Source organism: Camelus ferus, chromosome 14, assembly GCF_009834535.1.
Source record: "Camelus ferus isolate YT-003-E chromosome 14, BCGSAC_Cfer_1.0, whole genome shotgun sequence".
In the NCBI taxonomy this organism is placed as follows: Eukaryota; Metazoa; Chordata; class Mammalia; order Artiodactyla; family Camelidae; genus Camelus; species Camelus ferus.
In genome coordinates, this window is record NC_045709.1 from 50492617 (window position 1) to 50564705 (window position 72089).

The 72089-nt window shown below is 38.0% G+C and overlaps 1 protein-coding gene and 1 long non-coding RNA gene across 2 annotated transcripts; one reads left to right on the forward strand and one right to left on the reverse strand.

Moving 5' to 3' along the window:
• Positions 1-34950: 34950 nt before the first annotated feature.
• LOC116668707 lies at positions 34951-44386 on the forward strand. Its single transcript, XR_004325937.1, has 3 exons — positions 34951-35094; positions 39366-39524; positions 43978-44386. It is a non-coding gene; the product is annotated as an uncharacterized LOC116668707 (long non-coding RNA).
• A 10383-nt stretch (positions 44387-54769) lies between these two features.
• Positions 54770-55806, reverse strand: LOC102520290 (surfeit locus protein 4). The gene has a single exon (XM_014561976.2). The coding sequence runs from the start codon at positions 55710-55712 to the stop codon at positions 54921-54923; it is 792 nt and encodes a 263-aa protein (XP_014417462.1). The 5' UTR covers positions 55713-55806; the 3' UTR covers positions 54770-54920.
• Between the last annotated feature and the right edge of the window lie 16283 nt (positions 55807-72089).

The window sequence follows — 72089 nt, forward strand, 5'->3', positions numbered from 1 at the left end:
ACGATGCTGGGGGCTTAATATTCATCAGCAAAATATAACCCAGGACCTCTTGGGTCAAGACCTGGAAGAGAATCTCCAAAGAGGAGGAGACAGTATCCAGTGCCCTAACATTCCTTTTATCTGAGTCCTCTCACTGTAATTCCTAGGACCATTAGGGATACACTCAGTTTCTTAAAAGGACTTTGATTTTCTCATAGAACAATAGAGAAAGACTAGAGCTTTCAAAAAAAGGCTTTTTAAGATACTAAGGATAAACAAAGGTACAACATACAGAAGTTATAGGCAGAAAATACAGCCACTATAAAATACTATTAGGGTTTTCCTGCTATGGCTAACCTGACCTTCATTCCTAAAAGAACACCATTAGCTGGATTCTTCTTTTTTTCAGTTTCCCAATTGCATTTCGTGTCTTTTTTGTTTTTATTTTTTTTTAATGAGTTATAGTCATTTTACAATTTTATGTCAAACTCTAGTGTAGAGCACAATTTTTCAGTTATATATGAACATACATACATTCATTGTCACATTCTCTTTTGCTGTGAGCCACCACAAGATCCTGTATGTATTTCCCTGTGCTACACAGTACAATCTTGTTTATCTATTCTACATTTTGAAATCCCAGTTCCTTCCCATCCCCCATCCTCCTGGCAACCACAAGTTTGTATTCTATGTCTATGAGTCTGTTTCTGTTTTGTATTTATTTTTTTGTTTGTTTTTTTTTTAGATTCCACATATGAGCGATCTCATATGGTATTTTTCTTTCTCTTTCTGGCTTACTTCACTTAGAATGACATTCTCCTGGAACATCCGTGTCGCTGCAAATGGCATTATGTTGTCAGTTTTTATGGCTGAATAGTATTCCATTGTATAAATATACCACCTCTTCTTTACCCAGTCATCTGTTGATGGACATTTAGGCTCTTTCCATGTCTTGGCTATTGTAAATAGTGCTGCTATGAACATTGGGGTGCAGGTGTCATCCTGAAATAGGGTTTCTTCTGGATATATGCCCAGGAGTGGGATGACTGGGTCATATGGTAAGTCTATTCCTAGTCTTTGAGGAATCTCCATACTGTTTTCCACAGTGGCTGCACCAAACTGCATTCCCACTAGAAGTGTAGGAGGGTTCCCTTTTCTCCACAGCCTCTCCAGGATTTGTCATTTGTGAACTTTTGAATGATGGCCATTCTGACTGGTATGAGGTGATACCTCATCATAGTTTTGATTTGCATTTCTCTGATAGTTAGTGATATTGAGTATTTTTTCATGTGCCTATTGATCATTTGTATTTCTTCCTTGGAGAATTGCTTGTTTAAGTCCTCTGCCCATTTTTGGATTGGGTTGTTTGTTTTTATCTTATTAAGTCGAATGAGCTGCTTATACATTCTGGAGATCAAGCCTTTGTTGGTTTCATTTGCGAAAATTTTCTCCCATTCCGTAGGTTGTCGTTTTGTTTTACTTATGGTTTCCTTTGCTGTGCAGAAGCTTGTAATTTTCATTAGGTCCCATTTGTTTATTCTTGCTTTTATTTCTATTGCTTGGATAGACTGCCCTAGGAGAGCATTTTTGAGAGGTATGTCAGATAACGTTTTGCCTATATTTTCTTCTAGGAAGTTTATCATATCTTGTCTTATGTTTAAGTCTTTGATCCATTTTGAGTTTATTTTTGTGTATGGTGTGAGGGAGTGTTCTAGCTTCATTGATTTACATGCTGCTGTCCAGTTTTCCCAACACCATTTGCTGAAGAGACTGTCTTTATTCCATTGTATATTCTTGTCTCCTTTGTCAAAGATTAGTTGACCAAAAGTTTGTGGATTCATTTATGGGCTCTCTATTCTGTTCCATTGCTCCATATGTCTGTTTTTGTACCAATACCATGCTGTCTTGATGACTGTAGCTCTGTAGTATTGTCTGAAGTCTGGGAGAGTTATTCCTCCTGCCTCTTTCTTTTTCTTCAATAATGCTTTGGCCAATTCTAGGTCTCTTGTGGTTCCATATAAATTTTATTATGATTTGTTCTTGTTCTGTGAAGTATGTCCTGGGTAATTGGATAGGGATTGCATTAAATCTGTAGATTGCCTTGGGCAGTATGACCATTTTAACAATATTGATTCTTCCAATTCAGGAGCATGGAATATCTTTCCATTTTTTTAAGTCTTCTTTAATTTCCTTAATCAGTGTTTTATAGTTTTCTGTGTATAAGTTTTTCACCTCCTTGGTTAGATTTATTCCTAGGTTATTTTATTACTTTGGGTGCTATTTTAAAGGGGATTGTTTCTTCAATTTCTTTTTCTGTTGACTCATCATTAGTGTAAAGAAATGCAACTGATTTTTGAACGTCAATCTTGTAACCTGCTACCTTGCTAAATTCTTTGATTATTTCTAGTAGTTTTTGTGTGGACCTTTTAGTGTTTTTCATATATAGTATCATGTTATCTGCATATAGTGACACTTTTACCTCTTCTTTTCCAATTTGGATCCCTTTTATTTCTCTCTCTTGCCTGATTGCTGTGGCTAGGACTTCCAAGACTATGTTGAATAGGAGTGCTGATAGTGGGCATCCTTGTCTTATCCCAGATTTTAGTGGGAAGCTTTTGAGTTTTTCACCATTGAGTACTATGCTAGCCGTAGGTTTGTCATATATATCTTTTATGATGTTGAGATATATCCCCTCTATACCCACTTTGGTGAGAGTTTTTATCATAAGTGGGTGTTGAATTTTATCAGATGCTTTTCTGCATCCATTGAGATTATCATGTGGTTTTTGTCCTTTCTCTTGTTGTTGTGATGTATTACACTGATTGATTTGCGTATGTTGAACCAGCCTTGTGTCCCTGGGATGAGCCCCACTTGATCATGATGTATAATCTTTTATATGTGCTGTTGGATTCTATTTGCTATATTTTGGTAAGGATTTTTGCATCTATGTTTATCAGTGACATTGGTCTGTAATTCTTTTTGGTGGTGTCTTTGCCTGGTTTTGGTATCAGGGTGATGGTGGCTTCATAGAATGAGTTTGGGAGTATCCCCTCTTTTTCAATCTTCTGGAAGAGTTTGAGAAGGACTGGTATGAGTTCTTCTTTGTATATTTGGTAGAATTCCCTGGTGAAGCCATCCAGTCCTGGACTTTTATTTGTAGGGAGGTTTTTTATTGCTAATTCAATTTCATTTCTAGTGATCGATTTGTTCAAGTGGTCAGTTTCTTCTTGATTCAGTCTTGGTGGGCAGTATGTTTCCAGAAACTTGTCCATCTCCTCTAGGTTATCCAGTTTGGTTCCATATATTTTTTCATAATATTCTCATATGATATTCTGTATTTCTATGTTATTTGTTGTAATTTCTCCATTTTCCTTTCTTGTTTTGCATATTTGTGCTCTCTCTTTTTTCTTCTCTGTGAGTTTGGCCAGATGTCTGTCAATTTTATTTACTCTTTCAAAAAGCAACTTTTGGTTTGATTGATTTTTTCTATTGTTTTTTAAATCTCTATTTTATTTATTTCCTCCCTGACCTTTATTATTTCCTTCCTTCTGCTGACTTTTGGGTGTTTTTGCTCTTCTTTTTCTAGTTCTTTTAGCTGTTGGGTTAGATTGTTTATTTGAGATTGTTCTTTTCTGAGGAACACCTGTATCACTATAAACTTCCCTCTTAGCACTGCCTTTGTTGCATCCCGTAAGTTTTGTGTGGTTGTGTTTTCATTTTCATTTGTCTCAAGGTATTTTTTAATTTCAGCTTTGATTTCCTCATTGACCCATTGGTTTTTTAATAGCATGTTGTTTAATCTCCATGCTTTCCTTTTTTTCTCCTTTGTTTCTCTGTAGTTGATTTCTAGTTTCATGGCATTGTGGTCAGTAAAGATGCTTGAGATAATTTCTATCTTTTTAAAATTGTTGAGGCTTCTTTTGTGCCCAAGTACATGATCAATCCTAGAAAATGTTCCATTCACACTTGAAAAGCCAATTGCATTCATGTCTTGCTTCCAGAAAAATGTCTTTTATCCACTTGATTGCTTTGCTTCAAGCTCAAGAAAGTGTGTTTTAACTCTGATCCTTCCCTGAGGACTTCCAATTCTTTCTGGTTTTTAATCTGAGGGATAAGACTCTACCTGAAGAGAATGCTAGAACGGGATGCATTTCAAGGTGAAAACTGGCACTAGGTATAGGAAGTGGCTTGGTCTACAGAGCCACAAAATGTGCTATTCCCTTAAACCAGCACCAGAACATTATGCATGTTACTTTGCTTTTGGTCACAAGTAACTGAAACTTGACTTAACTGGCTTAAATGTTGAGGAAATACACAGGGTCACTAACCAGAAGCAGGGAAGACCTTAGGTTTGTTTGAGCTAGCAGGTCAGAGTGTTGTAAAGGATCCAGATTCTTTCCATTTCATCTGCCACCCTCAGTGTAGACGTCATGTTAAAGCTAGATCCCTGACAATCACAGAGGTACTGCCAATGGCAAATAAAGCTACTTGCTTTTGCCACCACTTTGGCAGAAAAGAGAGAAAGAATTCCTTCATGTCACTCTCCCTTGGAAATTGGCCCCTGATGACTCATTGACCTGATTTGAGTTAATGTCTGTTCCTGAACTGATGCTTATTTCCTGGGAAATACCATTATTTGTTGGCAGAGGCCTGGCTTCTTGATGCTTGTAAGACTGAAGACGTTTCCTTTACTGGCATAGACGACTTACCCACACTGGAGTAGGGTCTGTCCCCTATACTGCCCAGCTGATGTGCAGTGAGGAGTGGTAAAATCAACATGGGACAGTCAGTCACATGTGTATCTGCCCATAAAAATTAATTATCAGCAAAAGCTGATCGAAAAGCCACTCCATTATGCTCTATCTTTTCAAATGATAACACTCTTGTCTTCTTTATCAAGGGGTTGAGAAAGCATATAAATGACTAAGATGGTGTAGAAATCTCTTTGATCTAATAGTTACCTTGAAACCCCTGGATGCTCAAGGATATTTGGAGGAGAATAGGAATCCTATCTTTTCTCTCATTAGTATTCCATACATATTTACCTGGAGAGGGCGCTCTTGAGCCGTATATGTTCAGTTCCAGCTAGCATGTGGGCTTTCTGTTGCACCACAACCACTTTACCAGGTGTCAGGCTGCCCATACCCACGCAGTCATGAGTACTGTGGGATTTTATATATAATAAGAGAGACCAAGCAGGGCCTTGGGTCTCTGATGGATGTTGTTCATGCTGGCTGGTCAATAGCCATTAATCAATTCTAACTGCTGTCAAACAAATGTTACCTCTGAATTCCAGTGTCGGGGAGTAGCTGGTATAGCTCTTTGGTTCAGGTGCCATTCATGTGAGTGGAAACTGGGTGGCTTATAGGCTCCGTTTCTGCATCCATGGTGCTTCTGGGTGTTTGCAATGGCCTGGACTTCTGGATGGAGGCTGGGCCATCTCTGCATCCTGACTTGGCTTCAGTCTGCGCAGGCTCTTCACATTGGAACCTCTTGTCCCAAACTCCACCAATTTCAACAAGTTCTCTTTTTGCCTCCTCAACACAGCCCAAGGAATCATGTTCCTTCAAATCTTTTTTTTTATTCCTTGAGTTGTTTCTTCACTTCCTTAAAAGTTTTGTACCTCAAAAAACAGGGAGAGACTCCTACTTCAACTCTCTGTTTATATATGCATATTGATTGAACTACTTGTTTAACCCTCTTTCACAGAATCCAACCATTTTCTGTGCCTTTAATTTCAAGTTAGTCTCACTGTTTATTCTTCTTTGAAAATTACATGCCATCAGAACCCTGAGGAATGGACTGTTTTTTATAAGGTGAAATAATAAATCAACGTGATACTGTGGGTCATTTATTTTAAAGTAGTGGCTCTGAGCCAGCTAGATAGTTGATGAGATGACTCTTGGAGAATTTTTTTTTAACCTTCTGGAGGTAAATATCTTATACAAATTTGCATTGAATATTACAGCATTTTTAGAAATAAAAAATATTCTATGCCTAATTTAAAAGGATAGCCTAATATGATCAGTTTATTTTTTTATATCATTATCCTTATTTCTAAGACATTACTGATGAATTTTTAATTCACAGCACAATATTTTATACATGCGTTAATAATGATGACTTTTTTAGAGATTGCTGAGTGTTTTCTTGCTTTTTGTCTCAATTGTCTTTAACTTGTGATGGCAGATATAATTCCTACTTCTATTTTACAGAGAGTTTAAGCAACAAGCTCAGGGTCATGCATGCAAAGTGGTAAAGCCACTGTTTAGACAAATACAATCTAACTGTGATACCCACACTCTTTCTTTTGGACCAAGCTACTTGTATTTACCACTGGGAAAGCCCCTCTACTAAAATCTAAATGTTCCCTTGGCCTCCATGCCCTATTTTATTTTATTTTATTTTATTTTGCCTTGGAAAGACTCGATGGATGCTAAGAAGACATTTAGATGCATTTGAATAAAATGAAAAACGACTTTGTATTCTCAATGACTGGGAAGATTGCCACAAGGGATTTTGTTATTTTCAAAAGGACACCCACTGCTACACAATATATAGCTTGTTGACTCAGGGAGGGAGCAAACTCATTTTTGTTCAAGGACACTATTTCCTTAAAATTATAGGCTAATTAGTTTCTTAGCCACTGCGTCTGAAAGGCAACTCAATGCCAATTACTTAATTGACATACTATAGACTTCATTTTCCCAGTCATATATTTTATGAGAAGAAAAGGGAAGGTTTAAGTTGAGTAAGGGAAAAGTATCCCTTAATAGCTGGGAACTGGCCTGTCATTATCAGTTAGGTGTTGGTGTTGCTAGGAGCGGGCCTAGAGAAACTCACAGCAAGGCCTTGTTTTTTTGTCCCTTTCACCGAGTACCAGCATTGGACAAGGTCACTCTGTGAATGTGAGATGAAGGGAGGCACAAAATGAGACCACTCTGTAATCTTGTCCACACACAAACAAAACAAGGCTCTGTGGAAACCACAAAATACCAAACATTCCCCAATCCTGCCTAATAAGAGTGATTGCTGCTTCTTTCCTAATTACAGCTTTGACCTCACTCTACACTCCCCTTCGTCTCTATAGGATATGGTTCTAGAATCACTCCTGTTTCCTGAAAGCATCTAATCCAGAGCAAAGCTTCACTTCCGAAACTTCCCCAAAGTCACCTAACCCAAGCCTGATACCTGTAATGAGTTCCTTAAGACATCCTCTTACTAAGACGTCTCCCTTATTGCAATGAGCAATAAGTCTAACTTGTTTGAATACAGAGGTGTTCCTCCTGGTTGATTTTGGCTGGATGCCATTGACAAAGTTTAGTTATTCAACCAGAGGAAATATTCAAGTACAGTGTATTCCATTAACCTCTTTTAGTTACACACTTTATTACCTCAGAGAAATCTTCTGGGAGTAATAGAAGGTTGTTTGTGGTGGTTGTGGATAGCAATAGTTTATGGATTATCAATATGCTCTCCATAGAGACCACTCCCACCCAGTTATTGACAGTTATTTAGAACTTTCACCTTAATACAAGATCAATAGTTAAGATTCTGGATAGTTCTTATATCAGTTTGCAGAGGGTTAACTGTCAATACGCCTTGGAGCTATTTTTAGTGTCCAGAGTCTAAATCCAACACCTGTTGTTATTAGTTTGGTCACTTTGGAAAAATTGTTTAACTATTTGTGAAATGGGGATGATGACAGTATCTAATTCATAGAGATGTTGTGAGGATTGAGTGGGATAATATGTCATGTATTAAGCATTCAATATATTTTAGCAATTATAATGATTTTTACTATTGTCATGACCTAGGAGAGGTACATTTGTCTGCTCGAGTTGACATAACAAAATACCATAGATTGGGTGACTTAAACAACAGAAACTCATTTCTCAGTTCTGGAAACTGAGAGTCTAAGATTAGGGTGCCAACATAGTCAAGTTCTGGTGAGAACCCTCCTCCTGGCTTCCTTCTTGCTGTGTCCTCACATTGTGGGGATGGGAGAGAGAGAATATGAATGAGCACAAACTCTCTTCCTCTTCTTATAAGGGCACTAATCCCATCATGGGGGTCCCACCCTCATGACCTCATCTAAACCTAATAATCTGCCAAAGGCCCCACCTCCAAATGCCATCATAGTGGGGGTTAGGGCTCCAGCATATGAACTTTGGGGCAAATAATTCAGTACACAGCAACTCAATGTGTTATGTTTTAACTCATGAAAGAGCTAAAAAAAATCTATATCAAAACCGAAATAATAGTTTTTGATGGTCAGTTCCCTCAATATTCATTTATGGTTAGTTATTTGATGTAGTAAGTTCTGTAGGATGTATCAAAAATTTATGTGGTTCAAGGTTATACTTTCTATGAGTCCCTTATGGAGATTCTTCATGACTTTCCTGGCTGTATGTCCTCCAACCTCTGGGCAGAGGCAGATGGGCTTTCTGTTAGGACTGACACACTTATCAGACTCTCAGCTTTTGTCAGAGAACTGCAATTCCACCCCTAGCTGGGCTGACTCAGAAAACTGGCAGCTCTGGATTTAACTGAAGAGACAGAATACTGCACTCTAGATACTTACTGAGTATTATCTCAAACTCTCTGCCACTTACTGTTTACTAAAAGCTCAGTTTAGAGAACTAATACATATTGTGGCCCATTTATTCCTCTATGTGTTCTAAAATCTATGCTAAATTTAAGTCAGAGCAGAGGCTAGTTGAGTACCTGGATTGTATTATTTCAGCTCATGTAGGATTGCTTTTACAAATTGTTTCGTGATGGTGTTATTAACCTGCATTAGCTGTCTCAAACTGAGGTCTTCTGATACTTATTGCTAATCCTGGTGAGTGGTAGAGTGGCTAGCAAAAAATGCTAAGTGTTCAGTATTTGCTGAGTGAATGAATAAATGAACGAATAAACAAATAAATGATTACATAGGTATTTGGTATTTATTACTATTCATTATACTACATTCATTAGGAAGGGAGAAATTTCTCATAGGACTTACTACTAAGACTAGAGGCATTTTACCAGTATTTAAATTTTTTTAATTTTTAAATTAAAATATAGTAAAATTTACTTTTTGGAGAGTGTACAGCCAGTAGAACGTACAGTCAGTAGGTGTACAGTAGAATTTTAACAGATGTCTTCTTTCAGGTAACCATCACCACAACAGGATACAGAAAAGTTCCATCACCCTAAAAACTCACTTGTGCTTTCATTTTGTAGTCATGCCTTCCCCATTCCCCTAGTCCCTAACCACTGATCAATGACAATACAATTTTGTCTTTTTGACAATATCACAAAAATAGAACCATACGATACATAACCTTTTGAGATTGGTTTCTTTCATTTAGCATAATGTCCTTGAGATCATCCAAGTTGCTGTGTATATCATTAATTTATTTCTTTTTGTTGCTAAATAGTATTCCATCATATGACTGTAACATTATCTTCTTACCCACTGAAAGGTGTTTGGGTTCTTTCAGGTTTTAGTTATTTTAAATAAGGCAGCTATGAACATTCAGGTACTGTTGTGTGTGTGTGTGTGTGTGTGTGTGTGTATAAGTTTTTGTTTCTCAAGGGAAATAAGTAGAAGTGAGAATGTGGGATCACATGGTAAGTGTATGTTTAACTTCATAATGAGCTGCTAAACTGCTTTCTGGAGCAGTGGTACAGTTTTACATTCCCACAAGCAATGTGTGGGAGGTTGGGTTGCTCTGCTTGCTTGTCAACCCTTAGTATTGTTAGTAATTGTTGTTTGGGACATTCTAATAAGTATGTTATGTCTTAAGATCCACAAACACGAGGTGACTCTGTTTATCAAGGTCTTCTTCAATCTCTTTCATCAGCATTTTGTAATTATTAGCATGTCGGTTCTGTATATGTTTGGTTAGATTTGTATCTAAATAATTTTTCTTTTGGAGCTATTATAAATGGTATTTTTAAAAATTTCAATTTCTACTTGTTCATTAGTGGTATAAATATAATTGATCATGGTGTGTTGACTTTGTATCCTACATCCTTACCAAAGTCACTTAATTGCCTTAGGAGATTTATTGTAGATTACATGGGCTATTCTAGGCAGACAATCATGCCATCTCTCAAAAGAGAGAGTTTTATTCCTCCCTTTCCAATCTACGTGTATTTTTGTTCTTATCCTATCTTATTGTTCTGACTAAGAATTTCAGTACAATTTTGAATAGACGTGATGAGATGGACTTCCTGTGCTGTTCCTTATCTTACAAGGAAAGTATTCACTCTCTCACCCTCCAGTGTGATGTTAGCTGTGGGTTGTAGATGCTTTTATCAGGCAGAGGAAGTGCTCTTCTGTTCCTAGGTTGCTTAGATGTTGTATCATGAATGGATACTGAATTTTGTCAAGTTGCTTCTCTGCATCCATTGATATGATCATCTGGCTTTTCTTCTTTAGGGTGTTAAAATATTGTGGGTACACTGACTGATTTTCAACGATGAAACCAGTTTTGCATTTGTTGTGATCAGTCATACTTTTTATAATTGCTGGATTTGATTTGCTGATACTTTGTTATGGATTTTTGCATTTGTAGTTTGTTATACTGTTATCTTTCTTGTTCAGTCTTTGGTTATGGGATGAGAGTAATGCTGGTTTTATAAAATGACTTGGAGGTGTTTCCTTCTGTTATCTGGAAAAGATTGTGTAGAACTGATATTATTTCATTTTAAATATTTGGTAGAATTCACCATATAAACCTAAAGATTCATTTTCTGCAAGATTCTAAAAAGTGAATTCATTTTTTTTAATTTGTTGAGAATTTTTTAATGGTCAAAGATATATTCTATCTTGGCGTATCTGTGGACATTTGAAAATAATGTGTATTCTGCTGTTGCTGGGTGGATTATTCTATAAATGTTGTTCCACTTTCTTTTGGCCTCCATGGTTTCTACTCAAAAATACATAGTAATTAAAATTATTGTTCTTGTATAAGTAATGCATCGTTTTTCTCTGGTTGTTTTCAAGATATTTTCCTTGTGTTTAGTTTTCAGCAGTTTGATCATAATACATCTGGGCATGAATTCCTTTATATTTATCCTATATGGGATTCACTGCACTTTATGTATTCCATCAAATTCAGGAAGGAATTTCATCCATTATTTTTTCAAACATTTTCTTCTGCATTATCTTCTTTCCATTTATTCTGGGCTTCTGATGACATAAATATTAGATCTTCTGGTATTAACCCATAAGTCCCTGAAGCTCTGTTCATTAAAAAAAACAATATTCCTGTATGTTTTTCAGATTGAATGATTTCTGTTGATCTGTTTTCAAGTTTATTGAATTTTCTGCTGTCATTTTCACTTTGCTATTAAGCCCATACAGTAAGTTTTTCTAAAAAATTTTGGTTACTGTATGTTTTTCATTCCTAAAATTTTTGGTTCTTTCTATCTTCTATTTCTTTGCCAAAATTTTTTAGCTCTCCATTTATTTCACCTGTGTTTTCAGTTGCTTGTTGGTGCATTTTTTGCAGTAGCTACTTTAAAGTCTTTGTTGGATGATTTAAACATGTGTGTCACCTTGGTAGTGACATCAATTTACTTTCTTGTCCTTTGTGAGTTAAGATTTTCCTGGGTCTTTATATACTGAGTAAGCCTGGATTGTATTCTGGATATTTTGAATATTATGAACTCTATATATCAGTTTTTTCTTTTTTTAATTGAAAAATATTTGATGTATAATATTATATAAGTTATAGGTGTACAATATAAAGATTCACAATTTTTAAAGGTTATATATATTCCATTTATAATTATTATAAAACATTGGCTATATTTCCCATGTTGTACAATATATCTTTGTAACTTATTTTATACCTAGTAGTTTGTACTTTTTAATCCTCTACCCACATATTGCCCCTTCCTCTTCCCTCTTCTTACTGGTAAATACTAGTTTGTTCTCTGTGAGTCTGCTTCTTTTTTGTTATATTTACTACTCTGTTCTATTTTTTTAGATTCTGCATATAAGTGATGTCATACAGTATTTGTCTTTCTCTGACTTATTTCACTTAGCATAATGACTTCCAAACCCATCTATGTTGCTGCAAATGGCAAACTTTCATTCTTTTTTGTGGCTGAGCAGTATTCTGTGTGTGTGTGTGTGTGTGTGTACACACCACATCTTCTTTATCTATTCATCTGTTGATAGGCACTTAGAATGCTTCCGTATCTTGGCAAGTATAAATAACACTGCTATGAACATTGGGGTGCATGTATCTTTTTGAGTTAATGTTTTTGGGTTTTTTTTCAGATATATATCTAGGAGTGAAATTTCTGGGCCATATGATAGTTGTATTTTTAGTATTTGAGAAACCTCCATATTGTTTTCCACTGTGGCTGCACCAATTTACATTCCCACCAACAGTGCATGAGGGTTCCCTTTTCTCCATATCTTCACCAACATTTGTTATATGTGTTCTTTTTGATGATAGCCATCCTGACAGGTTTGAGATGGTATCTCACTGTAGTGAAACTCTGCATGTTGTTTAAATCCAATGGAGACCATTAGTATTTTTCTTTTAGCAGTCAATCAGTCCAGTTGGGTTCAGCCTGCACATTTTCACCAACCCTCTGTGGGCTGTAGTTTCAATGTTCATCCTTCTTCAAAATTTTTTCAGTGCTATTCAGATCTGTGTCACATGTGCATCACCCAGTGGCCAGTTCTGGGACCTGGGTGGTGGTCTATACCTTGGTTCAGTTCTCCAGGTCTTTACTAGGCAAGTTTAAGATTAGATCCACATACGTGCAGCTCAAATGAGTCTCGATGGGTCACAAACTAATTTATGGGATCAGTTTTCTGAGTTTTTCCCTCTCAGTGATCCCCTGGTGCTTTCTAGTTCTTTGGAGACACTCTTTTCAATCTTTTGGCCAGAAACTTAAAACTTTATTTACCTCACATTGCCATGCACTCCCATGACTGCACCCATGTCTGTGGCCAAGAGGTGGAAGGACAGGGAGAGAGAAAAAGCACCAGGGGTTTACCTGTTCTCTTGGGACCAAAGCTCCTCTGATCAGGGAAGATGTTTCCTCTTCTACAGAGTTGTAGGTGTTTAGATATTTAGTTTGGTTTAGGAACCTGCTGCTCCAGGTCCTGCTGCTGTTGGTGCCAGTAGATGTCTTTCCCACTCCCTGAACCTATACAATGGGCTTCTCCTCCTTCCAGTCCTCATGAGTGCCCTCTTCTGTGTTTCTTCCAAGTCCTGGCTGGAGCTACTGGAGAAAAACAATGGGAAACCCACCACCAGTTCCGCAACACTTTGGATGTCAGTCTGCTTTCTTAATATCCCTGCTAGATTTCAGAGTCTTTAAATAGCTCTTCCTTGCATTCTGTCCAGACTTAATGGCTGTATTCAGTGGCAGAGACAGGGAAGTAAGTGCTTACTCTGTATTACCTGGAACAAAAACCCTATTGTGGTTTGCTTTGTATCCTGAACAGAGTGACTCATGGAACTTACAGCTTATCTCTCATTGCCTTTCAGAAATTTTAAAGTCAAGTTTTGGCTGACCTATGCCCACACCCATAGCCCAGGTTACTCTGTGGTGTTATGAACCTTTAGCCACTATATTGTATCTCAGAGTTTTGAGAAAGGTCTAGGAAATCTACATAAACATCATCTTCTAAACCTTGCTTTCCCCCTTGAGTCATGTGTGCTTTTGTGTGTGTATGTGTTTTACACCCTGAAGAATCTTATGATCTAGCTAGAATGAAAGGAAGACATTTGTAAAACAAATGTGATTCATTCTTGCAAGATTATTCACAGTTTTCTGAATATAATATGCTATTTAATGCCTTCATGCTAATGCTCGTGGTATTTTTCTGCCTAAAATGTTTTTGCATCCTTTTATGACTGGAAAATTCCTATTCATTCTCCAAAGGCCTTTGTATCATGTTTTTTTTTTTTTAAATCTCTTTCAGCCTCTTTAATTGATCTGCTGCAGGCAAAGCTGGTTGCTTTTCTTTTTATGCTTCAAGAAAGCATTATTCATATACCAATATTTTTATGTTGTGGTATGTTCCATTATTTTTTCCAGTTATCTTCTCCTTCCCCTGTAAGAGTATAACACATCCCCATCCTTGCCATGGCACCAAGTGGATGGTGTTTTTCTGTCCCATAGTCAGGATGGGCCAATTCCATTAATTTAGAGATGAGGCATCAAAACCCAGAGATTTTGACTGACTGAACCCAGCAAAGCTGACTATTGGGAAGTCTGAGGATAGAAATTGGGCCTGTGACACTTCCCCTCAAAACTAAAGATTGACACTTCAGGACTCTTAAGGAAAAATAAACTACATAATAAAATGCAAAATGATCCCGAAATTATACCAGGTTAGAAGCAGAAAAGAGACCTGACAGTCCAGCTCCAGTCTCCCTAGTTCTTATTCTTCTCTGCTCTTAAACATGTCATTTTGGTCAGACCACTGATGACAATCTGTATTTAAAAAGGCCTTTGCATCAACTTTTAAACAGCAAAAACTAAAAGACAGGAAAAAAGAAAAAAGAAAAAAAAAAAAAAAACAACAAAAAACCCAGTAGGCTGCTGGTGTTTTGCGAATCACAAGAAAATTGACAGATCACTCAGCCCCTAAGCCCCAGCTACTATAGCTATCCATTATGTATCATAATTCTGGCTTGTCCTTTGAAATATTCAGATAAAGAGTCTCTAAAGGAACAAAATAATTAAGATGATCAGTTATTGCAGAAAAAAGTTTAAGTCAGTGTTCCATATAGTGTCCTTCATGTTACATTATTCTCAGTTCTTATCCTTGGCTACAGATACAGGAGATACACTAAGAGACACAGAAGTGGGGGCTCCAATGGGGAGGGGACAAAAACCAGTCCGTGCTCAGCATCTCTGAGCAAGATGTTGCCTTATTCATATAGCCTCATTCAATATTTCTAACAAGCCCGTCTAAAAAAAGAAAGGTAAAACAACTGAGGCTCAGAGAAGATACATTTCTCAAGATATTGAACACAATACCAAGACTTAAATGCTAACCTTTCTAACTCCAAAATCTATACTCTTAAGATAGGTTGATTTCTTCCTTTGCATTGTGTGCACATCTTAAAATTAAGTGGATCAACTAAAAATAGACCTACCCTATGATCCAACAATCCCACTCCTGGGCATATATCCAGAGAGAACACTAATTCAAAAAGATACACTCACCATAATGTTCATAGCAACACTATTTACAATAGCCAAGACATGAAAACAATCTCAATGTCCATCGACAGATGACTGGATAAAGAAGTTGTGGGGTATATATATATATATATATATATATATATATATATATATATACACACACACACACACACACACACATACATACATATATATGGCAATGGAATACTACTCAGACATTAAAAAGAATAAAATAATGCCATTTGCAGCAACATGGATGGAGCTGGAGATTGTCATTTTAAGTGAAGTAAGCCAGAAAAAGAAAGAAAATACCATATGATATCACTTACATGTGGAATCTGAAAAAAGACACAAGTGAACTTATTTACAAAACAGAAACAGACTCACAGACATATAAAACAAATTTATGGTTCTTGGGGTGGGGAAGGGTGGGAAAGGATAAATTGAGAGTTTGAGATTTACAAATACTATTATATATAAAATAGATAAACAAGTTTATACTGTATAGCACAAGGAACTATATTTAATATCCTGTAGTAACCTATAATGAAAAAGAATATAAAAAGGAATATATGTATGTATATGTAGGACTGAAACATTATGCTGTGCACCAGAAATTGACACAACATTGTAAACTGACTATACTTCAATAAAAAAAGAGTAAGTGGATCAGTTGGACTAGGGGTGTGTGGTGAGGCAAGAAGAGATATGTAAACAATATCACCTGACTCTCTGTGCACATTTATTATTTCATCATTTCATACATTGCTTGCTGACTATTTTTGAGGCACTGTGAGATAGAGATGAAATTGACACAGTCCCCATCTTCAAGGACCTTAGGGTCTTGTAAAGGGAGGAATCTTCACTTAACTGCAGGAAAAGTATTCTAAGTACTCAGTTGTGTAAGCAGAGGTGGTTCTAAAATTTCTATATAGGAGGGGCAATTTGATATTGTCAGTTAGCTCTAAACATCCATTCCCACCTCTTTCTATGTCCTGTCTTCTGTTACCAAAGGCTGGAAAGCAAAAGTCTAGTTTTTCCAGAATCCCTTGCAGCTAATTTTCTCAGTGTAAAATAGGTTCCACCAAATAGATGCACTTGAGTGAGTCTGGGAAAGCAGAAGAGAAGCAGAGGTCATCTTCCTGGAAGTCCTGCTGATAAGATGGAATCACAGTTGTGAATGCTGAGGGAATTCCAGCAGCTAGAACCAGTCTCTCCATCACCTGCATTGTGGGAGTCAGAGATGGCTGTGGTGGCCGCAGTGGTTGGCTTGATATTAGGGTTGTCTTGATACCTATGGTGGAGTGTTCTTGAACCCAATAGTTCCAAAGTCACCCCGGCTCCTTCTCCTCTAGCCCTTCCAACAACTTTGAAAGCACTTAATCCTTATAATCTTTCTTATTTATATATGTAGAGTAGCATCTATTTCCTGCCCAAATGCCTGATGGATATAAAGAGTCTTAGGGTGAGGAAGTGGTTGGAAGGGGGAGAGAGTACAGATTGTATCTGGACATGGATAGACCTGGAGGCCATCATTCTAACTGAAGTAAGCCAGAAAGAGAAAGAAAAATACCATATGATATCACTTATATGTGAAATCTAAAAAAAAAAAAAGAGAGAGAGACACAAATGAAATGAATTTATTTACAGAACAGAAACAGACTCACAGACATAGAAAACAAACTTATGGTTAACATGGGGGGAAAAGGGGTGGGAAGGGATAAAATAGGACTTCAAGATTTGCAGATACTAACTAATATATATAAAATGGATAAGCAAAAAGTTTCTACCATATAGCACATGCAACTGTATTCAATATCCTGTAGTAACCTATCATGAAAATGAATATGAAAGGGAATATATATATACATATATATATGATTGAACATTATGCTGCACACCAGAAATTGACACAACACTGTAAACTGACTATGTGTCAATAAAAATAAATAAATAAGTAACTTTTTTAAAAAGGGAGGACTTGAGGAAAATCTTGGGGGGAGTGAAGGATAGTTTCAGTCTTGGTTGTTTCTCTGGGTGTTTCACAGGGGTATACATATGTCAAAATTAATCAAGTTGTACACCTTAAACAGTACATTTGTACATTTAAACATGTATGAATTGTACACTTTAAATGCATTTTCATAAACAAATTTAACAAATTGTACACTTTAAAGATGTCAAATATCATGTTTTAAAACTCTTAGCCATCTTCCCAAGTCTGAAATCACATTTTGAAAAAATGTATTATTAAGAACAATAAACAATTTTACATATTAGAAAGCTTAGATACATTCAGTATGTATTTATTTAGCACCTCTGAAATGCCAGATGTGATTCTAGGTTCTGGGGTTGCTTCAGTTTCTGTCTTTTGGAGCTTAATCCTGATAGGAGAGATTAACAATAAAGAATAAAAACTATATAATTTAATACCACATAGCATCAAATACTGTGAAAGAAATAAGACAGTGTAAGAAGATACTTCAATAAAAATTAAAAAGAATAATTTATCTTGAGCAGTCATTTACGTGGGAGACACCTTGTGTCTCTGTAATTGTGTGTTTATTTTGATTGGCTTAGGTGCTAAATGGCTTTAATGGATAGGCTTGCTTCAAATAAATCACACCAAAATTTTGTTTGCCTATTTTCTTTCTTCCTTCCTTCCTTTCCTCCCTCCTTTCTTTTCTTCCTTCCTTTCTTTCTCCCCCCTTCCTTCCTTTCTTCCTTACTTCCTTCTTTCTTTTCTTTTCTCTTCTTTTCCTTTCTTTCTCTTTCCTTCCTTCCTTCCCTTCCTTTCTTCCTTCCTTCCTTTCTCCCTTCCTTCCTTCCTCTCTTCCTTCCTTTCTTCCTTCCTTCCTCTCTTCTTCTTCTTTCCTTCCTTCCTTCCTTCCTACCTTCCTTTCCTTCTTTCCTTCTTTCTTTCTTCCACCTGTGTATCCTAACCTCTGAATTGAGTATAGGCAAGACTACCAGGCAAAGCAGATTAAACGATCCTGTTTATGTTTTGTTTGTTCCTGTAATTAATACTTAATTGGAATGATTCTCACCCACTCCAGGTCAAGAATCTGTGAGACATGGGACTAAAGTATAAACATACTTTGAAACCAAAACTAATTTTTAAACCAAAAAGTGTAATAGTGATTTAATATAGAAAAACATTGAATTTTTAAGATTATACTAGACTATGTTACTTTTGAAACAGGATGTCTGTCTTGAATGCTGAAGCCCATTTCAACATGATGATAGTTTTTCTCCTTTACTGACTAAAATGAAGAAATAACTGGTGGTTTGCTGACTTCTATTTACCATGTGATTTGCTGATTTTTATTAATAACTACTTAGATGCAATTTGCAACAACATGTGTGAACCTAGAGGTTCTTATGCTGAGTGCAATGTCAGACAGGAAAAGACAAATACTGTATGATTTCACTTGTATGTGGAAACTAAAAAACAAAACAAATGAACAAAGAAGACAAAACAGAAAGAGACTCATAGACGCAGAGAACAAACTGGTGGTCAAAAGAGAAGGGGGCTGGGGGGTCGGGTGAAATAGGTGAAAAGGATTAAGAAGTACAAACTTCCAGTTATAAAAAACGTTAAGTCATAAGAATGTAATGCTGTAATGTACAGCATAGGGAATAAAGTCAATTGTTGTAGTAACTTTGAATGGTGACAGGCAGCAGACATTGTGGTGATCAATCCATACGTATATTAATGTAGCACCATATGTTGTATGGCTGGAACTAGTGTAATCTTACATGTTGACTATACTTCAATAAAAAAAATAAAAAGGAAAAAATAATTATATAGGTGCCTTAGAGTAAGTATAAAAAATATTCTGCTTCTATCTGTAGTGTATTTTATAATCTTTTCTATGAAATATATGTTGTTTAACCAGATAAGCTAATTAGTGAATGGGTTACATCATTTGTATTTGTTTGCCTAGTGGACAAGAACTATGCCTGGTACACTTCTGGCTTTTAATAAATATTCATTGGTTTAAATGCCCTGCTGAAAGGAAATTGAGAGAGTGTAAAAGCCATCTCAGACAATCCCTTGTACTGTCTCCCTACTTTCTACGGTCCAGAGAGCATGACAGAGGTGCTGATAAGGTAATAATAAGGCTGGTCTTTAAGATGTGGGTTGAGAGGTAGGGTGGCCAGTCAGGGAAGACTCCAAAGAGGAGGCAACCCTTGAGTTGAGTCTTGGGAGATGGAGATCCTTTGCCTGGAAGATATGGGGAAGGGCGGGGTGTTCCAGGTAGAGGAGCACAAGGATAGAAGCCTGGAAGTAAACAAAGACATTGGGAACCCACAGAAATGCTGATTGCTCCGTGTGCCTGGAGCACAGGCAGCTGGGAGAAGGAGACCTAGAGAGGTCCTCACTGGTCCAAACCTTCAGCGTAAGGTCCGCCTCACCACAGAGTTTGCACTGGGGCAGTGGGGACATTTTGATGGGCTTGAAGCCTGGAAGCAACATGGTTAGTTTGAATTTGGGGAAGAACACTCTAGCTGTGGCAATGAAGATGTCTGAGAATGATACTGGAGGCAGGAGGACATCCAGAAATTCAGTGAGAGAAGATGTTAAGATGACAGAAGTTTGATCCACTGGGCTGAAGAGTGAAAGATGAGGCTGTGTCACTGGGAGGGCAGACTGGTTCCCAGAGAAGCTTAGCTGAAAATCAAAAAAGAGAGGGACACTAACTAAAGAGCTACAGAGTTAAAAGTGCTTTTTGTTTATTTATTTATTTGTTTATTTGTCTAATGTGTGAGGCTTCAGCAAGCCTACTGGGTAAGTGGAAGAAATGAGGAAAGAAAAGCACTAGAAATATGAGATATATTGGTTTGTTTGTTTAATGAACATTTGGCATTTATTAGTTAAATGGTAACTGTATATACTCTTTGCCTTAGCAATTTCGTGTCTAGGAGGTCATTCTTTAAAAATGCTGACTCAGCGAACAAAGATATACATATAGGGCTGTTCATAGTAGCATTGTTTATACAGAAGAAAAAATGGAAATTACCTAAAATGGATGTAATTAGAAGATTGAAAGACATTTGACATATTCAAATAATGGATACTATGTTGCCTTTTAAAAGACTGAGGTAGGTAAGAAAATATTTATAATACATTGATAAGTGACCAAAGCTAATCACAGAAAATACACACATTTTCATTCTATTATAAAAATATGTATTGTGTCATGTCCATTTATATGTTTGTGGATTACATGCACAGTATAATTTGCATCAGTATATGCATAGAAAAAAAAAGTCCTTTCAGAATTTACAAACTGTTAACTGAGGAAAAGATGTGATTATAGGAGACTTTTATCTTCTGTTTTATTTATTTCTCTATCATTTGATTGTTAGCAACACATGCATTTTTCATCCAGGAATAAACAACTTATAAAACTGTGAAGATATATTTCTGTTAGATTTTTAATGACTCTTAAGTGTCTCTTGAGTGTGATGGAGAATATTCTTCTCTTGAAAACAAATGGCCAACCTGATGATAGGTGGAAGAAAGAATCTAGCAAATTACTATTTTTGCAGAGTAGACGACAAATAAGTACTTGCTGAGTAAATAAATAAGTGGAAGGAAATTGACATGCTTTTGTAGCTAAGGCCAGAAGCTAAGGCTCTATTAATCTCCCACAGGAGCCAACACTCATTTTTCCAATGCTGTCTGAGGAAGAAGTGTTCAAGTATCTCTGGCCATTTCTTTCCTCCTGGCAATTCCTGAAACAATCTTCAGTGTCCTGATGGCAGTTTGGAATCTTCATATAATACAGGCTATAAACAAAATCTATTAGCAAACTCAAGCACAATGTTTTGTGAACAATGTTAAGAGTAAATTATTTCAATACAAAATTCCAGAGGAAATTGTCACTGGAGTCCAATATTCTGAAACATGTGAACCAAGGGGCAGCAACTAAATCAAATAAGATGTTGAAAGACATTTAAAGACCTCTCCTTTTGAATGTGATTATGCTTAACTGCATAACACTACTTTAAAAAAATCTTGACAGTTTAAAAATATTTTGGCCGTTAGCTACATCATGAAGGTAAGTGAGGTTGAACATTCATGTAACCAATTTCAAATGGATAAATGGAACCCAGCAATTGAGGTTGGCTTGTATCGGAGGGGAGCTTAAAAAGATTAGGCCTTAACAGTTGCCGTTTTAGAACTGTTGTCTATTAACATGCTTCCAAGAGACCCTCTTCCCCAACCTTTTATTTTTTCACAGTTGGACAAGGTATAGACACCTGGTCAATCAGTGTCTCTGTCCAGGGAAACTGAAAATGGACCCAGAAGGCTAGTTCTTCTCTAGGTATGGGTAGATGTCACACTGAAAGTCAGGAGTGCTGGTAGCTTCATATTTCTGTGTGGATGGACAGTAGAGAAAGCCTGTTTGGAGGGAAGGAGAGGGAAATGGGGAGGGGAACAAGAGGAGGCGGGATGAGGAAGAAAAGGAGGAGAGAATGTGGGAGAAACCAGACACACAGAAGCAGGGACAAGTGACAGTAAGAAAAAGAGAGTACCGCCTGGGTTCCCGAGGGATTCACAGCTCCGTTCCTTCCTCGGTCCAGATTACATTTGCACATATATTTGCATAACTGGCACTTTTCCCTCAAGCTACCTTGGTATGATTCCTACAACCTGTGAGGGGAGAGTCCTAAATAGCACTAGAGAAGAAATCAATGTTCCTTTTGTCCAGAATTATTTCAGATAAGTCTGGAAGTCAAACTCTGGCTAGATGGCCAGAGCTCCCTGTACCTGCTGTGGTCCATGTCTCATTTCTGGACTCTGGAGCTGAGTGACTGTGGGGTCCACCACCCTCAGGCGGATTGTTTCCGATGTTCCATTCCAACACTTGGGTTCCTACTGGAGGCTTGGCTGTTGGCTGCTTTGGGAGAATCACATCATTGCACAAACTTTACCTTCTCCTTCCTTCATTACTGACTGAAAATGCACACATCATAGAATACTGGAACTGGAAAGGGCTTAGGAATCATCTGGTGCAGCCCCCTCATTTAATAGATATGAAAACAGAGGTTCAAAGGGATGAAGAGGCTTAGTCAACGTTACGTGATAAATTAGTAGCAAAGCCAGGACCAGAACCTTCCAATATTAGTCTCTTCCCTGTGTACTGCCAGCTGAAGTGAGCATCTGTGTTGGGCTATAGCCAAGGAAAGAGAACCAACGCTGTGGGGAAGTGGTGATAAACTTCATGAAAAGCAGCAATTTTCTTCAGCTCTCATTTTCTTGGGAGGCAGCTCAGAGTTCTTGTTCCCTCTGGCAGAGCAAAGTGTTCAGCCCCGCTCCCACAGCAAGAATAGCATGCAACTTTTCACAGCCTTCATTCTCAGGGTCAGTATAGTAAATAAGAGAAAAGCTCTGAGCTTAATTGGAACTTCTTTTGTAAAACTGAATAGAAGGGTCATTTAAATGTCAAAACATTTTCCAGTGATCTGGGCACCTTACCTTTCCCTAATGCAATTGCCAAATTTTTCGGCATGACATTTGCATTGTAGAAAGGCTTGCAGGGAATTAGAAATCACACCAGGCCAGATTTTTTTATTCTTCTGCAATGATGGAAATAGGGAATTCCCATGGAGGTTTTGCAAACATTTTGTTTTTGTTTCTTTCAATTATTTCAGGGGGCATAAAATTAATTTCCAAGCTTTTTGTTGTTGTTTTTTTCTTTCATGAACCATACTTTTCCTATGGTTTAGTGATATTTAGTGATATCACTAAATCACCCCAGAGTCCAAATTTCAACAAATTACTGAGGCAAATTGTTTATCTTAAAACAATCAAATATTCACTATCAGTAAAATTAATAATCAAACTGACATCAAAGCCATATTCATGGAGATGTTTTAATGGATAGTAATATAAGCAGTATTCATTTTGTTATTTTAATTAATGGTCACTAGTGTGTACTTTTAATTAATCATTCCCTACCTTGTGTGTTGAAAGAGGATAGTGAATTTAGTCGAACTCTGCTGTTCAAGACTACATCATTCAGTGCAATGGTATTTTGAGATCTGAAGTTTAGTTTGCTTGGTAAAAACTTCTTCATAGTTAAAAAATCAAGTAAATTTTCATAGTGCAAACAAGGTATCAGGGAAAACAGCTAAAATACTTACTTATTCTCTCATTTCCTTGTCAGAGCAACCACTCTGTAAGACAGGCATTAATACCCACTGTAAACTCCACTTACAGTTGAGACAAGAGAGTGTCAGAGAAACTTGATCACACAGCTACTGTTTGGCTCAGCTGGAAAGTGAACCCAAGATTTTCTGACTCCACAGCCTGAGCTATTTTCTTTGCCAAGATACATCCAAGAACCACCCAGCAGCAGCTTACTTATTCATTAATTAACTTACTCATCAAGCATTTACTGAGTCTCTGTAACACATGGACCAGACAGGCTCTGGCAGTACCAAAATGAGCAAGTTCCAGATCCTAGCTTGGGGGCAGGAAGTGGAGATGGTCACCAGACAACAGGGCCACCTCTGTCACAGAGCTCTGTCCACAAAGAAACCACTAAAGACACATTTTATTTGCTAATAATAAACTTCACTTACTTCTCCACCAAAGTCATATTATTGGCATTCTTTGAGTTGCTTTGTGTAATTGAAATAGTAGAACTAAATTCATTTCTTTCATAGCTTTCAGTAGTTCAGATTATACTATATAAGGCTGGCCATTCACCAAGTAGCCCAACATTAGTTAGGTTTTACCTTATTTACCTTGTTTATTTCTGAGCGGGGATATTGTAAAAGATACAGCAAGCCAGGCTGCCATTTCATCCAAGGGATGACTTAAGTTCTCAGTATGAGTCAAAAAACCTTCTGTCTCTTCCACGAAGCTAGGAAAGTAATACCATTTCTGCATCACTATTTCACCATATGTGTTACTCTTGCAAACATTGTTCTTTGAAATCTCGTAAGATAAAACCTTAAAAGTGAGTGTTTTCTTCAGTTTTATACATATTTTTTTCCTAGAAACCTTTATCGAGCTTCTTCTAGCTTTCAGGTACTGCTTTCATATACATTGGTATATGCAAAGGAAGGATGTTTATTTGAAGAAAGTCTGTTTCACTCATTATAACAAGTCATTTCACTATCTATAAATTGGAGATAAAAGCTGCTCTGCATACTTAAGTTTGTAAGTGGGATAAAATGAGATAATATATGCAAAATTATTTTGGGAGCTCTATCAGATAAACATTGTAGCTCTTGTAAAAGTAAACTTAAATGCTCCAAAGTATGTAGTTCATAAATTGCAAAATGCGTGGTGTGGTTTAAGTGAACTAAAGGATTTCATTTTTGCAACAAATTCTAAATGGTTAAACATCTTAGTGGTAAAAGTAACTTTCTCTAACACATTTGTTTTATTGGTTCAGGTGCTGAAATTTCTCATAGCAGGACACACTTGCCCTTCCTCTTTAAAGCACATCTGTTTTAATGGAATTTTTTGTGTAATGCTTCCATTTCAATGCCAGTTTGATCCTTGTATATTTGGTTTTCCTAGAACTCCAGTGTTTCTCCAATGTCAACAAAAACAAGTGACAGCTTTCAGCACAAGCAGATTCAAAGTCTGGAAGCTTTTTAAAACCAGGTCTTTAATTTTCCATAAAGCTGGACCCCTGGCTGTGAGAATAACACTGATCAACAGCGTTGTCACAGTCCCGAATCTATTATACTGTACTTAAATGTTGCTACAATTTGGTACAGAAAGTGCACCAGAAACAAATGATTAAATCTGAGCTTTGCCTGCTGTGAAAATTTCAAACAACTACATGAAAGGAGACAGGCTTGTGTTGTCAGCACCTACAAGTGCAGCATGAAGGTGCTGAAGGAGTGGGTAATTAATGATCTTGGAGAGATTGGAGGGCTGAGCAAAAAATGGTTCTGGGTGGGCTGCACCTGGGGGTGGGGCTAGCTGGTGTTAGTGTAAGTTCCCGCTAGAGCTGTGGATTGCCTCTGGGAGCATGTCAGTACTTCTTCCTAATTCGAGTTACTATTTGCAAAGGCTGTAAAAGAAGAGTCAGTTTTGTGTGGGCTGCCTGGAAAAAGAAAGTAGAACACCCAGTGGGCACTTGGCATTATAAAATTACCATGTACAATGCATTTAAGAATGAGGGGGAAATTAGGGGACAAGGGAAACCTATTCTTCCATTTCTAGATAAATGGCAGAGTCCAGCAATAAAATTTCATTGCTCATGAAGTTAGAGTGCCTTGCTATAACAGTTCTAAGAGAGGCTTAGAATGCCCCAGTTGAATTCTTTAAACCACAGCCACCATCCATGAGAGTACACTGGGGATAGGGAGAGGAATGCTGGAAACTCAGTTAGGTCTGAGGATTGGCTCTACACTCTTCCTGCAATGGCTACCTTTGTTTCCAAACATTTTTTTTTTAATTGAGATTTTCATTTTGTAGTCATATTATTTGTCAAGTTCAAAGACACTTTTTTTCTCTCAGTGTTCTTAGATGTATAGTTTTGTGTTTTTATTTTGTGGATTAAGTATAGTACTATCTTACCTCCCTTAGGGTTTCAGTTATAGTTTATTCAACGATTGTCTGCTTACTGCAATATTTTTGTTTCCCCTGAGTTATTTTTGACTTTTTGGATATCTTAATTTCTCTCTTTCTTGTTGGAGGCTTTCCTCAAATTACTAATGATTCTTGACTTCCACTCATTTTTAAGAACTGAGACCATAAAATGTTGGTCAGTTACCATGTATAAATGGGAAAGGTTTATCAATGGGTAGCTTCTTTACTGAGGGACCCCCACCTGTCAGTATATACAAGGCTTTTGGTTTGGTCAGTTTCCTATCAGAAATGTTTACACCTTTCTATTGGCATCTTGGAGGAAGTGAGCAGGAATCTCACCATTTACTTAATGCCCATATTTTCAATATAACACACTGACCTCAGTTTTGCCTATACATTGAGCTCAGACTCTCTCTGGTTTTTAAGGAGTAAACCTCTGTCTTCTGTTGAGGTGGGAGAGACTCCTGGGTTCTAAATGCACTTTGTACAGATTTTCAGTTTATCCTCTTGTTTTAATAGCTCACTGGTACTCCCACTTCCATATAATAGGGTGCCTCCAGTTCCTGAGTTTCTCTGTGGGTTGGCCTGGCTTCTTCCCCCTGCTGGTGGTAGGTCACTCTTCTCAGCTCTATGTCATCAATTACCTCTTATCCACCAGCCTTCTAATTCCCAAAGTTGTTTTATTGTTGTCTTCTTTCTTGTTGTCTTTTTCTTTGTGGATTCATGCCCTTAAAAACTATTTATCATCTAATGAGATTTTGGGAAGGTACTGATAAACACTATGTGTAAGTGGTCTCAGTGTTGTTTTTTTTTTTTTTTTCAATAATTCTTTTAAAAGTCTGGTTGTAAAAGTAATGTGGGTTATTTTAGACAACTTGTTAAATTAGGAAGTGTAATAAAAATAATCTAGAATCCTACTTTCTGTGGCTTATTAACATTTTGGCTATTTCCTTGAAGTCATTTTTTTCTAGAATTATTTTTTGTGTTGTTGAGACCATTTTGTAGCTATAATTTTATATCTTCTTTCATTTTTACTCACCATTATAAGGATTTTCCATGTTATTAAAACAATTTGTAAACATTATTTATATAAGCTCTATTATACTGATTTCAATATACCACAGTTTATTTGGCTATATGTCTATTACTGGGCATTCAGGATGTTTCCCTTTTTATAATATTTTTAAAAGTTGGGAATGAAAATATGTATATAAAGTCTTTTCTGTATTTTGAAATATTTTTAAGGAATAAATTCCAGGAAGTAAAATTACTGAGTCAGAAACATATAAGTGTTATTAAGACCATTAATATATTAAAGCAAGCATTATATATTTTTAGCGTTTAGTAGCAATTAAATCAGCAGAGTAGTTACCTGGCTATTTACAATTATCTGACATTCTCTTGTTTCCTACCATGTCATGAGGAAGCCAAAGGTGACTCATGGCAGTACCTGGCTTTGCCTCAATACCCATCCTTACAGTAAAGTCCACCTCTGACATTTGCAGGGCCTTAGGTCAAAGAATGAATGGAAGCTCTAAACACATAGCCCTCCCATCTTCTCTTCCCACACCTGGCTCTGGCTTGGAATGCATGTGCGTAGATGTTCCAGTCTCTTCATCCAAGTGAGTCCACACCTTAATAGCTTCAACTTGGGCATCTCAAGGAACTAGAGGTGTCTATACTGGCAGTATAGTCCACCTTTGGGAGGAAAGATTTGGGGGCAGTTTGGGCAGGGAATTTCAAGATTGCAGATCCCCAGAATGTGGTCTAGAATGTAAAGGGGAGGGCATGCGCTTTAGGTAGGCACTTTTCTTCCTTGACCTATGGACTCTTTGCCTTGTGGGGAAGGGTGCAGTCATAGTGAGGCCAGAGTGGGGGCCTCCAAAGCTTAGGACCCATGGCAGGGGCCCTAGTAACCTGGGCCTAAGGGCAGTGTTACTTACAGCCTATGCACACTTTACTCCAGAAGCAGTTCCCTCCAAAGTGGGGTAGGGGAAACCAGGGAGTGGGGATGGTTGCAGGGATATGGGGAGAGAAGGGGATAAAGAGTAGTCCATTTTTCCCCCAAAAGCAAAGATAGACATAATCTAACTCTACTACGTGTAGTTCTCTTGTATGTGAAAGAGAAAAACAGATTCCACCAAATACAATACTATAGTGAATTGAGTAACAATGACTCAAAGATATTAAGCCTCAAGCCTTGGAACTTGTTAATGGTACCTTGAATGGAAAAGGGGTCTTTATAGATGCAACTCAATTAAGGATCTTGAGATGAGGCTATTACCCTGGACTATCTGGGTGACCTTTAAATGCCATCACAAATATCCTTGTAAGAGAGAGACAAAAGGAGATAATATAGACAGAGGAGAAGGTTATGTGGAGACAGAGCAGAGGGAGAGGCAGCTACCAGCCAATGGATGCTAACAGTCACCAGAAGCTGGAAGTGCCAAGGAGAAGATTCTTTTCTGGAGCCTCCAGAGAGAGCACAGTCCTACTGACACCTTGATTTTGGACTTCTGTCTCCAGAGCTATGAGGAAATAAATTTCTGTTGTTTTAAATCACACGGTTTGCAATAGTCTGTTATACAACCATGGGAAACTAATACAAGTACTATTAAATGAAAACTATCATTACCACCTTCCTTTCAATCCCTAACACATGGGTTTCAAGAAATAGGAAGCAACATTCTTAGATAATGCTTTGTCTGGCCAAGATTTTTGCAGAACACCAGTTAACATTTTCATAGTCTGGAGAAGCTGATATTCAGGACAAAGACATACTATATATAATTCCTGGGATTGCTGCATGTCACCAGAGATTAATATCCCCAGCTCTACTCACCTAAGCAACACAATATAGGATAAAGACTACAGTTTTAAAATTAGATTTGGCTCAACTATTAACTCTACCATTTACTAGATGTGTGCTTTGGGGCATATTACATAACCTCTTACCTTGCAACATTGGAGATAAACTTGTTCTAGTACCATCTTCAGAGACACTTCAAAGGAACCATGTATCTTTTTTGAAGATCTCTCCTGATCAGGTCTAAGCTTTGTATATATTATATTCTTTTAATCCAGTCCAGGGCTCATAAACTCTGGGCACTCAGAGATTATAGTGTGAAGAATGTAAGTTTTTCAAGATTTGGATAAGTTGGTTCATATAAAATTCGAATGGTCTAACACAGCACTTTCTAAGACCAAAGGAATGAATATCTAATGGTAGAAATTTATATATTATGGCTGGCTCCTGAGGGTGATTTTTCAGTCCAAATTGCGTAGTATTTGTAAATTTCAGGAATAATCTATTGATAAATCAACCTTTTAATTATCAGTATTTCTTTTTGTTCATTAGCACAAGGGGACAAAAGGAATGCAGTTATAAAAATAATGAAAAAATAGGATTCATCCTCTTACGTTATTATTGCAGTCTAGAAGGGTTTATACTTAGAATAAGACTTATTTCGCTTTATGTGGGAGAAAAATCAATTGAAAACCACAAGGGATAAACAATCCCTGTTAGAGATCTTAAAGAGTGGAGTTGTGAACACTAAAATTTCCATGAATAGCAGCAGACCATCCTTAACTTATCACACTGGACTGAAGCCAACATTCACAGCTGCTCTTTCGTCTCGACTGTGCAGAAGCAGCTTATCTGAAATTAGTTTTCCTCTGTATTTCTTACAGGGGAGTGCTCCTTTTGACTTAGTCTGGAATTAAAATGTTCATTACTAAATGCCCACTTTTAAATTTAATCTGTTAAAAGGATTTGGTGCCTTCTTCTGGGGTATCTGAAGGTGGATCTGAAGGTGGTGGGGTTGGGTTGCGAATGATTGCAGTGATAATATCTGTTACTGCTGTAGGAGTATCCTGAGTGACTATGAGATGAAGTCGCTGATGTGTGGACCCGATGTGTTGTTAGTGGGAGACAGAAAAGCTGGTTTTATTTATTTCATTGTTGTTCTGTGGCAGCGGGGAGGATGATTCCAAAATGAAGGCACTGAGAAGCTGGAACTTGGTGATCAAGTCAGTTCAAGAAGGTGGAATATCTGACTAAACAATAAGGACATTTTGGCTGGTGTGGTAGATCATGATTTGTAGTATTTCTTACGTTTGTGAAATAAACACTCTCAACATGGCTGATTTTAAGCTACAGTGTGATGTCAGGTGGCTCACAAAATTTCTGAAAATTTGACATTTGGCTCTGACAAGCTGGTAACAGACAGATCCAGCACATCACTGGCAAGATAGGGGCTGAAATGTGCTTTTGTGTGTGTGTGTGTGTGTGTGTGTGTGTGTGTGTGTGTGTGTGATGGAATTCTCCATTATAAATGGAAGTTGTTTAGATCAGAGATACAGTCTAATAGCCCAGGGTCTTGAGGACATTTGAACATTGGGAGATCAGATAACTGTAAGGCATGTCTGGTCTGTCTTTGACCTTACATGTGAGTTGTTGCAGGTAGTAACATTCTGAGCATGTGCTGGTGGCTGTAAGGTCATTGTGAGTTTTGTTGGGCAGGTGAATGGCTCTGAGGACTGTCCAGGATTGTATCAGGAGTTATGTGTCTCTGTGGCCAGTGACAGTGTATATTGTGTCCTGTCCTTATCAAACAAGGTACCAACGTTTTGTGCCTCTAGGGACACCAGTAGGCACTCATATGCATGCTACTGTCCCTAAGCACTTGTTCAGTGATGACCTCTGACTGCTCCTTTGAGCTGCTGTGGGGCTGTAGACCTATACTGAGTTTCGCATCTAGATATATTTGTGGAAAGGATTCCCCCTGCTTTACAGGCTACTTTTGTTTCTGAGAAAGAACATTTGTATGGCAATCTGTCCACAAATGGTGAAGTGTGGCTGCCAGCACACATCGAATTCTGAGGGTTTCTAAGTTGTTGCAAGTGACAGAGGAAGGTCTTAGCACATCTTCAAGGAGCACCAGCCTCCTTGGGGTAATGCCTCTATGCCTTGAAGGCGCTGTCATTGACCACATGTGTCCCCATACACCGGAACTGACTGTGATCGAGACCCATGCTTGGAGAAACACAGAAGAGACAAGGTGGTTCAAGCCAGTGTCCTACTGGATAGAAAGTTACACACGTCCATGTTGAGTGTAAACCAATGAAGAGCCTCATTAAGCACCACCACAAGTGTTTGCATTATCCTCTGCAACTGGGACTGGCAAACCACGGCCTCCAGGATAAACCCAGTCCCACTTCCTGTTTGTGTAAAGGTTTATCGTAACAGGGCCACACCTATTCATTTGCATACGGTCTATGGCTGATCTGTGCTACAGCTTGCAAAGCCAGCAACCTTTCCTATCTGGCCCTTTACAAAGAGTCAACCCCTCCTGGTTCTCTGCTCTGCTGACCCCGCATCTTCACTTCCCCAATTTCTCTGCTTTCAAGTTGGCAGTTATGCAACACAACAGAGGCGTGAGATAACACTGTGATGGAAGTCACATCACAACACATCGCGGTGTCCAGTCAATATGCTGTACGCCTTCACTTTGCACAGTGTTATATGTCAATTACATCTCAAAAAGATAGAAGGACTGACTAGGGTATGTTGTATAGCATATTGTGCCTGTTTCTTCCTTGGGCTTTATCTCAGGTTTTAGGAGTTCCCATGACGCTAATGAGAACAGAAGACTTCAAAAAACGATGAATGATGGTTGAAGTTAAGTATGAAATCCTTCCTTCCTATATTTAAATTCTCTTTTGAAAAGTATGGGAACTTGAGTAGAGGGATGGAAAAAAAAAGCAGAAATGTTAAAGGAATTTCTTTAGTTCCAGTTTTAGAAGAAAGAACTGATTTTTCTTCTTTTTGAAATTTTCCCCTTTCCCAGAAATTGAGGAATAAACCATGTCCCTCTGGCAAAAAAGAACATCCCCTGCCCTTCCTTTTTGGGGGAAGAAGATCTTTCTTAGCAATAGTCACCACATATGTTCTTGACATGCGACATGGACAGCAGCTATTCACTCCCACAATTGCTAAGGAAAAAAAGTCTTCCACAAGTTCAGCCAAAGGGCAAAAGTGTCATATTTACAACATGAGACACCCTCCAAATATTTGGATTAGGGTTGAAAAACTGACTGAAACGACCGTGTCAGTTTTCTAGAACTGCTGTAATGAAGTACCACAAGCTGAGTGCCTTAAAACAACAGAAGTGTATTCTCTCGCAGTTCTGGGGGCTAGAAGTCCAAAATTAAGGTGTTGGCAAAGAGCCTACGGGGGGGATCCTTCCTTGCCTCTTCCAGCTCCTGGTAGCCCCAGGCACTCCATCACCTATGGAAGGCGAACTCCAGTCTCTGCCTCAGGCTTTACATGGCCATCTTCCCTGGGTGCCTGTGTCTGAATTTCCTCCTTCTTATAAGGACACCAGTAATAGTGATTTAAGCTCCCCCTGCTGCCGAATGACCTCATCTGAACTCAACTACATCTGCAAAGACCCTATTTCCAAATAAGATCACATTCACAGGTATTGGGAAACATATCTTTTGGGTAGACATAATTCAAGCCGTAACAGTGACGAAATAGTGAACCATGACTTTGTGCAAAAGAATGAATTGAGGCAACCACATTCTCTATCTTGGGAATCTGAAATCAAAACAAAGTAGTTGAAATTTTTTTTTTAAAGGATGTCATGGATCAGGACTGTGACTAGCCAAAGCTTTATGCAAACTGAAATTATAAGGGAGCAGAAAAGATCAAAATAGGTAAAGAGAGTAAAAGAGAGATATCATGCAGAGTAAAAAGGGATAAGGAGAGACAGATGGAAAGCAAAATAATATTTTGCCCAGCAGCTTCAATTCTTCAGCTGAGCATCCTTCTATTTAAGGTACCCACCCCCCAACCTTGGGATAACCCGAGTGGCTTTTTGTTACTTGGAAACAAAAGAACAAAGCCCTAACACTTGCCGTGGCCCACAAGATTTAGGCAGGGAGGCTCAGGTTGGGATGTGACAAGAGGGACAAGGGAGAAGAAGAAAGTGAGGAACAGAAGATCTCAACTCATTACTTTCCTGTTTTGTTTGTGTTTTGTGGCTCATCTTTGTTTTCGGTCCCAGATTCTCAATAGGCAGCATTTGTTTGTAAAATCACACTGACCTTCAAATCCAGCTAGAACAAAAAATGAGGAAAAGCTCTTATTGATATTACATTCCTTTATTAAGTCATGCATTGCTCGTTCTCCCAGGTTCAGCTAGAAGAATAGAAAGATCAGTAAATACACCCACATACAGACATACACTCCATCCTTTTTGCTTCTCAAATTCAGTCTTCTGTCTTGACTAAAATTTCCATTTCTACGTTTTTGTACAACATGAATTGTTTGCTGGGTCAGTGAAAGACAAGGTGATGGAAAAACCAAGTATTACACTTTTCTGAAGACATGCTGACACTTCCTGTACAGGAAGCATTGTCTCAAGTGTACCCTAGATTCACTACGTGGGGTTGAGAGCCCAGCCAGCTGTGGGCTCAGGGTAGACTCTTCCTTACAGCTTGAGATGGGTGTCACTCTCTCCTAAAGAAGCTGCATATTAACATTTTCAACACTCCTGAGTATAATACTCTTGTGCACCTGTAGAGATGGCAAAATAAATTGCATGAAGCCTCAGCTTTTCTTCCTGATCAATAGAAACAATCTCGTGGGAGTTTTTTTTTTAGCTTTCCAAGATACTCTGTTCAATTAAAGTTTCCTATATCAACCTCCAGAAAATTAACAAAATTTTTCTGTAAATAATTTTAGTTCTCATTAAGGACATTTGCTTTTTGGCACTTTTAAACCTAAGTGGGGAACATTTTTTCATTCTTAAAAGCTTTCAAGATGGAAATTTTCACCCTTGGCCTCTGAAGATAATGTCTTTATTCTTGTTTGTGACATTCGTTCTGAGGTACAGAGCCAAGTTGAATCCTAAACTGTGTTTGCTACTTTCGACTTTGGCAGGCAACTTTCATCTGAATGCCTTTATCTCTCGATCTTTAACAATCGGTATTTCAGGTGTAAGGGTGTTCCATTTTATTGAGGAGCCTTCTACAAATTGCCAGAGTTTCTTTTATGTGAACCTTGACATACATTACTAGCGTGGTTGTAAAATCTTTACAATCATGTTATCTGTCAGGACCTGAGAATGATGTATGAACGTTGTCAAGCAGAAGATACATCTTGCTGGAAAAACTATATTATGGGGTTGCCTGGTGCATTTAAATCAGTAATGCTTGTTTTAACGCAAGGAAAATTGTTCCTGGGTTTAATAAAAGCAAATCATGTAAAATTCTATGTAACATACTATGAAAAGTTCTTTAGGTACCCAAAAATTTTTGTTTAATTAGTTTATTTATCAGATAAGGGAAAAAAATTCAGGTATGGCATAATCAGGGAGCACGTGAATGAAACCAATAGAAAAATAACTGTTCCGTAATTGTTTTCCGTTTAGGATATTTGATTTGTTCTTTAAAAATCTGGATTTTCATGTGCTTCTCTTTTGTTGTTTACTAACCTTAACTTCATCATGTTAAAGGTAAAGAAATACAGGGCAAAATAAAGCCCATACTTTTCTTTTGCTGTGTTCCATTTAAAAGAAGAAAAATGAAAGTGAAGAGTAGGACGTGATTATCCTCTCCATCCTCTCTAAAGAAACTTTCCTGGTTTCTTTATTTTTTATTTTGTGTAGACTTGATGTTACCATATTAAGAGAGAAGGAGTAATTACTACAGAATTAAATTTACTCTCTCAGATGCCACTGTCAATTTATTTTGTTTTGCATTTTTGAAAGTTATTAGAAAACATACCTCATACTTGTTTTTGTGTTATTCCGGCCTGAATAATAAGTCATGTACCATACCAGATATTTCATTCATTGCACGTCTCCTGAGCTCTAAGCTTTTTTTGGTTGTTGTTATTTCCCTTTGACTCGGGGAAAAGCCAGGATCTATTTAAAAAGCAGATGAGTCCAGATTCTGGAGGCAGACTATCTGGTTTCAAGTCTTGGCTCTGCCACTTATTAGCTTTATGACCAAGCACCAGGCACGTAATCTCTCTTTAACAGCTTCTTTATGCATAAAATGAAATAATAATGTTATCTTTCCCATAGGGCTGGAAGAGTGCCGTGTAGAAGTTGGTACTATGTAAGTGTTAGCTTTCGCTATCATTCACATGATGAATAGACAGCCTGTTCCACACACTCATTTGTCATCTGCTCTCCACAGGGCCACCATATTGCACAACGTGACTGTAACGTGAATGACAACCCCTGGGGTGCAGTATTGTGTTCAGCAAGAATAACGTCGCCTGGCGTTGTGTAATTTGGATGCCTTGATCCATCTGCTTCCATTTTATACCTATCTCTGCAGACCATCAGGTATTTTGCAGAACTGCTCAACCACATTAAGATGAATTTACTCCCTGCATTCCAGAAAAGGAGAGAAAAAAATTCTTCTATTGTGGAAGAAAACAAATTAAACAAAAACATCTACAGAGATGTGACCAAATTGGACTAAGCAATGTAGTCAGTTAGTTTTTCTGTTATTCATCTAAAGCAGGCAGACTGTTCTGGGGAGAATTCACACTACTGTGTACATTGCTTAGGTGATGTGATAGGTGATGTTCTCAGGGAACTGGTGTAACCAAATATTTTGGTTCTGTTATCATGGCAATATTTCCAGTGGGTGTTCCCCAATAGATGTTGCTTTCAAAAATGTGTCTTTTATAGGACAAGGAGGAGTAAGCTATTCTGTCTCTCATTCTTTATTTAGGACTTTGAATATGTGAGCCAGAGCATGAATTCACTCTTGTATTAGCATTTCAGTGCTCACCCATGGACATCAATACTCAGGAGACACCGATACTCAGTTGGACTAAATTCAAAAGAATACTTTGAACTTTAAGGTTTGAGAATTTGTGCTTATTTTTCTGTTTTAAAATGATAACCACCTGCTGTCTTTTTAGGGTTTTGTTTCTTCCAGTCAAAATAATGTAGCTCTTAAAAATTCATTTTCTCGACTGAGAGGCAAAACATGAGGAGAAAATGTTCTCTTCTATTTTTTTTTGAGTTTTTATTTGTTCCCCAAGTTGATCACCAAACCCCGAGGGTAACCAAACTTAATTCAGTCATCATAAATGTAGCATGAGCCCCATTTAGGAATTTTCTAGTCTGTAATCTAATCACATCATCATCCTTTTCTAGCCAAGAAGAGACTGTTGCCAACAGCAGAGAGAAGGCATCTGAAGTTTCCTTTTTTAAAAAACTTCTCATTGATAACAAACACTTGTAAAAACAAGCTGTGTTCAAAGGATGAAGTACTTCTTCATATCTCCTCAAAGAATTGCGAGATTACTATGTGCAAATGTTTATAGTGGCTTCAATTAGCACCTTAGGATTTCACATAGACATCTGTAAATAAACAGCAGATTGAAATTTGGAAAGTACTTTTGAAACTCTTAACTGTATACAGTACTTTTAATTAAGGCCTAACACCTCATTCTGACTCTCTTATTTCCAGGAACTTCTGTAATTCTACCTCCCAGTTTCTGCTACTCCTTTCTTACTTTCCGCTTTCACAACTGCCTTATTCTCATCAGGTCGCCATTTGATCATGGACTGACTGTGACTTCTCCCCAAGATTCTGGATTTTCAGCTTCTATTTGAACACATCATCATTATCCATTCCACTTTTATATACCTGACGCCCTTGACTTTCCTTTGTGTTTTTTATTTACTTATGTATTTATGTATTTAATTTGATTTAAGTTTGGTCTACAACCCGAATTTTCTGCATTCTCTTCTCTGGGATTGTTGGAGAAAGTCATGCTGACGAGGTGTTCTAACAATTCATAGCATCTAACCTTGGGTGAGCTCTCAGCTAGCCCACTGCTATGATGCAGGGACAGAACACTCAGAGTTGCCATTCCACAGATTTTTTTTTTTCTCTCTTCAGACCTGGAAACCCAACCAAAGCCCCTTTCATCATCATCCAGATGAAAAAACACCATCTAAAAAGTCCAACTCATTTCTCAACTCATGTTCCCTCAGGTATTTCCCACCTTACATTTTCTTTATGTTTTCACCTGTCATCTTACTTTTAATTCTTATAAATTTTTAAGTCTTACAATGGAGAAAGAAGATCCATTTTCCTTTTCAAGGCCAGTGGTTTATTCTATGCTCACAATCCACCGCTTTTTCAGAACTTGCTCCATTAATTATTCCCTTTATCTCACATCTGTAAGCACCCTGTTTCCAATTTCTTTCTTTCCTTCCTCCAGTGAACACACTTGTGTCTTTCCTCTAAACCTTTTCAGTAGCATTCTATGCCCACGAGCTCCATTTTTTAATAACTTGGTGATTCCATAGACACTTACATTTTGATGTCTAGACTCCACAGAGAGAAATATTCTCCCAAAGGCACAGTCTCCTAATTGTAACATATTATCTTATAACTAAAATAAATCACATGTATTTCCATGCTTATTGTCTGTCTTCCCAAACAAGAATACAAACCCCATCAAGACAAAGACTTTGTACGTCTGGTTTCTCACTGTATCTCCCACGTATTCCACCTGGTGCAGAGTTGGCACTCCATAACTGTTCCTTGAGTGACTAGGTAATCACCTAATCCAAGAGCCTCTTCTTAAACCTCTTTTAACTTTCTGAGACTTGTGATAATAATTCTATTCAAGATGAATATTATTGAGGCAACTCATTGTTTGGGGATTATCCTCCTCGTCTTTCATTTCCACCATTATATCCATTCAGCCCCCAGTTTCTTGTTCTGCAAACTCTCATAAGTATTTCTTTTCTTATTCATTCTCATTTCAGCATTCTCAATGGGAAGCTTCCAATACCATCTCTAGCCTCCTTCCATGCCTCTTATTCAATCCATCCTGCACTGAGCTACCAGCATAATCTTCATCTGAAATGAAGTCCTGGTTACACAACTCTCAGCAGCTCCTCCTGCTTACACATGAGGATCGTAGGAATTCTATGACTTGCCTCTAACTGGTTTTTATTGCCTAATTGCTTAAACATTTCTTACATGATATTTATGTCCCAGTTAAACATTTTCCAAATATACTCCATGGTTTTTGTAAATATAAATAAAGATAAACACCTTCCTAATCCAGTTCTTCTAAAATTTCTCCTTCCTTAAGTTCTCTAACTCCTCTGTCAGGTTTTAATTCAAATGTTACCTCTTTCAGTAAGCTCTGTCAGAGCTCCCCAGACGGAGGTGACCTCTTCCACTTCTAAATCCTCATAACATTTTGCACTCTTTACATTATATATTTATCAAATATATTCTATGTATTTTTCTCTTGTTTACAAGATTATTCATCATTTGAGTACAGGAATACTGTTTTTATGTCCTTTTTCCCCCTTAGTGCTTAGCATAACATCTTTTCCCCGCAAGCTTTACTGAAGTATAATTACATACAATGAAATTTATTTTAAGTGTACAGTTTGATTAATTTCAGTAGTTAAATATGGTTATTGTACCATAATCAAAATATAGAGTATTTCTAATACTATGAAAAGTTTCCTCATGCATCTTTGAAATCTGCCCTCCTCCTTTAACCCCTAGCCTTATGTGATTGTAGATCTTTCTGGAACTGCAGTTTTTCCTTTTCCAGAATTTATACGAATAGGATCATACATTTAGTCTTTTGTGTTTGACTGCTTTCATTCTGTAGTTTTTCACCCATGGTGTTTCATGTTTTAATTGATTTCATTTATTAGTATTTCATCTTATTGCTGAGTTTAAGTATACCACAATTTGTTTGTCCATTCACAAGCTGATGAGCGTTTTGGTTGTTTTCAGCTTGTGGGTATTACAAATAAAGCTGCTATGAACATTCACGTACAAGTTTTGGTATGAACGTGCGCCTTCATTCCTCAGCTAAATCATGTGGTAGGTATGTGTTGAGCATCTAAAGATATTTTAAGAAGTTGTAGAGAAGCCTTAACAGCCTGTCAGGTCTCTAGGAGCAGAATAGATGTGCTGTTTATCATCTGTAATCAGAAGAAGGCATGAGGAAGAGCAGGAAGCTGAGGGTAGTCAGTCTCATGAAAAGTCATAATCCCATGCTCAGTTCTTGGACCTGAGCCAATTCTCAGATCTGGAACCCACTGACTAAAGTGGCCTCATTCCTAGGAGGAAGGTCACAGCAAATCTCTGGCGATTGCATGTTGTAATGATTTTGCAGGCCCTCCCCAAAGGGACCTCTGTCATTTACTATCTAGTGCAGAGAGGGAAATGCTCCAAGGACTATTGGACACAAGCAGGAGCTGAATTGGATGCTTGGGGAACCATCGTTGCTTCCCTGCTAGACTGATCGGTTTATGAAGATGAGATAATAAATGGATTTCTGACTAAAATCCAGTTTCCAGTGGGTCCGTTGTTTCCACCACATACTCAGTGGTCATTTCCTGAATGTCTAACTGGGATTGGACATACTTGTGGTTGGAATAATCTTTCCACTGGGCACTTGACCTGTTAGATAAGAGATAACAGAGTGAGGAAGGCCTGACAGAAACTTTGGAAACTTCTCCCAAACACGCTGGCTAACACATTCTGAGAGCATGAGATGAGACAGTGGGCTGCTGGTCCCTTATTTCCTTTTCTTCTTTTAATCTGCCAGTCTGGCCTCTTCAGACTCTGAGGAATCCTGGAGAATAACTGTAGATCACTGCAGGCTCAAACACATAGTAGCCCTATTGGCAGCTCGTGGGCCAGATGTTCATTGTTGCAAGAGGAGATCCATAAAGCCTCGGCTACCTGATACTGGGCCATCAGTATGGTGAGTGCATTTGGTTTTTTTTTGTTTGTTTGTTTGTTTGGGTTTTTTTTTTGTATTCTAATAAGAAAAGAGAATTAGAAATAGTTTATATTTTCATGGGATGGGCAAAAAGATTTATTAATAGGTTTCCCCTACCTAGGGCTATGTTGACTCCCCCTCCTTCTCTCATAATAAGATATGAAGGGATCTGGAGCCCGCAAAACATCACCTGCACCCACTATATCAGTGACACAATGGTGACTGGACAGGATTGCCAATATGCTAGAGGCGCTGGATCCTACATCTGAATTTGTCCTATTTGCCTTCTCTTTTGCTCTCAGTAGAGGTCGTCTCTTCTTTTCCTTAAGGCTAATTCATTCGTCTACTCAGAAATCTTGTGCTGTTGATTATACTTTTTGTGTTTTGTATATTTAACATCTTCCTCTCCAACATATTTTTATTATCAATTTCTGAAGCTCTCCATTAAAACAAACTTCAGCAAGCCTTCCTTGACCCCACATGTTCATCTGTCCTTGTTTCTATCCCTTTACCTTGTCCCACCTTATAATCAAATTTTTCCAATTTGGTTTTAATACCCATCATGTAATTTAAGAAGATCTCTAAGGTCAAGAATGACCTCCAGGTGGCTAAATCTGGACATTTGTTAGTCAATCTTAGTTGGCTTCTCAACAGCATTTGAGATTATATTCCAACTTTGCAATCCTCTTGAGCTTCAGATTGATGTAGCTAACCGCTTACTTAATATTTTTACTTGAATGATTCAAGGTTACCTCACACTCAGCTTATTTAGATTCAAGGTCATACTCTATTTGCCAAATCTAGTCTCTTCCCCCAGAGTTCTCTGTCCCAGTAGCTCCAGAAAACTAGTAATGAATCTTAACATTTCAGTCTCTCTTATACTCAATATCTGACCTACCACTAGGAATGCTCTTTTTTCCTCCCAGTGCTTTTCAAATTCATCCCCTTTTCTTCTTCTCTACGGCCATTGTTCAAGTTCCCTTATCTCCCACCTAGAACATTGTAATCATTTCCTAACAGAACCTCTCTTGGTGTCAGTTGTCCTCCCTCAGGCTAGTCTCAACTCCATCATCAGAGTGATTTTTTTTCCCTCCAAACAGAAACCTGATCAGGTCATACCTTCCATAGAACACTTGAATGAAATATTTATTTTATTTATGTGGCCAAACGTGTCCTGCATTGTCTGCCCTCACTTTTCTCTACGTTCCTCTTTACAGCTCCCTCACCTCGTGCCCTACATAGATAATTCTTGCCATTCCGTCCCTAGCTATTCAGGAAAGACTTTTCTGGCCAACTCAGTCATATCTCTATTGAATGTTCTCTCTCTGTGTACTTCATTCTGTTTGCTTATTTATGAAACATTCCACTAGAGCTTAAGGTGTGTCCAACATTATTATAACCATTTTAAATATTAACTTAATTAATACTCAGAACAATCCTATGAAGTACTTAAAATTTTTCCATTGTACATATCAGTAAACTTAGGACAGAGAGATCAAGTCACTCGCCCAGAGTCACACAGCTAGGATGTGCAGAATATTGGGCATCAGACTCCAGAGTCCACACTTCTAAGGGCCTTGCGTTTGCTGTCTCTTTCTCTCAGTGACATTTTTCAAAGTCATAATTTGCATGTATTTGTGTGAGTATGTCCTCCCTGTAAGGAAAACTCTCTGTTTTACTCATTACTATGGTACATGAAACAAGTAGTGATGAAAGAATTAAAACAACTGAATGAATAAAATACCAAACTATTGATTGACATCACTCTGTACTTTGGATGTTAAACGTCCTCCCATATGTATTCTGTGCTTTGCAGTTTCATATTGCCAAGTTAAATTATTTCAAAGGAAATCTATATGAGCATTGGCAGAGGTATTTGAAATAGCTAATGAATATTTTCATGGCCTTACAACTTAAAAAGTTGAAGGTCTAAAGCAGAGAGATCAGCATGTCAGGAATGTTAGGGAAAGTACTCATTTTTCATTCATGTTGTCAGTTTCACAAACCAGAAAGCTCCATGAAGTTTCACTGCCCTTCCTCCAATTAATTATGAATTCAAACTCCTTGTCAGGCTAAAGCCAAGGGATAGTAAAAGAAGAGAACATTTTTTGATTATGATATAACACATGTTCATTACATGGAATTTTAGAAATGTAGAAAATTATTAAGAAAAAAATTAAGAATCAATTACTGCTAAATTTACCAAGAAAAGAAAAATCAGAACTAGTATTTTGATAAATAAATCTTTTGATATCTGTTTGCCTATGTAGATATATAAATATTTACACATACATATAGGTCAAATACAGAAGAATGCATATACATATGTGTGTATGATTGTGTATACTTTCAAAATTAGCATGTTACTTTAAATGAATGCTTTTTTTAACTTAACCTTATGTAAGAAGCATATTTCACTATTATTAAGTATTTTCATGATATTTAATGCCTGGATAATATTTATCTTATGGATAAGCCAAAACTTATTTTACAATTTTTTTCTTATTTTCAGTATTTTTAAAAATAATAATTCAATGCTTTCTTTTGTATAAACTACTATCCACATCTCTAAAATTTTCTTTGTGATAGAGTTCCCATAGTGGAGAGACTAGATCTGGAACGTTCTCACCAGAAAAAAGAAATAATAATTATGCAAGGTGATGGAAATAATAATTATATGAGATGATTAGATAATGCTACAGTGGTAACTATATTGCAATATGTAAGTGTATCAAATCAACATGTTGTATGCTTTAAACTTACATAACGTATGTCAATTATATCCCAGTTTTTAAAAAGGAGTGTATTTGTTAAATTTCTTGATTCCTGTTGCCTGATGCTTCCCAGAAAGGTTGTAGATAATTAAACAAAAGTATAAGGGGTATCTATCTTACTAAACCTTTGTTAACTTTAACTATTGCTCCTGGAAACAAAATCTTTGATGACCAAAAACTCTGATAACATTGGGTCAATGAGCATTTGAGAAACAGACATTTTTATATTTTGTGAATATGAATAAAAATTGCTACCAACTATATGGAGGGAAATTTGGAAATTCCTGTTAAAATTTCATCTCTTTTGATAATGAATGGATTAGTTTCTAGGATTTCTCCAGCTTTATTTAAACTGGTTCTCAAGTCCATGCATGCAAAAATATCGATGACCCCTTGTTTGTAATAGCCAAAGGTTGTAAGTGACCCAACTATCCATCTAAAGGAGGTTAGTTATGTAAATATGGTATAGTCATGCCATAGACTACTGGATCAATTAGAGCTCTTTATGCTGAAAATAATGGGAATCTAACTGAAAGTGGTTTGCACTATAATCATTAATAACTTAACAGTCCAGAGGAAGAGAGGACTTCAGGGTGATCTTAACTTCTGACTCTCACCATCCCCATTAGTCTCTTCTGCCTGCAATGCTATTGAACTTTTTTGTTTGTTTGTTTTGTTTTTTTAATGTATTTTTATTGAAGTATAGTCAGTTTACAATGTTGTGTGTGTGTGTGTGTATGCTATTGAACTTATCATTCCTTTTCCAGTTTTCTTCATTGGAGAAATGTCTGTTTAGATCTCCTGTCCACTTTTGGATTGGGTTGTTTACTTTTTTGTTATCGAGTTCTATGAGCTATTAATATATTCTGGAAGTTAAGTCCTTGTCAGTCACATTTGAAAATATTTTCTCCCAGTCTGTAGGTTATCTTTTCGTTTTATTTAAGGTTTCTTTTGCTGTGCAAAAGCTTATAAGTTTAGTGTACATAAAATTTTTCGTAACATTTTCAAGCCCTTTGTAGGTTATTCGTTATTTGGTTTTTTGTTAAACTTTCTTTGAGTTAATTTTGGTAATTTTTATCACACAATACTAGACCACTGACTTTCAAAGTAAAGCCTAAATTATTTTTTAGGGCACTATGAGGTCAAAATAATTTTTATAATAAAACCAGATGTTAAAACCATATTTGCTCTTTCATTCTCATTCTTTTCTGAGTGTATAGTGTTCCAGAAAGTAAATGATGTGTGATGATGTCATTATTCTGAGACCTAATAGAAATCATGCTTATATCCTGATGGTCCACAGCAATAAAAATATCTTCCTAGATACACAAAAACTCAGAAACAGCACCCATAGAATTTTTCTTGGAAAAATTACTTGAAGTCATATTATGGTCAACCAAAAAACTGATCACAAAAATTCAGCAGTGTGGAAGGAATATTATGAAACGAAGTGACACTATTCATTGAAACTACCTAAGCAGAGTTTGGTCAATCAAATTGTTATAAATAAGTATGTTTACTGAGCCCTTGACTTTCTGGGGGTATTTTTCTGTTTCTTTTATACATTAAAAACAATTTGCCAGGTAAATAAGTTTAAGCCACAGCTTTTTCCCTTCAAACTTCTTTAGATCATGTGTATTAATATCCTATTCTTCCTTTAGCAAATTACCGCAGACAGTGGCTTACAATAACACAGACATGTCAGCTTACAGTTTTGGAAGTTGGAAGTCTGAAATCAGTTTCACTGGACTAAGGTAAGCATCAGGGGGGCTGGTTCCCTTTGGAAACTCTAGGGGAGAATTGGTTTCCTTGCCTCTTCCAGCTCGTGGGGGTCACATACATTTTGACTCATGGCTCTTCCTCCATCTTCAAAGCCAGAACTGCTGCGTCTTTCTCCTCTCTGACCTCTGCTCCCATCATTTCTTCTCTTTCCGATTTGGATCTTCCTGTCCCCCTCTTATAAGGACCCTTGTGATTACACTGCACCCACCTGGATAATCCAGGCTTATCTCATCTCAAAATCTTTAATTGATCATATATGCAAAGTCCCCTTTACCTGGCAAGATAGCATATTCACAGGGACATCTCGAGGGGGAGGGTATTATTCAGCCTACTGTAGCATGTTTCATTCTTTTGGATACTTAGTGTTCCGAGGAAAAAATTCTCATTATTTTAAAATGAATTAGTTATTTTAAAAACAATTTTAAAATCTCCCTTTTTTTTTTTTTTTAGTTGTTTAAAGAATATGGTAGTTGTGGATTTCACTGGTAAATTAAATTATTTACCCCAGTTCTTTCTCCCTTCTTGTATCCAAGCTCTTTGTGCCATAGATTTTTGTAGTCCCTGCCACCATTGTGTGTGGGGGGTGCACCCCCCTAGCCCTTGTCTTTGGTCTTGTCTGGCTGTCTTGCCCTCCAGCCTCATCTCATCACTCCCCACCTGCACCAGGTCCACACATGCCCCAGGCCTTTACATCACATCCCCTTAGCCTCAAAGGTTAATTTCCTCTCTTTTGAACTTGGGTGCATTCACCTCATCCTCCACTTTATCTTCTTTTTGACTGTTTAATACGCGCATGCCTCAGGGATAAAACAGAGATTTGGGCAGAATTTCTAAATAAAATTTGGGATTCCCCTTTTCTAGCTCTCACCTTTCCAGGATTCCTCCATTCACTTACTAGTGACGGTGATTATCCCAGACTCTTTCCTCAAATTCCTTAGGCCAGAAAGTGTGGCTTTTCTATCAGTTTAGATTGTCCTTCATCTAAACTAGGGCCCATGTTAATCTACATTTAAATCACTCCCAATCAGATTAAATGATCCTGAAACACTTTGAATGTGTTTCCTTTGCCACTGTAAAAAGAGGCACCTTTTTGCAGAGAGTAGCAGGAGGCAGGGATACAGGAGCTTGAAACTGCAGGCAATGGCTGTGGACCAGGTCAATCACCTCTTTTGTCAAGGTGAGACTTCCTTATTCAGAATGCAAATTATCTGCCTCAGATGCCTTTACCACTGTTGTCTCTCCATGTTCTAAAGTTCTGTGACTTTCCTGGTGGGATCAGAGGTGGGAGAGAAGACCCCTTCTCTCCATTCCCTTTTTACGTGGCTGTACAGAGGTACAGTTGGCATACAACAAACGGCACAGATTTAAACTGAATCATTTCATGTGCTTTGATTTGTGTGCATCCCTGGAAACCATCGCCACACTCAAGACAGTGAACATATCCATCACTCCTCAAATTAATGTGTGTCCCTTTGTGATCCCCACCTTCCTTCCTTCAGCTCCTTCTCTCCAGCCAGGAAACCACTAATCTGCGTTTAGTCTCTGTAAATTATTATGTAGTGGTAGCTCCTTGTGGTTTTGATTTGCATCACCCTAATGACTAATGATCCTGAGGATCTTTCCATGGGCTTATTTGCCATTTATTTATCTTCTCTGGTGCAATGTCTTTCAAATGTTTTGACTGCTTTTTATTAAATTGTTAGCTTTTTTTTTTTACTATTGGGTTTTCAGAGTTTTTTAATATATTCTGGATACATATTCTTTACCAGATATATTAACAGTGACTTTTAAAGAGCATAAGTTATGTGAAGCCTGAATTTCTGACCCACATAAATACAAGATACCATAAAATGGTGGTTGGTTTCAAGTCACTGGGTTTTAGGGTAGTTTATTACATAGCAGTATATTATCAGAACATCCACCACGGGATCTTTAAACTTTAATCACCAAGGAATGAAGAAGGAGAGGAGCAGAAATGGAGTCAGGCGGCAGATACAAGGATTAAATCTGTTTTTTGCCCTACCTGGTGGCTCTCTTTTCACTCCTCTGGGAAGCCAGATCTCTTTTTGAATTCTGTAGGTCCTGATAAAAAAGAAGAAAACTTAAGCTGCTTCTTCGCAGAAATGAGGCTACCTTCCTTTCTGTGTCACTTATTTTGGAAAATAGGACTTTGGTAACAAAGAAGACAGATCCTTGAGGCACCCTTGAAGTTGGTGGGTCCCTGGCAAGGACCCATGGAGTGGTCCTCACGGTCTTCAGTAAACTTTTGAAGTAGCCACATCTCCCTCGGTGTTCCTGGTGACCCACCTCTAGTAGGCTCCTCTTCCTTTTCCACCCGGGGGCCTTGTATACTGTCTCTATCCTTTTATCTGTTAAAACTGATAAGAAAGAACCTGGTATCAGTCATTTCTGTTTTGGGGGCCTTATGTTTGCTTTTATTTCACCTCATAGCCTGTGAAAGTTCTTTTGTGTACACATTTACCCTCTCTGAAGAGTTCCGTGGAACATCTTTCATTCATTCATCTACTGATGTTTGATGATTCACTTCCACTACAGTATCATCAAGCCCTGCTCTATGCCTAGTGCTGAGGACACGATGGGGCATGAGTTTTAGTGGCTGCTCTCAGGGAGTTTGTAGAGTGATGTCATCGGCCCTCTGGCCAGCAGTAGGTATGCGGTGGACCCAGGAGTTCTTCCTGAGATACCCTTTTATCCATCTGGAAGATGACTGGGTCCAACTGTAAAATATTTCCAGTGAACACACCCCCACTTCCTGTAAAACATGTCAGTCCAAGAGCTGCTGAGGCTCTTGCAGTTCAGGGGAAGACACCTCAGGTAACCTCTGCGGGAAATTACACCTTGTTCTTCCACAGAAGGAAGTGGGGGAGGGGGTGTGAACTTTCTATGTGAGCAATATTCTCAGACTACAGTTGATGGCTGGTTACTTTCCTCAGCAGACATGCCTCTGGTACCTCAAGATGATAGGTTTGGAAGTCCTGAAATACCTCCCTCCTTTTCCAAATGTGAAATTGAAGGGGAGTACTTTGATGGATTTCCTGCACTAAATGGCACCTGAACATTTGCAGACACAATGTCATCAGAGCATTGCTTGACGCTTATATGGCATGAGTTGTCAAGAAGTAGGGCAATTCAATGTGGGAGAAAATCAATTAAAAATATGAGTGGAAAAAGGTGTAGTGAACAAAGTTGTTAATAAAGCTCCTCTTGCTTCTAAATGCAGAATGAAACATCACAAAAGAAAATGGAGATATCTAAGCAGACCAGAAGTCCAAGTGGCTTCTGCTCTGAAGTATCAAAGCTATACATAATGGCAAGGACCGTTCTCAAAACCCATACAGACTGTCAGCAGTGGGAGGCCAGATTCTTCCTCTCTTAAGCTGAAATAGGCTTGTGTTATTGCTTAACGTTTTTGTTTGCAGTTGTTTTGAAAAATAACTTTGGGCTCAATAAAGGAAATGCAGTGGCTGTAACAGTTAAAGTATTTGAAGAATCGGAAATGTTTTAGATTCTGTAAGTCTGCAATTAAAATTACTTAGGGTCATTTTTTGTTATAATAGTGATACTCATTGTTATAAATCTTGAAAATACAGATAAGCAGAGATCACATCTCAACTATTAATATTTTATCATGTAGCTTTTTGGTCTTTTTTCTTTATTTGCTTTTGTGCATTTGTCTTAATTATGAAAGGAATACAATTAAATTCAAGGTATAAAATGTGACAGAAAGATGCAACCCAATAGGAGAAAGTGCTTCTTCACCCAGATAATCACTAACAAGAGTTCATTGTCAAGTTCCACTCATATATATATATACACACACACACACACACACACACACACACACACACACATACAGTAGGGCTGCTTTATGACCTAGTGTTTGTCCAATCATACAATTTTGTAAAATATTCTTCTCTACATCATCATTTTTTATGGGACGAACTCAGCAATTTAATTATTCAAACTGTTATTAATATTTAGGTTGCTTTAATGTTATGATCGTCCTGATTAGGTATTTGTATATATCCTTAGGATAAACTTCCAGAAGGAGAACGTTAGATCAAATTGGATCAAATGTTTTTTTAACTTTTAAGGTGTCTCTTGAGATAAAAATAAAAACAGTCCTCCAGGAGAGTTTTACAAATTTCGATTTCTAACAGCAGAGTATAAGAAAGCATCTTTCTCTCATTGTCGCCTATGTTGAGTATTATTTTTTCATCTTCTCTTATCTGATTCTAAGAATATCTTATTAATGTACCTTATATTTCTTTAATTGCTGGGAGGCCATGACTATGCAACTTTCCAGTATAGAGGAAACAGTAAAGTGAATGAATTTGAGTATAGTCATTGGGGCTTATCTGGGTAACTTGGATCAAAGTGACTTAAAGTGAGAAAGTTGCTGTTTAGCATTTTGTAAGATGAAGTAGGATGTGGGGCAATAATTAACTCAGAGATCCTGCGCCAACAGCTCAAGTCCATGTTTATTTCCCATAAGAAATGACAGCAGGATGAGATACACTGGGAGCAAAGACTGAAGCAATGAAGCCCCTTGTGGGGCCACCATGTTTCTTTTTCCTTTGGGAGAGTTTCTTGGCTTTGAGTTCTCTGGTGTCTCTACCTTTGACTTTGAAAAGCTGGACAACCACTTCGAATGCTTTTCTTATTTCTGTAGGAGTTGTTAGAACCAACCCATTTTGGAGAGCTGGTCTACACACCTGAACTTCATTGTGCATAACTATCTTCTCTCCTCTGCCCCTTTCATCCCTGGACAGCACCTTAGACCCACTTGTGGAGCTTTCAGAACAGTTCATACTTCTCTCGCCTCTCCATCCCCTTGGACCAAATAAGTTAGAGTCTCTGGGCAGTGGGCTCTGAACAGAGTGGTGTTTTATTAAAAGCTCCAGATATGACACTAGTGTGCATCCAGGCTAAAGAACTGCTAGACTAAGTTATTTCCACCCTTCAGTTATCACAGGAACCACTTCTCTTCATACCATCCTCCTCTGCGTATACACGTCTTTGATTGAGAAGACTTAGAATGGTATGGTGAACACCATACAGTTTTACTGCATAGGTGCACATAAAACTAATTGTGATAAGTATCACAAGGATGCCTTCTCATTAAATCAACTATCTCTCCTGCAAGATACAGTTCAGTGTGTTATATGTGTTGATATCAGCAAATAAATCATTCCCTTAGCTTCAAAGATGTGGGTTTAGAAGTTCAGCCAAGGGACCAGAAGTAGATATTGGTGTTCTGAAGCAGCCTATGAGCCGGAAGAAACTGTCCTAACTGAAGCCCTGTCCTGACCAGGCCAGGCAACCAGGCCGCAATCCCCAGTCTGTCTTCTTTACTTTCTGGCTGACCCCACAGGTATGGGAATCACCAACCACACTGGCTGGCCCAACCCATGGCTCCCACTATGGTTTTGCTTCAAACTCTCTCTCTTTAGTTTGGCTGTGATGTGGGACTTTTTGCAGTTTCCCTCAAGTGTCTCAGAACTGGTCCAAAATGTTTATCTTTCCCCCCTGCTTCTGAGAAACCATAGGAAAGAAAAGATTCAAGCCAAGCAAAGAAGTCTGCTCCCCTAGCAACACTCATCTCCTTTTCTGTGGTCTTCTCCAGTTCCCTCTTTGGAAAGCTTCCCCATTCCCTAGAACAGTGGGCGAGAGACAAAAGTGTGTATCTGACATGCCAAGACTATGCTCAGTATTCACATAGTGCTGTGTCAGCAGAAAAGTTCTCCTCAGCACTTTTAAATCCATTAACTCTTTTCTATTTCAGTACTTGGGGCTTTGCTCCCACTTGCTGCTGGGGGAAATGAAAATGCGGTGTAAAGAAAATGAAATCATGGTCAAAGACCTACTGGCGTAAAGACTTTAGCAAGTTACAGCTCTCTGAGCTTTAATGTTCTAATCTGTAAAGTCCTTAATAACACCTGCCCTGCTAGTCCTGCAGGCTTGTTGCAAACGGAATGACATATGGGAAAATACGATTTGAAAACTGTCAAGTGATAAACACCTCTTTATTGATGTTTAACTTATAAACAATAAAATGCACAGAGTTCAATACATTTTTGCCAACTACATGCAACTGTGTAAAAATATCCAAAGCAAGATACAAACGCTCACCATCACAGTAGAAAGATCCATCTTGCCCTTTTACGATTCATCCACACTGCATCTCTCACCACCACACAGAAAACGATCATTCTACAGCCATAGATTCATCTCCCCTGTCCTTTAACTTTAGATGAGTGGAAGAATACAATATGTGTTTGTCTGTGTGTGTTTGATCTTGCTCTCTAAAACAGTACCAGTGAGATCTACGTATGTTTTGCATATAATTCCTTTTTATTGCTGAGGAGTAATTCACTGTGTGAATATACCAAGTTTTGTTTTTCAATACTCCCATTCATGGATACTTGGGTTATTTCCAGTCTTAGCTATTATGAATAAAACTACTGTGAACATTTGTGTCCATATTATTTGATGGATGTACACTTTCATTTCACTTGGGTATGTACTCAAAGTGGAATTGCTGGATTGTAGGGTAGGTACAACTTCACCTTTATAAGAAACTATTAAAGTGCTTTCCAAAGTAGTTTTATAAGTACCCCAGATGCTCCATATCCTTGCAAATCTTTTCGGTCTCTGTAATTTCAGCCACTCTAGTAGGTTTCAGTACAGTTTTAATTTGCATTTCCCTAATGGCTAATCATCTTTTCATGCACTTATTAGGTTATCTGTATATGCTCTTGGGTGAAGTGTCAAGTCTTTTATGTACTTAGAAATTAGATTGTTACTAGATAGTTAAACTTGTTTTTTGTTTCCATTCTTAAATAGCTAAAAATCCCTCTAATTTTATCTGTTCACTTCCTTAGCAAATACAATTGAGAACAAATTTAAGAACAGCATTCTAAATCTAAGAGCCAATGTTTTTCCAAACTTCAATGTTAACACAAGTCACGTAGGTATCCTGTTAAAATGTTCATTATGATTCAGTAGGACTTGGGTACGGCCCAAGAGTCTGTATTTCTATCAGGGTGCTTCAAGATGTCAATACTGCTGGCTCAGTTACCAAGTTTGAGAAGCAAAGTTCTTCAACCTCATGTTTTCACATATAGCTTTGTTGTGCTGTTTTGCTGTGCCAGCCATGTGACTTGCTTTGTCCAGTGGGACGTTAGCAGTGGTGACAAAGCAGAGGCTTGAGGAGCACTGGTGCATTCAGGTTTGCCCTTGCTTGTTTCTCTGTGTTTAGACTCTTGAAGAAAGAGAAAGACACATGGTGATGTACTTGGCCAGTGTTTCCTCAGCGCCTACCATTTATCAAACATGTACTCTGGATCAGGCAACATGTAGGTCACCTACATTTTCTCAGAACAGGTCTCACAATAACCCTATGCAGAGGTGGTACTACTGAGGACACTGGAACCTAGAGAGGTTCAACCACCCAGAAGCACTAAGCCCTGAAACTAGGATTTAAATCCTTTTTTTTTTTTCCTGACTCTAGATAAAGTTTTAGCAACCAGGGTTAGGCAGACTAAAGCAATCCCTGGAAAGGGAGACAAGGACTGTAGAATATTTTGGGGCAGCAGTGGGGAACTGGAAGGGGTTTCTCTGGTCCCCTTACGTCTCCTTTATGCCTGCTCTTTCCTCCATCAAAAGATCATCCATTACCTGTAGCCCCAAAAAATCTGTGTAACAAACTACCCTAAAAACTCACCAGCTTAAGGCAAAAAGTATTTATTTAGCTTAAAAGTTTACAAGTCACTAATTTGGGTGGTGGTGGGCAGCGTATTTCTTCCCGAGTCCATCACGTTCCTGCCCCAGCTAGCAGTCAGCAGACCCCCACACACATGCGTGAGAAATTATGATGTTTTTTATATTTATGTATTTTATATAATTATCATTTTATTTGTATTATATTTTTAAAAACAGAGCGATGACAGACACCAGTATTCAAGATAATGTGTAAAAAGCATTACTATACTAGGTGCTGTTTCAGGCAGAGCCCGCTGTTCAGATAGTTGGGTGGCTTTTGCTGAGGGACCAAAATATTTTATTTTTATGGGTAATAATTTTATTCATAATATTGATTTCCTAAACTCACTATCTGAGTCTGGGCTGATAAATCTGTCTTTAAAAGATCTTAAATCTTCTCCTAAAAGTTAATTTTACATGTAACATCCTTCTCTTGACAGCTACATCAACCCTACCAGGGTTGTTTTCTTCAGGTTGAACCACAACTTATTTCAACTAAAAAAAAAAAAAAAAAAAAAAATTAGCAGCAAGTCCACATTCAAAAAGCGGTTTGGAAGATTGCTTAACTTGGTAAGTAAGATGGACTTCCAGTGATTCTGGTCAGTAGCTGAATAAAGCTGAATGATGAAAATGACACACACTCTAGGTTACTAAACTCGATTTTCTTGTGTGCCCTCTTTATCTTGTGATTTTTATTTATTTTTTTAAAATTATTTTTCAGGCTGTTGGACAATATACACTTCATGGTTTGGGAAAGACATTTACTGATCTGTGGTTCCCCTAAAGCTAAAGAAAAGAATCTTGGAGGGAAAACATGTTACTTTATCAGAACTAGTAAAAGATGGAAAGTGCCTTTGTGGTTAAACTGAGGGAGCAGAGCTCTGTGACCTGAGTCTGATTCTGTTGCTATATATCATGAGTGCCTGGAACAATGATTGTTACGAGCCAAGAGCTGAAAAGCAGTTTGTCTGTCTAATGTTTCATTTATTATTTTCTCTCGGGAACAACTCATTCAGATAGTAGCATCCCGGAGAGATCAGAAAAAGGAGTGGTTTATGTATGAATAACCCTGGATGACATGCACCTAGACATTTTGAGCTCAAAGTTGGGTACTTAAAACAGGTCTGCCGTTCAGCTGGTCACTTGAGGTATTATCTCAAGAATGGATAATAAGTCTTCTCTTGGGTTTTAGGTTTGGATAAACAGGGGGAAATAGATAATGAGCTTGGACTGTATATATTGCTCACAGCAGTACATAGAGAACAATGTTCTGAGAGGTCAGGCAACAATAATAAATAATGGATTGTAAAATGTAAATCTGGAGAGAGAAGTTTTCTCCTGGGCTTTAATCTTGAAGGGTTCCTAGAGCCTTTAAAAAGTATGTAACATTCTGTAGTCTTGAGCAAGAATGACAAATAACTTCACTGTCAGTATACCAGAGACAGAAGCAGCATGAGAGAGAAATAGATGCAATTTCATAAGAAACAAGATGGAAACAAAACAAAATAAAACCAGTAGAAATAGAAGCTGCAGAGTAGGACACTCTCTTCTTGGCCCGAGCTATCGTTAAATCAGTTATTAATAATTAATTTTTGTAAAATAGATACTGGCCTTTCTTTTGGCAGATGCTAAATGTAAGGTGCTTTGCTGGAGAGATGGCTATGGCATAGGCAATAGTTATAGCTCAGGAAATTAAAGTGAAAAAAAGGCATTCTCCACCAAATTTTTCTTAACATTTTCTTTTGATTTTTTAAAAAATATTTGATTCTGAAATGGTAAGAGAGCATCCAAATATGAGAGGAGTATTTCTTCTCTTCTTTTTCCCGTTTTCTATTTATGGAACCCAAGCTTCTAAGAGTCTGGCTGGGTTAATTATTATTATCATTATTGTAAGTTTTACTAACTACGGCTTGATGGCAGATCTTTTGGCAAATATTAGAATCAGATCTCTCAAGAGTCAAGACATATGTAGCCCATATGACAGAAGGCATGAAGAGATAAATAATATAGTTCTGAACTCCTGCAATTAGCAGTGTCTTGGCATCCTTTTTCTACCTAAAGGGAGATGCTTTGCAGACAAGACTAATACAGAACATTTTTTCCTACCCCCAAAGGCAAGAATTAAAAAAACAAAAACTTCGCACGTCACAGTATAACCGCCTACACATGACTCTGAACAAAGTATTTAGAAATAATGTTCTAGGCCAGGCAAATGGGAAGAGGAGTCATTCTCTAAATTGAAGTAAATGGCAGTGGCATTTTTCTGAGTCTGTTGGAGGAAACAATTTCCTTTAAGAGTTAATGAGGACCTTGCTCTCTGAAGTCTGAACTTTGAGCAATTCCAGAGAGACTTAGAATTTTCTCTATTTAGTTACAAGGGAAAAGAAATTATGGGTGCAGTTGATTCGGTCCAAAGCAGACTGGGACAAGAGCAAGGAGGTAAATCAAAAAGATGTAAACATGAGGGAACATAGAACATTAAAAATATCCCTCCATCCCCATGAATTCTGCAGTGAGTCGGGCCAGGTAATGATGGAACACCACTTTGGACCGCCTACCGCTCGTTGTACTGACGGGTACTTCTGTCAGTTGTGTACTCAGATGTCTACAGTCCTAAACTTCAGAATGTAAGTTCAGTCATTCTAGCTCAGTTCTTGGTGCCTTCATCTGGTCATGCATGAAACAACCTCGTGTATTGGTGTGGATCTATAGCTGAACCACCTGGACCCCAACTGGCAAGATGGTAGCTTAGGCTAAATAAACAGCATCCCTTCTACCATGTTACATCCTACGATTCCCTTCCTCTCTGGAAGCCATATACATTATACACACACCTCGTGAGAAGTAATATTCTGACTTCAGAAATGGATGCTAATATTGTGTTTCTTTTTTTTCTTTTTTCTTTTTTTTTTTAAGTTCTCAAAACATCTGTGCCTTTACCAAGGGAGGGAAGGGGAGAGGATACATAAATGCTGGCGGTTAGGTCGAATCCACCCGAACCATCCTCGGCAGCCACGGTCCTCGCAGACGGGGGCAGTCACCACTCCGTCTTCTTCTCGTCCATGGACACGCCCCCAGGACCCAGGGCCACCACCAGCAGCAAGCCTCCGATCACCGACATGGTCTGGAAGAAGTCGTACTTCAGGAAGTTGTGAATGGGCTTGTAGACGGGAATGGTCCAGAAGGCGTTGAAGTACACGTTGATGGCGAACAGCCAGACCACGAGCGTCAAGGCGGCCAGCTTGGTTTTAAAACCGATGGCCACTAAGATCATCTGAGCTGTGCCCACGATGTTCTGGAGAATCGAGAAGAAGCTGGCGTCAAAGTGGAGGAGGGTCATGAACATCAAGACGAGCAGGACCCTGCCTCCGAGCTGCATGTACTGGCGGGGGGAGCTCTCGCGCATGGTGGGGACGCCCGCAAACATGCTCTTCCCTTCAGAACGGGACTCCGCCAGGAGCAGCAGCAAGCCTCCTCCCAGGGCCAGGTTCCTCATCAAAAACTTCAGGTCCCAGAGGATGCTGTAGGCGACGGTCTGCAGCGCTATGATTCCGAAGAGCCCGAAGCAGGCGTACTGCACGAAGTTCCTGCTCAGCACCAGGATGCAGCCCGTCAGCTGCCCGAGCAGGCTGAGGAGCACGAAGGAGGAGGCCAGCAGGTAGCCACAGCTCCAGGTGCTGTCGATGTAGTCACGCTGCTCGCTCCACTGGAACCACATGCGGATGCCGTCCTCCAGGAAGGTGCTGATCAGGCAGAGGCACGCCACGTGCGGCAGGTACTGCTTGGTGACGCGCAGGAACTGGTCGGCTAAGTCCTCGGCCGTGCCCATCAGGTCGTTCTAGCCCATGGAGGCGGCGGGAAGCTCCGCTCGCTCGCTCGGTCGCTCCCTCGGCGCCCGCGCCAGCTGCGGCCTCCACAGGAAGTGCCCGGCGGCCGGCCTCGCTCGGCGTCCGCGGCTCCAGCGGCTGCCACGTAGGCCAAGCCTTAAAGGGGCCGCCGCTAATATTGTGTTTCTGATTGTAAGCTACTCAGCTTTGTAATACCACCAAAAGGATGAAAGTCACTTGCCTGTTTACAATGCTTTATAAGCTACCAGAGCTTTTATTTCTATTTTCTTACTTTTTTCTATCCCCGTTGGGTAGATACAGATTTTTAAAGATGAGAAATCAAGTTGAGGTAACTTAAATAACAAACTTGGGTCATGTTTCTAGTCAAAAGACCTATGATTAAGGTTTTCTTTTTTGAAAAAATCTTAACAATCCTGCTGCCTCACCATTCTTTCCAGCATAAACTACCAGAGAACTGTTTCCAAGGCATAAATAAAGACTTTCTTAGGAAGGCTCTTTTTGTTGACCATTATCTGAACTTCTCTTTCTCACTGCTAAGTTTGTTCTAACCACAATCTTATTACATGCAATTTAGTCAATTTTTGTTTAATAAAAGTCCTCTTGTAGGAATATTATATACTTTCTATTGTTGAATTTAAAAAACAATAAGTAAGTATGCATTCTGTGAGAACAATGCAAATGTATATTCTTTAATAAGAAATGACACAATTCTCAGTTGCTGGCTTCCAATCTAAGAATGGTAAAACAGGCAGATTCACTTTATGAAAAAGGGTTTGCAAAGCCCTTAATAAAATGAATGGTGTTGTACAAACAGAGGCTTTGTAACTGCGAGGTGGGGAGGCTTGAATAAACTGCGCTTTCCTTCTGATAAAAATGAAAGAATTGACCCATTTGAACTTTCATTCTTCACAAAGATTCATTAAACATAATCTATCAACTTACCAAGGTGATCTTGAACATGAATAAAAGTCTATGCTGTATCAAGGATAAAAGGCAGATATTTTAGTTTGTTTTTTAAGAATATTTTTCATTTAGTGAATGTTATGGAGAGCAAAAGTTAAAATAAATACTGTATTTTTTCCCCAAAGCTACAGTAAATAATTCCAAATTCTCCCCATGCCTGTGATAAAATGGCTGTTGTAGTTTCTATAAAGGATCCTTAACCTGATTGTGAAATTATGGAACTTTTACAACTGTGGAGAAAAGGAAATGCCATGTTGTCCAATCTGGAATTTTATTGATTATTTTCCCTTCACTATATTTATTTTCTGAGACCCTCAATCCTAAAACTCAGCACTGATTCCATTCTTCTAGTCTGAGACTTTTAGTTTACTGCTTATATAATATATACTTTCTATTATTGGAAAATAATTTAAACGTATGATTTTTTTAAAGGAAATGCAAATTGATATGCTCCAGTAATACCTGTCTGTGTGCCAAAAGGTCCAACAGATGAAGTCCACATTTCTCAAGCTTTAGCTGACAGCATAATGTGTCATTCTCTTCAGGGTCCTACACCTCAAGTCGGCATAACCATTTGTTTTAGGGATGGAAGACAGGGAGACATTCTAGGTCATTTGTATGGGGTCAGTGGTGTTTTCAGCTAGATTTCCTTTGTCCAAATTACAGCTTGATCACAGAGTATGTCAGATTTCCCATCAGAACCGGACAGGAAATCCACACGGCTCTGGAAAGATCAGATAGCAACTTGACACATCTGAATGCATGAAGTGTCAAGTTGGCAAGCTACTAAAAAAATGTTGACTCCCTCAACAAAACAGTCAAAGCAAAGGGCAGAAAGGACAAAGGAGATGGAAAATATGTCCAAACAAAGACTCTCCCCTCAGAGCAGGGAGGTTCTAAAAACTACAGGACACCAACCACAGACCTAACGATCCTAACTTAGGGGTGGACTGAGAAATGTAAGAGCCAGCATAAAATAGAGCAAACACAGATATTGCTAGATTTTCTCCTTTTCAGTATGAAATAAGGGCTTCCTCCCACACCTATCTAGAACCAAAGCTGAAACCTGGTGATTTGAATATGTCAAAACAATGACATGACTGTTCTTCCTCTGCAACCATTCGCTTCTTGGTTTTCTTAGGAGCAGAGGTCTCTTAAAGGCCCATCCAAAGGTCAGCGGTTTATGGACTACCTGTATGCCATGGATCAGCACCTGGCACAGAAAGCCCAGAAATGGAGGAGGTGGAGCAAACTCTCAGATGGGAGTAGTAATGGTGGGAACAGTGGTGGCCACTGTCCTGTATCCTCAGATGCATCTGTTTATGTCTGCTTGTGTTGGGCCTCTGTCCAAGGGCTTCAGCTCAGTAAGAGACTCAGTTTTGAACACCTGTGTCCCTGTCTCCAAAGAGACACTTGGAGTGGACTTCCAAGTCAAGGAAACTGCTCTTTGGGACAGTGGAATACTGATGCCTAGGGCCCCTTTCGCTAAGCTCTTCCCTGAGTGTTCTGTATTTCTTCAAACCATGCTCGGTGGCAGTGGTGCATGGCCCTTAAGATTAAGCCTTTACAGAGGAAGAGTCTATGTTCTGTCTGAAACATGCCAGCAAATAAACTCTCTGAGGGAAGACTCTTGTGTCCATTGCACCGCCATACACATAGTATGCAGCATGTGTACACAGCAAGTGTTTGCTGGATGAATAAAATACAGCATAGTTTTGTCAGGTTGAAGCCTTTTACAAGTAGCTGCTCTAACTCTCATCCGCATTATTTTTATGGAAGTTTCAGTGGGATCATGACTGCTAAAACAGCTAGAGATTTGTTCCTCCACTGGAGCTGATAAATCAGTGAACTGATGTCTGACATTGAAGACAACATAAAATGAATTAATTTGTAATTTGTCAATACAGGTTCTATGGGTTGAGCTAAGTAGAATAGTTGGGAAGCCACTCATGTCTGATAAGATTTGTACTGCTGTTTCATGAACTTAGTAGTTGTATCTTTGCTTTATGGGCTGGAAAGGGATGCTAGTGATTGTCCTGGCTTTTAGTGAAATAAATTACAAAAGCAATGAAAATATTTTGACTCCTATTATGCAAGGCCCTAAGAGGAGGGGAAAGGAGATCAAAGACAATAATGTCTCTGCCATTAAGAAGCATAAATCCTAGTTGAGGGGAAAAGACATGTACACATCTGCATGGCTCACACCTTAATTTCATATGGAACTTGCTCAAATGCTTTATCCCCTTACTGGAACTTATTTTGCTTTATGTTCTTACCACACATTTGTTCATCATCTATCTCCTCCCACTAGAATGTAAGCCTATGAAGATAAAAGGGATTTGTTTATTTTGTTCGTTGCTCTGTTTCCAGTGCCCTGGACAGTGGTTGGTACACAGTACCCCTTAATAAATGTTTATTGTTGAATGAACTGTCAATATCAGGTAACCTATAATTTCCTCATTGATTTAAGGCTAAAAAAACTGTGAGTCCTTCAATGATAACATTTTACAGTCACCTATGCTCAAGGACAAATGTCCAGCCACTAAATAATATAAGAATTTTAAGACAAAAACAAAACAAAACCCTTTTCTTATCCTATTCAGAAAAGAACTGTGGAAGCCAGTAGATTCCAGTTCTTTCAAACATGTATTAAGACATCTTATTTTCAAAAAAGCATTTTTTTTCTTTTAGTTTCCAGTGTTTCTATTAGAGTCAGTTCTCTTTTACCACTCCTGCTACTGAAGTAATAACAGTCCAGATGGGCCTCAAAAATGTCTGATGGCATTTTGTACTATACAGAGTCTTATACTCACAGAAATAAAATTTTTATGGATGTTACTGTCTTTGGGGATATGAAGGCCACAGCATCTGAACTGATTACTTGAGGGGGGAAAAATCAATCAATATATAACTGCTTAATGTCTCCCAGACTCTGAATTACAGAAAAACTTTTGTTGAAACACAATGAAGTTATATTGTGCAATTCAATCACAGAATAAATCATTGAGAGTTGTTTTTGCCCTAAAATCCATCAATAATAGGAAAACTGTTTGGTAGCAAATGCAATTTTGAAGAATGATGCGAACTGTCTACTTAAATAGCCATAACAGCAACCAATTAAACTTTCTCATAGTCATTGTCCTCCTTTTATTTTATTTACTTATTTCTTTTTTTGTAGACTGGTATCTTGGAAAACACCTGATGATGACAACTAAAGGAACTGTAATTCTGCTGCCTTCGCTTGACTTATTTTTGCCTTCGGGAATGAATAAGCATGTAAATTAGACATGAATCATTTTAGTCACTTGTCAGTTCAAAACTATTTGTGAGCAAGGTAGGCCAAAAATGACTGCTGGGGATTGTAGAATCTATTGGAACAGATTGCTTTCTTTAAAATATATTACTTTCTCTAATTGAATTAGGTGAGCTTTATGTAATTGACACATAGACGAACCTGAAGGGTTGATGAGCAGGAGGTCAGGCTAAATTTAAAATCAGAAAATCACTTAATATTGAGCAAGATGATATTTAACTTACATTCCAGTCAGACACGGTATAATTTTCAGAAATCGTAGCCCATCACTACATACCTACTAACAGTGGGAAGCTGAAATCTCTGTAATAGAGTGGAAAATATAATTAACAAATTCATCAACCTGGACTGTCAAATAGCCTATCAGATATTTTCCAAGCTCATTGGGTGTTAAGGGCCACCGGGTGAGCCTGTTAAAAATACTTAGTCTCAAGTTCCTCTCCATGCCTGAGTTCTGCAGATTCTGATGAAGTGGGCACAATCTGAACAAAAGGAAAAACCTTCCTATAATTCTACCAGGAATTACATGAAAATAGCTTTATCTTCCCTCAGGGACTAAATAAAATGACCGACAACCGTATATACAGCTATTTCTAATTATCTACATGTTTGCTGGATCCAGGGGATTATTAAATTAGATTTTAAATCACCAGGGACAGAAGTTTGATCACATCCAAGTTTGATTAGTATTTTACATATATAATACTTAACAAGCATTTTAAAAATTACATACATACTTATATACCATTACTCATATAAAATATTTATTATACCTAAAATTATACATGTGCTTGTTTCTGAAAACACTGAATGGGGAAGAGACTGATGTTTACTGCTCCTTATTCATTTTGCAAGAAATTCTCAAGAAGAGAAGACTTGTCAAAGTTTTTAAAATAGTGTGCAATTGCCAATCAGATGCTTTAGATTACATTCTTAACACCCTATTCATCATGGAGAAAGTGATATGAAAGGGATGAGCACACTGATAGATGAACAACATCATTAAAAATAAAAAAAAAGCTTTATGGTCTCATGTGTATGAATTAAGATGCCATTTAATTACAGACTCAAATAAATGACTCTCTCAGGATAATTTTTGGCATATTTGTGTGTGGTTACTTAGGGAACAACATATTTATTTTTGATAACCTTAAAAGTTCACTCTGTACAAAGTAGTAAAAAAAAAAAAAAAGATGGCCTGGAATTAGTCTGATAAAATCATTAATTAAAATATTTAATTCTATGCTGATGTTCTATAATTGCAGTTGTCACCAGAAAAACACAGCATGACTCATTTTTCCTATAAGAAGATTTTGTGTTAATTATATAGCACACTCACTGAAGGCACAAATGAAGACACTGGCACTCATGTCTATGTGGGCAAACTATGTGGGCAAATGGACATACAGCACATGTGCAACTAATTATTTTTTGCATTTATAGATGAAGAAACCAACATTCATTACAATATGTTTAGAGCTAATGAAATGGACCTTCTTGACTTTTTACAAGTTAGAAACAACATGAAAATATTTTCAAAAATTATGGGGGAAATCAATATTTCTAGTTTAAGATGAGACTGAGGACTAGAGGGATGGATTAACACTGAAGTTATGGCTGGGTGTCCTGGGGCAGGTCCTATGCTTCAACTTCTTCACTGGAAAATTATAATACTTTCTCTGAGGCTGCAAAGATTCATGAGTTCATGCATGTAAAATGCTTGTAAGAGTGCCCAGCAAATAATGATGCCCAATAATAATAGCTGTTGTCATCATAGATCTTAGAACAGGAAGTACTTTCAAGGAATCTCCAAGTCCAGGAAGCCCTCTTCTGCAGCATTAGAATCTCAGGTCTAAAATTAGGCAAAGAGGAGATGGTCTAGAACCTACCTCATCAGCCAACTTTTTAATGTACGTCTACTAAAATGCTGCCTTGGCTCATCTCTGCTTCAAAAAATAATTTTAATATATTTTTCTGAGACTGTCTGCCTGAAGACCCCCAGAGTGCCCAGTTGATGTGGGACCTGGCCCCCACCCACCAGAGGGCCTAGAACATGGACTTGCCCACAAGCACACCTGCACTAGCCCTGTGAAAAGAGGCTTTTCCATCAGTGGAAACCTTACCTATCAGTGGTCGGCACTAGACCCAGGACATGGCCTTTATCCACCAGTAAGAAGTCACCATCGAAAATTAGCAGAATATACATTCTTTTCAAGTGTAAATGAAGCATTCTCCAAGATAGATCACATGCTGGGTCACAAAAAAGTCTCAGTAAGTTTGAGAAAATTGAAATCATATCAAACATCTTTTCCAACCACAATGCAGATTACCAAAAAAAAAAAAAAAAAAAAGAAACTGTAAAAAATACAAATACATGGAGGCCAAACAATATGCTAATAAACAACCAATGAGTCATTGAAGAAATCAGAAAAGAAATTTAAAAATACCAGGAGGCAAATGAAAATGAAAACACAACACTCCAGAATCTATAGGAAACAGCAAAAGCAGTTCTAAGAAGGAAATTTATAACAATACAAGCCTTCCCCAGGAAACAAGAAAAATTTCAAATAGACAATCTAATCTTACACCTAAAGGAACTAGAAAAGAAAAAACCAAATCCCAAAGTTTATAGGACAGAAATCATAAAGATCAGAGCAGAAATAAATGGACTGGAGACTAAAAAAAATAACAGAAAATATCAATGAAACTGAGAGCTGGTTCACTGAAAAAAAATTTTTTTTTAAATTGAAAAACCTTTAGCCAGGTTCATCAAGAAAAAAAGAGTGAGGGCTCAAATAAATAAAACCAGAAATTGAAAAGAAGGTACAGGCAATACCACAGAAATGCCATAAAAAAAGAAGTTACAGCCAACACCACAGAAGGATAGACAATTGCCAGTAATGAGATTGAATCAGTAATTTTAAAAACTCCCCCAAAATAAAGCTCATGGAGCAGATCACTTCACAGGTGAATTCTACAAACATTTGAAGTAAACAACTATCATTCTCAAACTATTCCAAAATTTGTAGAAGAAATAGACAGAAGACCTAAATAAGCAATTGTCCAATAAAGATATGCAAATGGCCAACATGCACATGAAAAAATGCTCCGTATCACTAATTATCAAAGAAATGCAAATCAAAACTACAATGAGGTATCACCTCACACCAGTCAGAATGACCATCATTCAAAAGTCCACAAAAGATAAATGCTGGAGAGGGTGTGGAGAAAAAGGAACCCTCCTACACTGTTGGTGGGAATGCAGTTTGGTGCAGCCATCATGGAAAACAGTATAGCGAGTCCTTAAAAAACTAAAAATAGACTTAACATATGATCCAGCAACCCCACTCCTGAGCATGTATCAGGAGGAAGCTCTAATTTGAAAAGATACATGCACCCCAAAGTTCATAGCAGCACTATTTACAATAGCCAAGACATGGAAACAACCTAAATGTCCATCAACAGATGACTGAATAAAGAAACTGTGGTGTATATATACAATGGAATACTACTCAGCCATTAAAAAGATTGAAATAATACCATTTGCTGCAACATGGATGGACCTGGAGATGGTCATTCTAAGTGAAGTAAGCTAGAATGAGAAAGAAAAATACCATGTGATATCATTCATATGTGGAATCTTAAAAAATGACACAAATGAACTTATTTACAAAACAGAAACAGACTCACAGACATAGAAAACAAACTTACGGGGGAAAGAGGGTGGGAAGGGATAAATTGGAAGTTCAAGATTTGCAGATACTAATGACTGTATATAAAATAGATAAACAACAAGTTTCTTCTATATAGCACAGGGAAGTATATTCAGTATCTTGTAGTAACCTAAAATGAAAAAGAATATTAAAACAAATATATGTATGTACATGTATGACTGAAACATTATGCTGTACACCAGAAATTGACACAACACTGTAAACCGATTATACTTCAATTTAAAAAAAAGTGTCAATTAGTGGAAGAGTAGTTAATCTGTCAATTTCTTCTTTGGAGATAAGATGTTCCATTGTGTGTAGCAGTGCATTTAAAATTGTGCTTTAAATATTAGAGATCTTGACATCATACAGGACTTTGACCCCCCACTCCCTTCTCTGTGATTAATAACACTATATTATGCATATGTATAAGACTGAACTTATCCTTGGTTATAATTTTTAAGGGTTTGTATAAAGTTTTGTCTCCTTCAATTGATTCTAAGTCAACTTTATATTCAGATCATAATAATGTTGCATGCTCCCAAGTGTATGGGTGTATGTGTGTTTGTGTGTATACGTATAATATTGGTCCACTTCTCTCCGGTTTTACTACTTTCACTTTAGTCAGAGTCACCATTATCACTTACCTGGACCTTTGAAAACCTAACTGTTCTCTCTTCCTTCAGTTTTGCCCCATTCAAATCATTCATCATTCAGCAGAATAACTTTTTTAAAAACCTAAATTGGTTAGGTCACTCTACTTCTAAAAGCCTCTTTGGCTTTCCACTAGATTTAGGAACATCTTACTATGACTTTTGAAGTCCTGAAGGACCTGGCTCCCCCATCACTCTCCTGTCTCATCATATGTGATTCTCTCCAACACGCTGCACTAGCTTTCTTTCAATGTCTTGCAGTTGCTAAGTACTTTCCTGCATCTGACCATTCACTTAGGCTCTTCCCTCTGCCAGAAGTTTTTCCCATTTGTATACGCCCTTGTCAGATGATCTGACCTGATCCTGGTCATTTTCCTTTGTAGGACTAGTCAAATTTTGTGTTATTTATTTATATCTTGGTTTCTTGAGTAGTGGGTATATATCTCACTCTTCAAAGTCACTATCTGTATTTCCTTTTTTAAAATTATTTTGTTGTTTAAGTACGGTCAGTTATAATATGTCAATTTCTGGTGTACAGCACAATATCCCAGTCGTGCAAATAAATACATATATTCATTTTCATATTTTTTCATTAAAGGTTATTACAAGATATTGAATATAGTTCCCTGTGTTATACAGAAGAAATTTGTTTTTTTAATCTATTTTTATATATAGTGGCTAACATTTGCAAATCTCAAACTCCCAAATGTATCCCTTCCCATCCCTGTTCCTCTAGTAACCATAAGATTCTTTACTATGTCTGGGAGTCTGTTTCTGTTTTGTAGATGAGTTCATTAGTGCCCTCTTTTAAAATTTTTTTTAGATTCCACATATAAGTGATATCATATGGTATTTTTCTTTCTCTTTCTGGCTTACTTCACTTAGAATGACGATCTCTAGGTCCATCCATGTTGCTGCAAATGACATTATTTTATTATTTTTTATGGCTGAGTAGTATTCCACTGTATTTAAATCATAGGCCCCTATCATGTCCCACTTGCTTGGCAGGAAATTTCATTTCAGTCATAATGAAGGTTTTTGTTTTTCTCGATCATGGTAGCACCCATAAGCCTTATGTTATATTTGGAGAAGAGAGGAGAAGGGCTGTAAGCACCAGTCTATCCTGGCAAAAATAACACATTTTCATCTAAGCCAATAGCAGTCCCTTGAAATGTGGTGACTTCTAGTTTTATGTCATGCACAGAGCACATGGTGTGTCTAAAAACCCTAATGTTTCTAAGAGGCTACCACCTCTTCTAAGTCTGGCCACCTGCTTGGAGTGCTGCCACAGAATGGTGACTTGTCCTCTTCACTTTAGAATCTTTCAACCTGTTTCTTCTTGCCCAGCTAGAACAACTCCCTCTTTAATTTGAAGGCAGCATCTATTTTACTCAGCTTTGAACATTGTCAGTGGGTGTAAGGTTTTGGAATAAAGGCCACAGAGTCTTGTAATACACTTCAACTTTCTACCTGGCTTCAAACCTCCCATCAATTAATGAACATAGAGCTACTTTCTAAAAATGATAAAATGGGAAAAGAGAAGCAGACATGGAGATGCTCTCATGAATGGTTATTAGAAAATACTATCTACTTAAGCTGATTTATTTTCTGTTAACAGCTTTTGATTTTCCTTTCCAACTTCCCAGACCATCAGTTTTAGGAAAGCAAGAACCATTGTCATCTTTACCAATATGTATCTAGCAACTAGCACAATGTCTAGTACAAAGTAGACACAAAAGTTTATGTTAAATGAATAAATATAATAAGTGTTAAATATATATTTATTGTATTCCCATTGCTGAATACATTACTTCACTAAGAGTACATATTTAGTGAACACTGAATAAATAAATACAGCATAGTGATTCAGTTATACACACACACTCACACACACACACACACACACACACACACACGTATTCCTTTTCGTATTCTTTCTCATTATAGGTTACTATAAGCCGTGGAATACAGTTCCATGTGCTATACAGTAGGACCTTGTTGTTTATCTATTCTGTGTATTAGTAGTTTGTATCAGCCAATCCCAAACTCCCAATTTATCACTCCCCACCACCTTTCTCCTGAATGAAAGTCTTGCTCACTTTGTCTTTGAGAATCTGAGCTGAGATTTTTAAGCCATAGGTAGAAAGAGCTCAAGATATGCCCAGGTTAAAAATGAAGAGTCTTCACATTGTTTTGTAATTAAATTTTTTTTTAATTTTAATTTTTCATTTTTGGTGAGCATAATAAAGTTCTCTCTTAGAAAAGTTTTATGAAGGGTCCATATCTGTGAAGTGTGGAGAAGGCGAGTACTCAGAAAATGAGCCTTCCCTCACGGCTCTGCTTTCCTTCCCAGCCTTCATCCTTTAAGCTTTGCCTTGGATGTGAACCCGGAGAAGGAAGAAACTCCAGACCAGGACTTCTGGATCTAGGGCAGTTACTACTCAAGGAGTCCCGACTCCAACATCCAACAGGGAGCAGCAACAGGTGAAGGAAACAGCGTAAGTGCCGTGGTATGTTTGAGAGGAAAGAGGGCCTGAGATGATACAAAGGTCCTGAGTAACACTCAGTTCTCAAATGGAATGTGTGGATTCCAGACACTCCCTGGCAGCCTGCGAGGGTTATAGAAGATAAGTGAGGATAAAATTAAGCTATAGCGGCAACGTGGGCCCACAGAGCAGTTCTGGCCACACACAAGGAAATCTGCATCTGTAGTGCTCCTTCCCGACAGTGAGCAGTGGCTGATGTCTTTGGAGGCAACAAGCATGCCTTGCCCAGGCTGAGAGTGCAGTGCAAGTTTTTATCAGCCACGGACAGGTCAGCGTTAGAGGCTGCAAGCAGATGCCCAAAGACAAATGGGATTAGACATTCATTCAGGGCACAGCATTTGAACCTCTGATAATCCAACACTATGAGAATTTGAGCTTTTCTCTCTACCCAAGCACTATCTAGAGAGGAAGCAGGGATGGAGACCAACCTCCCCCACTCCCCACACTTGATGGGGAGGAAAGCCTGATAGGGAGATTAAACTTTGACCTGGCCCCATATTTATCCAAAAGATAAAGAGTTCCCTTTAGTTAGAAAGTTTAAACCATTCCTCTAAGCCTGTCATCAGAGGGAAAGCCATGCAGGAACAAAATGAAGTATGTTTTGAACAAGAAAGAAAGGAGCTTTTTGTTTTTTGCACTTTGGGGATATCATGTGTGAATTCTTATCCTATTGCACCCTTACAGTTAAAAATAATTTTTCAGGACAGCAGATTTGCTTCCTGCATGTGGTATGTGGCTGCTGACCCTTTCAGTGATGGTATTAAGCTGAATACTTAATTTCCTGGCAACACATACAGAATGTCCGACCTGCTACCTCTATCTTATCAAATTGGATAGGAACTCTGGGAAAGCTTTGTAATTTGACTCTCCTTCAGTGAAAAATATATTTTATGTACACTGATGAATCAATTACAGTCTTAAACTTTTGAACAGTAAAGCATGTTCTTTATAAGAAATGTAATGTGTTAGTTACTGAAACAAAATTTTAAAAGTGAATACACAATAGGATTTATGTGGTTTTATCTTGGATGATCAGCCTGAGATGATCCAATTGTACCTGCCAACAGCAGTTAAAAATAAAATACTGACGTGTTTGGAGATAATGTTCTTATAATGGATATTCTGTCGACCCAGAACAAAGCAGGATTGTTTCCTCTTGACTGCAAAAGGCTTCTTGATTCCCCTGAAGCTCAAAATTTATGTCATGGGGCCATTTATAAGTGAGTCTGTGTCGAGATCATCTATACTGTGAAAGTGGGAGTTGTGATCTGAGTTTCAAGCTTTCTTCAGTACTTTTCCTCAATACCCGTACCAATTTTAGTTTCAATATTTCAAAAGAAATTAGAAAGCATGTAGGCAGGAGTAATTCAAATGTATTATTTATCCTTAGATTTAAGTTTCAAACATGAATCAGCTCGACTGGGGCTTAAGTAAGGATGAATTCCTGCCTCCTGACAATCACTGACCTATGGCAATGATTCTAAACCTGCTGTCACTAGATCAGCAGTTCACATGGGGACCGTGCTAGGGGAACTGACTAAAATTCCCAAGCCCCATTCCAGAGCTACTGAATCAGAAACTCTGGGGGTGGGGCTTCTATTTTAACAAGACTTCCAGGTAATTCCATGCACGCCTAAAATGGAGGACCACTAATCTGTAGAACACTGCAGAAGATATCTCACTTTTCCTGAAATCCCTCAAAAATGAAACAACCGCATATATAGAATGCTTTGGTAAAGCTCTTTCCAAGAAGTAGTTGGACCAATAATCTATTTAGTATTATTTTATTTACATGTATTAAAAGGTTTAATTATAAATTTCTCAAAATGGTATACATAGTGGTTAGTTTCAGTTTGGTCAATTTTGACTATAAACATATGTGATGTACAAAAGATAAGAAAAGTAAATATATAAAATATTTAGAACAGTGCTTAGAAAAATGCCTCGCCATTATTAGCTGAATGCTATAAAAAGTGATAACACTTAAAGGGCATCTATTTCTTGTAGGCAACATGCTAGCCAGTTATATATATGTGTGTGTGTATATATATATATATATATACATATTTTATATATTGTGTATATATATATATATACATATTTTATATATTATATATATATATATAAAATTTTGTGTAAATATCTAATCTTTATAACAAATGTAAAATATCTTCCCAAGTGTCACCCAATTAGCAGGTGATAATTCAGATTAAGTCCATTCTTCAACTGTAGCCTTATCTCCCTGAGTTAATTTACTTAAGTGCCATTACGCTAGCTAGGAGATTCATTAATGACTATACTAAGATATTATTTTGAAATACTAGTCTTTTAGTAATAATCAGTGTGTGGATAATAGCATGTATTTTATTAAAATGGTGATTCACTGAATAAAGCCACTGAGGAGGAAGCCATCAGGGGCGGCTGTTACACTTACAATGTGCTTAAGCATCCCTTCCATCACTTCCCTTCGATATTAAACCCTCTTTATAACGTGAGCACTTTAGTACTCTTCCTTTCCCCGTGCCTCTATTTTATGTATCACTGCTTAAAGAACAGTCCTCATAACTAGACTAAGAGAAGAGCATGCAACAGGAATGGCATTTAAGTCAGTAATTTGCTAGATCAAAATTAGATTACATTATTAAAAAAGGGTCTTTCCTCTGAACACTTGGACTCATGCTGCATTACTGCTATCTCAGACATCTCGTTTTGGAAAGAGTAGTGATAATACAAATCGGAAAAATACCTTATCTGTTAACTCTGTAATGTGAGTTGTTATTCCACTCTGTGTAAGTACAGATTCAACATCAATGAAATGAATTCCAATTGCCCATAACAATTAGGCATAACTAGCAGTATACTGAGGGCTGATGTTACAGGTGGGCGTAGGGAGAAGACATTTGGGAAACTGGAATTCAATAAAAAGCTATACAGTTTTAGTTTGTGGGCTGAGTTCAAGAGAGCACTGCTGTTATTCAAGCAGATCATCAAGAGACCATAAGACTCTTGGGCCAAATAAGACTTTGGCCTTCTCCTGAAATTTCATTAAACCTAGAGTAAAAAAAATTTTTGGAAAGCATAAACAGATTGGGATAAACATTATGGATTGAATTGTGCCCTTCAAAAAAAGATGTTAAAGTCCTAATCCCTTAGCAACTTAAAAATGTCACCTTATTTAAAAATAGGGTCATTGCAAATGTAGTTAACATGAGGTCGTACTGGGGTAAGGAGGGGCCCTTATTCCAATACAACTGCTATTCTCGTAGGAAGACAGAGACAGGGAGGGAAGAGGACCACGTGAAGACAAGGAGACCAAGACTGGAGTGATACACTGCAAACTGTCCACCAAAAAAAAAAAAAAAAAAAAAAAGCACAACATGAGAGTTGTGAGTTAAGTTTTATTTGGGGGCAAATTAAGGACTATAGCCCAGGAGACAGCATCCCAGATAGCTCTGAGGAACAGCTCCTAAGAGGTGGGGGGAAGGTCGGTGTCTGTGTGATTTTGGTGGAAGGGGATATATGCAGTCAAGCACACAATTTTGCAGAAGGTTGCTTGCTGCTATTCACAAGGAGCAGATGACTCCATTAATGATTTTAGTGCTTTTCTGGATATGAGGAGACATAGGAATTTGGGCTCATAAAATCTTCTCCTGAAAATACCTAACTACCTGAAGGCCTGTTCTACCAGTTTTCCCCAGAGCCCAGAGCCCCTCATTCCTGATCTCCCTGAACACCTTTCAGGGTGTGCTGAAGGTCAGTGGCTTCAGCAGCTCATGATTCAGTCCTCGTGGAGGCAGATGCCAAGTGCCAATTTTTAGTTGGCAAAACCAAGGAATGCCTAGGACTACCAGAAGCTGAAAAAGGCAAGGAAAGACCCTCTCCAGAGGGACAATGCCCCTGACAATACCTTGATTTTGGAAATGTGAGAGAATAAATTTCTGGTGTTTTAAGCCACCCAGTTTGCGGTACTTTGTTATGACAGCCCTCAGCAACTAACACAAGGAGGCAATGGGAGAGGAGAAAAAGAACTGAAAAAGGGAGACTGGAAGGTCTGTAGAAAGCATTAATTAACTCAGGAGAACCAAGAAAGCTGACTCCCAAGCTTACTAGGGAAAAGGTCAAGAAATAACCTGATTTACCTTGCCAGATCACCCAAAACTCAGGAAATGATAATCCAAGGAAATGATAATCCATCTAAGGTCTTGGACCCAATTCCAACCTGTGAGTGGAGGCTTCCCCACACTACCAAGCAATTCTTGGATCCCTGCAGCCTGTCCACAAATTCAGCTCAATTCTGACACCACCCACCCAGAGACAGAATCAGATTCCACAGGTAAAGTCTTCAGTCCCATAAGAACACCCTCCACCTCAGACACTGACCGCAAGCCCAGGTTAACTGTGCTTCTGATTGACAAGCTACCAGTTGGAGAGTCCAACAACCCGCTCCAACTCAGGATGCCAATCACAAATCCAGGTTCTTACCAGTACTTCTAACTGACCTGCTAGAGGTCAGAGGTTCCCATGACTCCCTCCTTGGGTTCAATTAATTTGCCAGAATGGCTCATAGAACTCAGGAAACCTGTTTGCTCACTAGATTATCAATTTATTACAAAGGATATGAATCAATGGTCAGATGAAGAGATACTTTTGGTGAGGTCTCGAACAAAGGATCTCTGTCCTCATGGAACTTGGGGCCTGGCAAGGTGGCTTGCAGAAGCATTCCATCCCCAAGCCAGAAGCTCTCCAAGTCCCCTTCTTTTGGGTTTTTATGGAGACTTCTTTATGCAGGCATGATTGATTAACTCACTGACGATTGGTGATTGATTCAACCTCTAGTCCCCCTCCTCACCCTGGAACTCAGGGGGTGTGACTGAAAGTTTCAAATTGCTATTCATGTTTGGTTCCCTTGGCAACCTGCCCCCATCCTTAGGTACTTTGTAAAAGTCACCTTCATTATCATAAAGCTAAACATAACATAAAATTATGGTGGAAAGAGCTTCTTATGAATAACAAGACGCCCATTTCACCTTTATGGCTCTAAAGCATTTCCAGGAATTGCAGACAAGGGACCAAATATTGTAACAAAAGATGCACTCATTGTTTTTATTGCTAAGGAAATTCCATGGATTTTAGGAACTGTGAGCCGGGAACTGTGGAGGCAGACCAAATA

Coding starts and splice junctions, on each gene's coding strand:
- LOC102520290 (XM_014561976.2), bottom strand. CDS start 55,712: ATGGGCACGGCCGAGGACTTAGCCGACCAGTTCCTGCGCGTCACCAAG.